We start from the raw sequence: 71,476 nt of genomic DNA, 5'->3' as shown, positions 1-71,476 counted from the left end.
AAAGTGTCCCATTTCTTTCAGCTGGTGCGACGCGTCCTTTTTCGCCTGCCCGTTGCTGTGGCGGTGCTTCTTTGGTCTAAATTTTATTTAATGCCACCCCGGAACTGACACTCGGCCAAAAACACACACACATACACCGTGCCGTAGCGCGCCCGCTAGGAAAAGGATAAACCGTGGCCGTAGCGGCTTAAAAAAGTGAGCAGCACATAAAGCGTCATTAATAATTCATGGCGTAAAATTTTTAGCTCCAAGCCGAAAAACTCAGACGCGACCGGGCCGGGCGCTGTCGGAACTAGAAAATCTGCAGCATCCCGTCCGACCTGGACTGCCCGGCTGAATGCAGCCGGAAAATGGTTCTATTGAACCCACCACCAAGAGCACGATGATGATGATGAAGCCAAAATGACCTCGAAGCGGTCGGAAAGAGTCGGAAAGAGCTAGCGTGCCCTCGAGAGAGAGGGCGCTGAGAAGGGGCCCCGATAAAAATCGATCCTGTGGGAGCAATCGAGAAGATTTTCCCTGCGGCCCCCGGATGTTGCCCGGGTGCCGTCGCCGATGGAAAAATCCATAAAACTCGATGATTCGATTGTGGACCGATTCGAGATTCGACAGCGGTTCGTTACCGCTCCGTGTTCGGTACCGTCCGGCCTTTTTGCGAAAGATTACGGAATGTTGCCATCATCATCATCGTCGTCGTGGTGGTGGTGGTGGTTTTTGGGGTCTTCTCGGTCGGCCGACGGCCGTATGAGGCCCCTTTTTCGGCTAGGAAGGCACGTGGACTCGGCTGGCGTGGTCCTCTGCATCGTCGAGCGGACGGGAAAACTTTTGTCTACCAAAGGGGCCGATCCTTGACGCACCGTTGATGGGGCTTCCTTTAAAATGCTGCTCATGGTTCCGTCGGGCTCAACCGGATCCTGGGGCAACCGGGAAACCCGGGATCCCCAGCTGGTTTAATCTGTCTAATATACAAAACCCACTCATGTGGCGCTGCTGCCGGCCGGTGGCGCCGGATCACTCGGAAACAAATCTTTCTAATGCAATATCGGTGTCGGAATCTTTCCGACGAGCCCCGAATCTCTCGGTCTCGGTCCGCACCGGGGTTCTTGGGGCTTTTGGGGGCGATCCCGAAACAAGTTTCGCTTCGCAGTCGGTTCGGTAATTGGTTTGGAAAACAAGCTAATTTTGGCAACAGCATAAAACATGACACCCGGACGGACGTCGGAATATGCGAGTGGCCGAACGGGTTTCGACTAAAATCGGCCACACACACACACAGCACCTTGCCTATGTATTTCTGCCGTCAATTAAATTAGTCAACATCGGTGGGTTGTGCCGTTTGCGTGGCGGGCTGGCCACAGAATCCTGGTGGCAGGAGCAGCAGCAGCAGCAGAGGAGAGAAAATGTGCCACCGATTGACTCTCTGATTGGGCATTTAATGGACGCGTTCAATGCGCATGTCGCACCAATCAACATTAAAACAGCACAATCACACCGTTATCGCCATTGTCGGGCCAGAAATCAATGCGTTGGCTGTCGGGCAAATCGGATCCTGCTACTATATAGCAATCGCGGCACGGTGGGCGTTGTGTCGGTTATTGCTGATCACCAAGCTAAGGCCGAAAGTTAAGCAGGAATTTGGTAAATTTTCCAGCATTGTTTTGCTTTATTTCCCACAGAAACAATTATGTATATCAGCGTAAATGGATCAATTTTATACTCAAATATCTGCTTATGCTGCTTCGGATGAAATCATTGTTGATTAGGTTTCCGGTTATGGAGCTTAATCAGTCATTATTTTTTAACTATACGAAATACGCGGCTGATTTGATACATTTCCGAGCTCAACATAAAGGTGGCAGCACAAGTCAATGAAAGCTAGTGAATTTGGTTGTCGATCTTCTGACAGTTCCTCACCAAAAATTTCCACTAGTTTTTGAAGAAAGTGAAATTTTTGTTACAAATCGTTTGAGCAAGTTGATGTCAGTGTTTTTATGAAAATGGAACTAAATCGAGTATCGGAAGTTGTCCTTAAATATTCATTTTTCAAAGGCAAAAGAGAGTTGGCCTCTGCCAAATACTGCCACTACCGACGAAAACATCCAAATGGCCACCGAATTAATGGGAGCGATGTCAAAGGTTATAAATATTTAAAAAACGTTTGTTTGTCTTAGTTAAAAACAATATTTAGACATGCAAAAGGTGTCCGTGCGGAGGCTGAAATGACTCATTCTAAAATTGCGTTCGGAGGACAAAGTTTTTCGTCAAATGAAGAGGCAATCACCGAAATAGTGAATAATTATTTCGTGTTTCGTTTGCGGAAAATTATATTAGTTGATCCTCTACTGGTACATTATCGTAAAGTTACCGTACCGAGAATTCCTCAAATAATTTATCCTTTATTTATATAATGTTTTCTAGAAAATAAATCTGTTTTTCCCGGAAAACCTTCGCTTCATTAAATCTCACTGTCGCTACCGTGCGCGAATGACCGTGCCGCTTACCTTCCGGCTGGTTCCACAAATCCTTTTCCCATGGCGCCGCAAATCATGTTCCGTCTTCCGGTCGGCTGGCGATGGAAAGCGATTTTCCAGGGCGCGCATCCCTGGTGCCCCAAACCCGTCAGCAGCCAGCCGGCCAGCCAGATTGCGCCGTTGCTATTTATCTAAATTTGTCTGATTTCTTTTGCCTCAGATTCATTGCCGTGCGCCCGCGAACTGATGGGTTGGGTCGGGCCCTGTTTCGACCCCGTTGTCACTCTGTCCCCCGCTGTTCCCTACGCCCCCAACCCGTCGGGCTTATGTACTACTTCCGCCACGCGTGCTCCATCCCGTTATTGAATTGCGCTCAATCTCGCGCCATGTGCGAAAGCTTTCAACCAAAACCGTGAAAATCCAACCCGAGTTTCCCCGTACGCTGCCGTCGCCACCGCCGAACGTGACGTGAGGCAACAAAATGGCTCCATCCAAACAGACGAAAAAAAAAAGGGAAATGAAAAAGCAAAAATCAGCACCGAGAATGCTCGGTTGTCGGCGAACCGACAACCGGCGCGCCGCTGACTCAACGACGTCGCGCCCTATGTACCGGGACGCCCCCCTTGATGCCGGAAGCCTATGTATTCCGGCCACCGGAAGTGGCGGCCATGGCGAGAATGAAAAGCAAACAACTTGCAGAGGGGCCGGAAAAACAGGCTGGGAACCGGACGAAAGGGGCACAGACAAACTCATATGAAGAGATTCGCCCCGAAGGCCATGAACCTCGCCATGATGAAGACAGGATAGCGCAGGGGCCTCGCCTGCCTGATAAGGACACACACACACACACACACACAGACGGGGGCGCACGGGTTGGGAGGACCGAAAAAATCCGGACCGAAAATGGAACAGAATCGTTATAATGACTCCGATTGCTGTGTGTGTGGCAGTCATCAGCCCCGATGATGCTGATGATGGTATCGCACACACACACACACCCGTTGGTTCTCAGTGTTATCAACCCACGGGGGGGGAGCCACCCGTTTTCCACCCATCCACCCGCACGATATCACGAACACACGTGCTCGGAGGCGCACATAAAATGTGCTCTGATTCTCGACTGAGAGTTCAGCTTCGGTTCAGCTTTGGTTCGCCATTTGCGACCCGATTGGAGGCCACGTCCCGCCATCCTTTTCTTCCCTCTCTCTCTCGCTTTCTCTCTCTCTTACCCGTTTTCCGCTCGCAACACGCACTCACTTGCGTCATGTGTGTGTGGCCGCGACGCGATGATACATTCCCAGATGGCGGCCCCCACCGGAGCGCGGATCGGATTGCAGATTGCGTCAGATTGCGACGAAAATGTCGAAAGCTTTTTTCCTCCTCTTTTGTGGGGTGGTGGGACCCCATTCCCACCGATTGGGGGTGCTTTGCTCCGTCAGTCGCGCACCGGGACGCGTGTTTTGCGCGGGTATCCGTCGAGGTGTCTCGTACGGTGTGTGTGTGTGTGTGGGGAGGCCACCGGAAAATCCCGTCCTTTGTGCGAAGCGTGATTCAATTTTGTGGAGCACGCCAGGAGCCGGAACGGACGAAAAGGACGAAAAGGCGTGTGCCGCGTCGGAAGGAATCTCTTCCGACGCGGCTTATATACTGTTGACCTCGCAACGGCCGCTTATCGGCGCTCTCTGTCTCTCTCCCTCTCTCTGTGATGCTGCTGTATTTTTATATACTTCCCTTCCGGTATGGTCACCACCACGTCCACCCCTCGAGCCGAACGTTGGAGAGGGTAGCACTATCATTAAAGTCAGCCATGTGAAAGAGATTGAATCTCTCCGGGAAAATCCGACAAATGAAACTGATGATAATGGTTTCGGGTGCCACATAAAACTACTCGAACCGTGGAAAGCTCCTTCTGTCGGCTGTCCCGCTCTCTCTCTCTGGCAATCGGTTGCAGTGGTAGTTGTGTTGTGAGCTGGGTGGACGGAGCGGAGGCCCGAGCTTTTCCGAGTCCCGCTGTGCGCTCTGTGTGTGTGATAAAATATACAGGATTTTTTCCACAGATTTTATATTTATAGCCAAACGTGTAGCATTTACGAGCGGCGCGTTTCGTTTCGCGCTGCGCTTCGGTGCTGGGTCAGCGCAGGAAGGCTGCAGAAATCCGAGTTCCGAGCCTTTTTTTCTCCCCGGAGCCGAGATAACGACCGAGAGTTGATTCATGAATTTGGACGAGAGCCGGCCACCGACCGAGGTTTTGGGGGGGCCAGAGTGGGGTAATGGTTATCTAGCAGACGTCTGTCGTTTATCTTGTGTGTCCTTTTTTTGCCGGTGGCCGTTTCGACGGCGGTAAGGATGTGCTAGAGCCCGGTATATGTTGGCACTAAGCCGAGCAATCTTGGTACGATTTCTTGGTCCGTCGGGTGGGGCGGGAGGGTGAGTCGGAGGGACCCGTCCCGTCGTGGCGGATGCTATCACGCCACGCCGGCGGATGATATAAAGCAGATGCCACACACATCCTTCCCCCGTTCGAAGGCCATTTGGCGCCGGATGGCCGGTAGTTAAATGGAAAAATCAATAAACCGCTCGTCCTTGCTGTGTGGAGGCCACGGAGCCGGGGGGTCGGGTGGCACTAAAACGTGAGACAAAATCAGAACCATTTCGCCGGGCACAATCACAGGCGTTCGGGGCAGGACATCGCACCGGGCCCTCGCACGCGGGGCCGGGCTCTGATTTAGGTCGTCTCAGATGATTTCCGATGAAAATGGATTTCCAAGATGGATCGTGCGTTGCCGTGCGTTGGTGGTTCCCTTCTGTTTTACGATCCGACCGAGATCCGGGTGATCCCCAGCAACACCACATAAACGGACGAGACGGGTTGGTTAATGTTGTTGGGGGGGAGAATAAATTGTGTGTATCCCTTTTGGGCCCCAGAAATCCAGCGATCGCCCGCTTCCTGGTCTTTACGAGTCTAATGCTGAGACCCGCAGCCGCAGGCAATCGATCAGCGGCAAGCTTCACGCACACATTTCAGGGACCCCGAGATTTTATGTGCAACACGCAAGGTAACCGATTTTCAGGGCCCACTGTGACGACAATGACGCGGGCTCGTGTAAATATTTCAATCCTTTCGTCCGGGTCGGGTCATAAAAATACTTTCGTCCAAAATCTTCGACCGAGAAACGCTGCGTCTACAACCGTCCGCTATGTTCCGAAATTGTTTGCGTGGCCGGCCGGGCCAGATTGCAAAGCTTAATCATTCAAATGCCATAAACCTTTTAAAGCGAAACAAAAGAATCATAAAACAATGTGTTGGTGTTTGTGTGCGCCACTCGCTGTCCCCGGGAAGGTGTCGTAAAAACGGTTTTATCTCCTGGCAATCTCCTGATTTTCCAAATGCGCACGAAGCCGAAAATATTTCGGCGCTTTTTCCGTTTTCGAAATTGGCCCGTCGAGTGCGAACGGGACAGGACGCTTGAGGATAATGATGAGACGGGACTGGGACAGAAATAGAAGGGGAGAAATTAAGATTTTCCTAGCCAGTGTCGGCGTCGTGGAAAAACCTGACAAAAGAAGCGAACGGTGACACTGCCGGCCACATTTACGAGTTTGTGGAAAATCCGCAGCCAGCATCCCCGGTCCCGGTGCCAGCCAGCACTATGTCCATCATTCATTCGCTCGCTCTCGCTCTAACGCTCGGGCGGCCCGGTATTACCATATCATTATCATTATGACGATGATTACCGTTAGTCCGTCCCGGGAAAGTCCCTCTGTCTGCGGGAAAGTAAAACGAAAATCACAATGGAAAGCGTAATGGGTCTCAATGAGGTTGATGATCGTGCAGTGAACGGAAGAAAGAGAGCGACTCTGAGAGAGAGAGGGAGACGCCAAGTTGCCATTGCCAACCTTTTTCCCTTTTCTTCCAAGGGGGGAAGCCATAACGGCGCTAACGGCTTTCCGGTATTTTTTTGCCATTTAAAAGGCGAACAGGGAAAACGGAAAAGCTGAGCAATGGTTCCTGCATATAACGGAGCCAGCAGCACATACCGCCGACGACGACCGGGATGGTGAGCGTATTGGCGGCATTTTGGGGTGCTTCGGTGCTCCGGGAAAATCTGGCAGATTTTCGCGAGCATGAAACTGGCATCCGGCAGCAGAGGAAACAATTCGGCGACTGGGTGACCCGACGGCGAGACGGGAGCGAGACAGGGACCAAATGATAATTCAATTTTATGCGAAGACATTCCATAAAGATGGAAAAGGAACACTAGCGCGGAGCGAAAGAGAAAAAGAAGAAGATCGGGCGCGCGGTTTCGGGTGGAAAATATGAAAATCAAACCGGTCTCTGCGCCTCTGCGCCTGGTCGGCCACCCGGGGAATCGGGCGGGCAGGAAAATCAGATTACACGAAGGAAGCCTTCCACATCCACTAAACTTTTCATTGGTGCGCTGTGATTTTCCCAGTGACGCCCACATATAAAGTCTCGTTTCTATGGCTACGCTCGCGGGCTGCTTGGGCGGAAAAACTCCGTGATGGCTGTTGGTGTTGGTGCATACAGGAGCTTGGTCGGCTAGCGTCCCATTGGAAGGATGTCGGCGAGCGTTTGATTGTGGTCGTTTCAATACCGCCGATGGCGACGGTGTTCGTAGTTTGCCGGTTTGTAATATTTTAACATCTGAAGGCATAGTTTCTACATCCCGCCTTATGGTGGATTTACGGCTCACGAACGTCTGATGGCGAACGATGGAAATCAATATTTGGTACCGTTTGGAGTGATTGTCTTGATTGGTTTGGCGCAGTCCATGAATTTTAGGTTGTTATGAACATTTCAAGACCGACTGTTATTTTAATTATTATTATTAGAACGGGCAGGATATTAGGATCCGTGTTGTCGTAGTAAACTGCAACTGTTAAAAGTTGATGCACTGTCAAGGTCCGAAATGAAGCCAATTTGAAACATAAAACATACAACTCTTTCTCATAATAAGTCATAAAGCACGTGGAGCTAATCAACGCTGCAAAAAAAGACAAAAAATGTAAAGTTAAATTGACTCTAATAACCTATTTGATGGTTGGTTGAAGGATTGAATAATTTTGATAAAAAAATCATAGTCTATTGTTTGAATAATGATTCTTTCGTATCGTAGATTCTTTTCGTAGACACAGAACAGAAATTAGAACATACCCATGCTTACGTTAAAGTAAGGGTCGCCTGAAAAGGTGCGTCGATCAATTAACAAAGTCAATTAAAAAAAATTTTTTACTTAACAATCATTAAGCTCGTCAAGGGTTAGAAACGAGATTGGGCATCAAACATACAGTATGTTTCGTTGTCGGAAACAATTTCGGTATACGATTCGTAGATTCTAATTGCTTTTGAACGTTTACTATGTACGGTACTTTGCAGTGTTTATTGATCGTCTATAATAAAAACAAAACGCAAACCTGGAAGCAGTGTGTAGACAGTAAAATGACATGATCAATTAAACAAATTCTTTACCCGATTGGATTATTCCCACAAATCTATAAAACGTACAGCGCTTCACAATTCTGTTTTACGATCAACTATACGTTTTCCAACCATACGAGCCTACGAGCATAGCGCTTGGTGTAATTGTTCGTCTTGAAAATTTTACCCCATCATAGTTTGAAACCATCACTTAATAACTCCATCACCTTTAATGCCTTAAGCCTGCCCTGCGCTTTTCCCCCTAGGGCAAAGGACCTATCGCCAAAATGCTAGGGGGCGCGATCCAATCGAGAATCAATGAAGTTTCCTAATCTTTCGCTAATCCTTTCGTATCATTCAGCACCTATTTTACCGCAAGTCACGCTAAAACCGCTCGACTCTATTTGTTCACCGTTCCTTAGGGCGGGCGTGTTCGCCAGGATTTCAGGACCCGACATGCGACCCAACCACCAGGACCGGGCGCTGTTGATCAATTATTAATGACTGCTAAGTATTTCATTATAAATCACATAAATCATTGTGTGACGTTGATTGCTCCGTCCGTCGGTCGGTCGGTCGGTCGGTGATATAGTTGGCCCGCTTATCCTTCGGTTGCTAGTATGGTGTACCGCACACACACGCTCGCACAGTGATTAGTTGTGCTCGAAAACCAAACCATAGCCCTAGATTTGGTAGATCGACCGCGCACGGGAAACGCGCTCCGTACAATCCCATTCCTGTGTGTCTCGTTACCGGGAAATGTAACGTTGGAAAATTTGAAAACATGTAAAATGAAACACAATGCAACCGAGGCTTCAACAATAGTGTTGCCCAACGAGTTGCCCGAGGCAAGTTTTACGTCAATCGCCCGGCCGGACCCGTTTCGCGTTTGATGTTGTAATACGACGACTAATCCGGTGGATTGCGGCAAAAATCCGAACCCGATTCCGGCCTCAGACCTCAGACCCCCGCGTCGGTGGCCACCGGTGGCTGTGCCGGTGGTGATGATAATTGAATCAGAACCTGCGTACGAGAGGTTGATTTTGATTGACACACCCCGTGTTATTTTAAGACTCGCAATGGCAACACAGCGGCAACAACAACGCGCCCGGCGAAAGATAAACATGGCACGGCACGGGAGAGGAAGGATAAAAAACCCCCCTCTGCCGCTCCAACACCAACGCGCGCTCTCCGGCCAGGGCAGCACCTTCCGAGGGAACCCGTGGCGCGGCAAGGACGCGGCAAAGCTTTTAATCGCTCGAAACAAGTGTAATCTCATTTTCACACTGCCACGTCACAAGTGGCCGTCTCACATGGCGCTCACCGATGCTCACGGCCACGGCCGGGCCAGCTGGAGTTTAATGTTACAAATGGTTCGCGGTTTTGTTACAAATTAACCAGACGGGATTTTCGCCAGACATCCATTATATCCGGCTCGGAGGGCTCGAACAGCGTCGGAGTCGACGGAATTGGTTTTGAAACGCGAAACCAGACCGCGAATACCGAGAGTCATGTAGGGCGGATTGCAGAGTCCTGCATCCTGCGAGGAAGCTAGAGCTCAACCCCGCCGCCGCCGGGCCGTCAACTTTGTTAGTCCGTTCCCCCTTATGGCACGGGTTTCGGGTGGCGGGCCGTAGAGGTGTTGCTTGCGGTTTGCGCTCCTTCTTACGCGAACCGGGAATTCTTATAATACCATTCCATAAAACCATAACATATGTGAACGTGGCGCACTTTGCTAACGGAACTGCTACGCCGTCTCCGGGCCTTTAGATGAAGTCCACAATCGATAGCGAAACAGGCGGCTTCCAGGTTTGGCATGAAATCTTAACATTTAGCGTTTTCGAGATCGTTTCGTATTTATGTTAGCCAACGGTCAGACTTTAAGTGAGACCTGAAACAATTATAGACCTTAGACCTTGACGCTGAGATGAACGCTTGGAAGGTGAAACATGTCCAAACCTGGGCTACAAAATCGATTAAAATTTAAAAGAAACGTAACTAAACCAAGCCATTAAAGCTGCTAGCGTTGGTCGGCAAACTTCAAAGCCCCCGACGTGTGATAGATGATCCTCGAAAATGGCAATGTTTTGGGGCCACCCCATGCTCGGCTTTTAAGTCACTGGCCCTGGTCCCTCGGCCATTTTATGGCACTTAAAACCGGTCGGCGGTCGGCCCTAACTTTTGCTGGAGCGTTGCGCTGTTTTTTGCTCCTCACCTCACGTTTAATGGTCGATGCTAGACGAGATTTAAGATTTTTGCCACCACATTTTACAGTGGCCCGGCCAAATTGCGCCCGGGAGCCCGCGCGCGCTTTTTCCCTCTGCTGGCGGCACCCGACAATAGTCCCGGCCCCCACCAGGGTGCGTCGTTAATGACGGAACGCACCGGATGGCGGAAACAGTCGGTCGGCCCGGTCGGGAGCTCGTAAAGCAAACCGCATCTGGCCACCCGGTGAACTGAAATCTTTCCGAAACAGACACCCATAAACGTGCCAATTTTTTACGACTTTATGATGGTTCGGCGATGGACAACCTTGCACCGCAATCAGGATTTACGTCGCAAAAAAGGAGCACCGCAAAATCGGACGAAAGGAATCGGACCTTTGTGTACGGTTTGTAGATTTTTTTTAGGACGAAGTCTGATGAAAATGAGGCATTCGGAACACCGTTTCGAAGCGTTTTAATGTGCTGTATAAGAAATACGAGAAGTTTTGGGTTGGGTTCTTGACTAGAGCGAAGTATTTTGCCCTCAATCTCCAAAATCCTTGACGCAGCAACACTACACTGGAATCCACTTTGGGGCAGCTACCTGGCAGACTCGTCTCTTTCCTCTCTATCTTCCCTCTTTCTGCACAGAAACGACTGGCTTTTAGAATAAAATTTTATTCCTTACCGGAACCGGTGTCTAGGCTCGGTCGGTGGGCACGCAATCAGAGCTCCGCAAGTAAAAGAGCACTGTACGGTTTCGAAGTAAATTGCCCAGAATCTAATATCGCGCCGTTGGATATGCTCGGTGAACCCGGAGATTGCACGCAGAGCCGGATTCGGATTCGTGCAATTTTCTTTTATTTGTCAGCGAGATTTGGCCGGCCGGCAGAAGTGTTCTCGGGCAGCATAACGGTTCAGCCCGGGGATGGCGCGGTCCTGTAATGTGCAAGTATTCAGTGAGCAACGGAATTGTAGAAATAAAATTTTCTCCGTGTTCCGCCAGCGCGAGTGTCTGTTTGGTGGGCGGTCGCAATCCCTGATAGTACCCGGGCGAAAAGAAGTAATGGAATGAACGAGAGACTGGGAAGGTTTTTAAACGAAGTAACTGAGGTTTTGATAGGCGTTCCGCTTTAGTTCGAGGGGCAAGTGGACATGAATATTACATTAAATGCTCCGCATTCTTTGCGAAAGGAATTGTTGAAATCGTTCGCCGGTAATGACTTGATAGAGCTCTCTTAAAGGGCCATCTTTGTTAAATTGTTTCACAATAATGCTATGGAAATCACTTTGGAATTGAGCCAGGTGGTTGAGGCTTAGTTTGTAATTTTGGAGTTTTCTATAATAGTCTGAGACATAATTAATATCCATTCTCTCTCTCTTCTTATCAGGCGAAAAGCCTCACAAGTGTCAGGTGTGCGGTAAGGCCTTCAGCCAGAGCTCGAACCTCATCACGCACTCGCGGAAACACACCGGCTACAAGCCGTTCCAGTGCGAGCTCTGCCACAAAGCATTCCAGCGCAAGGTGGACCTGCGGCGCCACAAGGAAACGCAGCACACCGAGATCCGCACAATGGTCAACTAACCCAAGGCCCGGCCGGAGTTCACCGTGACGACCCCCGTAGCCAGCGCGGCACCGGTGGGCACCGGCCTGTCCACCGGCGGTCACCATCCGCCCCCGATGATGGAGTCCTCCGGCGAGGACCCTCACTCGCCTTCGTCGCCATCCGGATCTTCGCTATCGTCTCCGGCGGCCCCGGACGGTGGCGAGTTCATCATCATCGACTGAGCGGGCCGAGCCGGCGGTTCTGAGCGTGGAATCTCCCTCAAAAAACCAAAACAAAACGGTGTTCTGCGGCCCCATACGCCCAGTAATGTAGTATGTGTTGTATGTTCAATGTGTAAATTTGTAAATGTGCAGAAGACGACGACGACGTAGAACAAAACGGTGTAACAAAGTTGTAAAATCGTTTGTATAATTTTTGCGTTAATTACTATCACAACGAGAGTTTTCAGTTCCTTCCGGGTAGGTGGTAGGGTGTCACACGTGATACGACAGGTTAATGGCAGGATGTACCTTAGCCGCGACCCAGTGTGTGTGTGTGGTTTTTTGTTCGACATTAGACCACACAGAGTTATACCAGGGTCCGGTTAGTTGGGTTCTGCTACTGGGTCAGAGTCATTTGCAAACCCACGGGCAGGTAAGATGGGCCGTTAGGCGGTCCTTATTCGTAGGTGTTTATCGGTGTAAAGCGAAATAAAATGGACCGGGTGCGTGTTCCGGTCGTTTCCGGTTTTTGTTGAGGTAGCCAGAAAGTCCAACGGTTAGTACTAATGAGCGCAAAGATTATAGCAGAGATACGCTAGTTAATGCATCGAGGAGATCTGGAAGTAGCTGTCCGCTCCCGGCGGTGCAGAGCTACGTGTAAGTGTAAGTGAATTCCAGCCCTGTACAGTAAATCAAATTTTCAACTTGTTTCGTATACAAAATATAACAAAATTGATCCTTAAAGTACGTTTGACAAAGAAAGAGAGAGAGAGCGCAGATGAATTAAATCAAACGCAAACGACACAACAAAACACAACAATAAACATCAATGTGCAATTTTCATAAATACGAACGCCTTCGAGTATGCTTATTCCAACTTTCAGAACTGACCAAAGTGGTCCACCAAGGACACCTTCTCCCACGAAACAACCCGAACGGTTAGATGGCATATTATTTATGCCACCGTACACCGTACACAGCACATCGGGTCCGGTATTTAGGATAATTTGTTTAATTTACGTCGGGAGGTCCTTGGCCCTGCGTAGAGGGCAGCGTGGCTGCACCCAAATTTTGGGTGCTCTCTTGGTCCTTGCAAAATGTTGCACCTCGCGTCTCATGCACGCACGCGGCACCGGTTGCCGGTCCATAAATTTGCGGTATTTATTGAAACGAACCATGGCTAAGGCTCAAAGGGCTAGAGGGCTGCTGGTGTACCTTCAGTGTGTCCTTATTGCTGTGCAGTAAATAGTCCGGCGCAGTCCGAGGCAGAATTGTATCGTTCCCGGTCGAGGGAACGCCATTGTCTCGGGTCTCGGTGCTGGCCACGGCTGACCCTCGCACCGGACACAAAGACACCGAAGAAAGGACATCCGACGGTCCAGGCCTGGAAGGAGCGGGACGAAAGGGATTTGCGGTCCGGTGCGGAATGAGTAATATGTAAAGTAATTAAATGATGACCATAATAATGCGACCGAAGCCATTTGAAAACTTTCCCCGTATCGGTCGATGCGGGCAGGATAATGGACCAAGGAGTGAGCCAATACAGGCGGGTCCTTTCGTTGCAAATCAGACGGAGCAGCGGCCGGGTGGGTTTGACTAGTGTGCCGTGGGGAGGCCCGAACGTTGGTCCAATCGGCCGCCATCCTCTCGGTTGACCGCAGTGCATCCTTCAAATAGTTCACACGGCAAAACGGAAGCTACAAAGCCACATGTCGAAAGGATAGGTCTCATTAATGATCTCGTTAAGGGCTGCCAGACGCCGTGCGCCGTGTTTGTGATTTCCGATTGTGTCGGTGCGTGTGTGTGCGAAGAAAGATGGCCCACCGAGAAGGATTCAAGGGGAAGGATGATTAAATTACGATTGAATGGCCGGCACTCGGATGGATTAGAAACGTTAGATATTAAATTCGCACGCCAAGCAGGGGTCAATAAACGTCCAAACTGTAGCTGGAACATTTGAGAGTTATGAATTTTCCCAAATTTATTCCCTAAAAGCGTCGTCACTAAATCAAACGAAGCTCTATTGAATTATTTGGAATTATTTGTTTTAAAACGGAGTTCCAGCCCGAAGGTTGAAGCGCTGACGTGGATTCAATTAGTCGCAAATAAATTGAACGCTGGTGTCACATTAAGCTTCCGGCCGGTTCCGGCCGGTGCCGTGAATTATAAATTGATGTCCCTCACTGTGTCGCTGGCCCACCTTTTTGCCATTATGCTTCCCGATTGGCGATGATATCGAAAATCAACATCAACATCAACATCAACGCCCTCCCAACGGTCCGACCCGCTGTGGCATAATTCCCATGCAGTATCGATGTCCTTGCTACCCCATACGCTCCACTGGTCTGCGTCGCCTGGCGGCTTAACAGGACTCACCGCTGGCGCTGGTGGGAGAAATAATTTGTATTCATTCCGTTAGCACGTAAACTGATACTTCCGACCAACATCATTACCCTGATCATCCTCATCACGATGGCGCTCTCCCCGGTTATCCGTCTTCGTCCCATCAAGCGGGCGTTTCCAGGGACACTTCCGCTTCCGGACCACCTCACTTCGGGAGAAAGTTTCCATCGGTTTTCCGGAAATTCCGGCGCATGGCGTGTGGAGTTCTCGCTCTCCTCCTCCGACGTTGGCAGAAAAGTTGAAAAATGTATTATTTTAATGGATTGGATGATGATTTAATTTTATTAAATTTGCTCGAAGTTAATTGATTTTGATGGCAACCGATGAACTGTGGCGGGAAATGTTTGATTTATGAGGTGTCATCACCGACGAAGGTGCAATGCAAGCTGTGTGGATGCAAGCAGTTGGAGTTCGATTTTCTAATATAGACACATTTCGGGCGGAGAGTGATATTGGATTTGGGCGCAGCCATTGCACAATGCAACGTCAATATTGAAACGTTTTAAAACAAGTTGAACTTAGTACTACGCCTTCGTGTTACACAAAACCGAAGACAAACATAAAAAAAATAATTTTTAACTCTACAACTAATGTAGTAATTTATTCCGTATATACTTTATTCGTTTGTATTTTCTACGAAAAGCACGGCTTAAATTACATTTCACGAAAGACGAACAAAGAATATTGAGCAAGAAAAGAATTAAAGGTAAGTTCTTCCGTATGATATTATGCTTAACATTTTATTATACAGTTTTCAACGTTCTTGATTTATGGATTAGCTCTGTACATTTTAACAGAGGACTTTGGGCATTGAAAATATTGGACGATCTTTTTTTAAAGTTGTAACAACATCAATGAATTGGTTTATCGCTGCTACAACCTTTGTGATAATAATGCGTCAAAAGATTCTTTTGACTAAATAATTTTAATTTAGGACACTATCATTAGTTGTACGTTTTGTTTATATGAAATAATTCTGTGGCCAAAAACTACGTACCTACGTAGTAACGATATCGATTTACTTATTTGCTTAAAAAGCTCTTTACTTATTCTTCTAAATTTATTTCGGCTCTTTCAAATTAGTCCCTGCCGGATGCAATAAACTTGTCCTAAGGTTTTTTCAGTTTTCACAACATGCCCCATTGTCTTCTTCTGGTATAGCCTTTAATGCGTTCATGATGTCGGTTTCTACTTCTTCTATAGATTCTAAAAGGTATCCATGGCGTTGAGGTCTTGAGATTAGCGAATAGCCAAAAGTCACTTGGTGCTAAGTCAGGGGAAATAAGTCGAGTTAGGTTTTAAGTGTTAAAATGATCACGTTTTTGACACCAATCGTCAAATTCAGCATTCCGAAGCCAGAACGGTCAATCAAAGTGGATTTTACTGATCCTTTCGCTATTTCAACAAGGTCAGTAAGATCACGGACTGTCAATCGACGATTTTAGAGCACCAATTCTTTGATTTTATTGAGGTGTAGCAGATCAGATGATGTTGATGGACGTCATGGCCTTGCTTCGTTTTCAACGCTTTCCCGACTTTCTTTGAACATTTTGTGTTGCTTATAAACTGTTGTTTTCTATAGAGCTTGCCTACGGAAGGCTTTCGAAAAAAATTTGGTTTCGGTTTTGACAGCGGAAAAAATATTCCACACAGAAAACCTAATGGAGCTGCGTTGTTGAACAGTTTCAGACATGATGAAAAACGAAGATTTCACTTTCAACTGTTAACAAAAGAACCAGTATTGCAAACATTAATTCGTATTTTGACGTTTAATTTGACAATAATAACAAGACAGACATGCAAAATGTAATCTTATTTAATACAGTCTTACTCTTAAAACACTACCATGTGCACTTAACCGGCGAGTTAGTATTTCTGTTCAAAATGTGTGGTATCTTCGACAATAATGCGCCCTTTAACATTTACAATGGATTAATTTATGTGTATTGGAAAACGAACTTCTTCGCCTGTCCGCGCTGTGCCACAAACATGCGGACTTAATATTACAACCACCGGAAGCCCGTCGGCGTACATCGTTCGCGAAGCCTGTCATGTTTATGGTAAAGAAGATGGAATGAGCTTTCGAAATTGAAAAATACTCAACATCGAGTGTAAATTTACATAAAATTGTTTACCAACTTCGCTGGCTTTCTTGAAAATACCGGAGCCCTTTCCCGGTGCTGACGCCGAGTCGTTGGTGGAAATTTTTGAAGCAAAAATAACTCTTCACCAGCCTGCGAAGCCTGAAGCCACGCGATGGCAGAGTGTGAACGAAATGGGTCCGTAACATGCATTCGATGCTCCGTGTGTTTCGTAATTAATTCGCGCAGCCCAATAAGAATGTGGTGCAAAAAATGCTGTAAGCCGAGCGGTGGTGCCGATCACCAGAGGCCGACCAGTCACTCCCGCACTGTGCCGCACTGTGGAAAGTTCTTCGATGGGCTTCGCATTTAATTTATTCGTGGTAATAAAGCAAAATGGCAAGCAAAACATTACACCGCACTGAAGATGAAAAACGAGCCGAATCCACCGGAACCGTACGGGTTGCCCTGGGCCTTGGTGGAGTGTTGGACTGGCGTTTGGTTGGAAAGTGGGAGCGCACCGTTAACACAAATCCTCGAAAGACGTAATTTAAACTAATTTCTAAAAACTACACAAATATAGCAACGTCTGATGGGTACCTTATCGTACGTACATTCCATCGTGGGCATCTCCTGTCCCCTCGAACGGCAGCAGTTTTTGGGTGCCGTGTAATTTATCCTCCCATTGGACAGCACTCAAAGCACCACCCGGAATCCAATACCACAGACCCGGCTGGTGAGTGGATTCCAAATTCACACAGATCTCCGAAAGATCCCGGGGCCGGTGTAATAAATTATCATTTAAATCACTTTGAAATTTATCTTTTAACACTTACCAGCGCGCGCCAGCAAGGCTTCACCGCCGCTTCACTCGAAAAACTAAATCCTCGACGTCTAGTAACTTTGCTTCGGCCTTTCCCGGAATGCCAGCCGGAGGTGGCGCTACGGCTAGATACTAATTTTCAATACAGCATTAAAATCCCTCCCAGTCCACGGTGCGGCACTTTCTTCCCAAAAGACAATGGATCCCGAACACGGTTCGGGAGGTAAAGATTCACAAAAAGCAACACCGTGGCGTGGAGTGAAGATCGGTACAGTACCTCTGCGGACGGAGTTCCTCTAGCGAACAACACACAGCGCCAAGTGCCCCCGCCCGGTGAATCCATTTTTATGCAAATAATAAATTATACTCCGAGCACAATTAATTTAATATTTAACGTTTCTTGGCCAGGCCCCGGATGGTCGAGCATGGTGAAAGCGTTGTCATGCTGCCACGTTCCCACAAGCAGCTCTGCGGAGACGCATGGCAATGGGTAGGCTTTGAAGAAATCGGTTCTCGGGTACAAGCACAAGGATTTTCTGCTGGAAGTTAGAAGGACCTGTAACGGGTTTGGTTTTCAGCAGCGAAGGCTGGCCCGGGACACTGTCATGGACTGGACCATTATCTTTGCAGTTGATAATTCATACAGAACACAGAGTTACCGGGAAGCGATGCTACTGGAGCAAGGGTTCTCGGTTAAGCTCGAGTTTAAGTTATTAAATTAGAATTAAAATGTGGTTTGTAAGAAAAAGAGTAAACACTCAACAATCTCTAATATGGCACTGTTTTTATTTTCAAATGGTATCTAACATTGAATATTGTTCATTTTCTAATGAGCAAGAATGTAACAAAAGGGCAAAATGATTAGTTTTAAATAGATAGGCTATACTTATCTATTGTGCAGTCGCCTTTGGTAAGCTGGTGTATGTATAGATATTCCATTTGTGGGAGGTTTCTGTAGCTTTAATTTTCATTGTTAATATTGATACTAGACAGATAAGAGTAAGCTTTTTAGAATCTCAGGTGACTTTGGTAGTATGATTTATGTTTCGATAGAAAGCAGTCGTTTCGTTTGGTTCCCATATTAGAATTCGATGAAACTATCTCTCGATGAAGAGACTTTTTTATCTCAAAGTTACTCTGCAAATTTGAATGCCACTATCGAATGGATAAACAAATCGTTCCGTGCTACTCTTTGTGCTCCTTTTTCATACATACGTTGATTAACCTTATCGCAAAAAAAATTATTTAACATTTATTAATTTTAGACATTTAATTTTAAAGTTGTTTTACGGCTTGCGATATGGATACCTTTCAATAGCATGGACCAATTACTAGTGTCGAGTCCTTAATGGCTATCAATGTTGGGAGCCCAAAAATGGTGGATAGCTCTTATGTTTGACGACCTATTCCTCAACCGTATCCCTGGAAGACAAATACGTTCCTATTGTTACGTATCCGCCACCCTCAGTATCAGGCTCTGTGGTGGAAAATGATTTAAGTTTGCGCACCTCGATCTCGAGGCGCCCAGTGTTCCGTGGTGTTGTCAAAAGTGATTAATAAAATGTTCCTTACAACAAGGATTACTTTCAAATTGTGGTACGTCCCGTACGCTCGCTTAGGGTCAGGTTTTACCATCCACTCAACCCAAGAGAGGGATGGGTCGCCCGAAAAGTAGTGTACAACACTTCAGATGAGTTCACAATTTTTCCCATCATCTACGAGATTAAACGGACAGGTGGTGGAGTTTTATGAAGTATGAAAAGTTGCGCCAGCTTATTATTGTTTCCCGAAAAGAGTTCCCGAACCCGAACGGCGGAACGGAAGCCAGCTGTCCGGGGTGTCCTGGCACTTCGAGACGCCGGCGGAGGCTTTGGCAAGATGGCACGGGCGAACCGAAGTTGTTATAATTTGCATCCGGTTTTCTTTGGTGTTTACCATTTTGCCGCATTGGAACGCCCCCAGCACAATGGGAATGTGCGCATCATTCTTGTCCTCGCCGGGGACGCCAGGGATTCCGGTTCCGCTCTGCGGGCGTCTGCTTTCGCTCCCCGGGCCCAGCACTCCCAAGGACTTGGCGGGGCCAATTTTGCCGAACCGGCAAAGTTTTATCCGTCGTCGTTCCCTCGATGCGCTCGATCTTCCTTCAATTATACCCCTTTTTACGGGTTTTCGGGGCCGGGGCCTGGTTGGTGTACATCAAGCAAGACTTTTCTGCAAGTAATAATAATGTAAATTTGTAGAAAATGAAGACGTTTTCAGCGCAATAATAAACTTAAGGTACGACGCTCGGCGTCGTCCCCTCGGCCGTGTTCCGTGGCATCGGCACGGAAACTCCGGCCAACTCCGGCGTTCGTTCGCCGCCCAAGCAAGAGCCAAGGTACGTTTCTTGGGCATTGCTTCGCCATTGTGGCCGGAGCAATAGTCAAAGTTGAATCCCCGTAGGAGCAGCGGTTTGGTTTGGCTCTGCGACTGCGGCGACCGGCAGTCGAGAGTAATCACATCTTAGCGCTGGGCCTCTGGCGGCGCCAAGGAAGCTGGAATCCTGGCTTCGAGGAGCGTAGCGTACGCAAAAGTTTCTCGTCTCATAAAAAACCACAAGCGCATCGAGAGTTGGCGCAACTGATGGGCCGTAGTGTCGTCAGCCGGCAAGTCGGTCGGCCACTGGTAAGGACCGAGGAAACCAAAGCAACATCCGGTGTCCGGGATCCGCGCCCTACGAACGGCGCCGACCGACGACAGCGACGCACAATGTCATTAGCATTATCGTGCAATCGCGGGTTTGTTCGACAAAACGCAGCAGCGCCATGGGGCTGCTCTAGCGCCGCGAAACGTAAGCCTTAGGCTCCAAAAGGACACTTCGGGTGACACGTCCGCGAAGCGGTGTCCCAACTACACCGAACAAGGCCCTTTACGAGGCTAACGAAGTAAAAATCTTGTTGCTGTCGACGCGAACGCGATTAAGGCGCAACGGTGACAAAAAGCATAACCCCCGGGGGGGGGGAGGTCGCCAGGTGGCCATCCCTTCCTTGGTGGCATATTTCGAGGCATTTTAGTAACTGTCGAAATGGTTAGATAACATTACGGTTGTTAGCAAGTGTTAAATAACATCAAATTACGAGTACTAAAACGAATGCGGCCGTTGATGGTTAATAATGTTTGTCCTTTTGTCTGTCTATTCCTTTTGGATTTAAGAGATTTAAGAAGCGTTTCTTTAATTTATTTTGATGATACTTTGAAGAGTCCTGCAATACTTATATTAATAAAAATAAAAGAAATAAACAAAAGAGAAATGAGATATAGGAAACAATAGTACACAGATTTTAGCAATTTTAAAAGGAAATTATGAACTATTAGTTTTTATCTTTTCATCGTTCAGGGTAAAAAATTATTCTTAAACCAGGTCAATATTTGACGATTGAATGATTTTCGATGGGTCTATCGAGCTCATTGGGATTTATGTTGAAGTTTCAATATTATTAAATAGAAATTTTTCGGACGACGATTAGGTTAAAATGAAGAGTTTTCAATTAAATACACCCAGCATTCAATCAAAACTGTTTGACGTCGAGCTACTTCTATAAAATCCGTGACTAGACTTCATCAACTATGACTGAAGGTATGGGCAAAATCGTAGAAGTTGCTTGTTGATATGAAATATTCAATGGAAACTGTGCGGTCTCTTCTTGTTATTTTTAAATTTGAATACATTCATTGTATTGCTTATGTTTTCTACTAATTATTATAGCAACAACGTAAGTAGTTAATTGTGCTTCCAGGTAACAGTTTGATTCAGTCTAGCCGAATTTGAGACGGTCGGATACAGACTCCTCTCGTCATGAATAAATCTCCTGAGATGCCTTAGAAGCTTTTAGGAAAAGGAACTTTATAAATATGTAAACACAACACAAGCGCGCGAACTTTCCTTAAGCATAGCCCCGGCTATGTGTAATTCCTAGACCGCAAACCCCGAATATTCATACCGCAAAGACCGTAGACGAGGACGACATTACGGCGAAAAATAAATATCCGCAAAGCGCTCACAAACCCCAGAGCGGAGCGCCGTAAATTTGACTCCTTCATTCGATCGTAAAAATGCGAATATCAATCTCCTGAACGTGTGTTCAATCAAGCATCAAAACCAATCAAATTTACCTTAGCACAGCCCCGTCACAGTTACGCCAGTCGGCCCTGTCATAATTCGTACTTTTTGCTTTTGGCTCTTGTGGCTGCGGTCGCGATGCTCGATTTGCAGACGAATTATTTGATCGGACGAATCCTTTACCAACCGCCGGTCGTCATCAATCGTTTGACACGATTTCAATTTATCGAAAATGCGCCCACTTGTGCCTTGTGGCGGATGCATAATTCATCGTCCGACAAATCGACGGCAGCGACGGCGGCGCGGGAACTTCGGAAAGATGTCCTACGCAGCAGCCATCTTGGTTCACTTTTACGACTACCCGAGCGCGCTACTCTCACGGGGCCGTTATCGAGGCAAAAACGGAAAAAGGATACACCGATGCCTGGCCGTCGTTGGTGAAGCAAACTGTCCCCTGCCAATCACCGGAGTGGCTGAAGTGGCCAGCGCGTCCTGCTCCTGGGGTAGCGAAAAACTCGCAGAAAGAAACCCTTTTTTATTCCCAGCCAAAGGATGACAGTCGTCCGCTCGTCGCGATCGCTCGGTGACGGACTAACCCCCGGTTGCCGTGGTGTCTTCGTCTTACACGTCGGAAGAATCCATAAAAATATTGGTCCTCGTCGAAATCAAGCAATCAACCAGTGTAGGAGCCGGGCAGCGTTTTTCCGGGCCGGTTGGCGCAGTCCTACGGTCGGGCAAATCCTACGTTGCCACCACGGCACCACGGCACACGATGCGGTTAACCCAACGGAATTATGAATATTAAATGGAAAGCCATTCGATCGAATACGGCGTTCGGTTGCTGACTGTGTTGCTGTTGCTCGATTTTCCGCATTTAACCGTTTGACACGAGCGCCACAAACGAGCGCTCGGTTGAGAATGGTTGTCGAATAAAAATAATAAAAAATAAAACCACTCTCAGGTCGTCAGGCCAGGCGCTGCAGGACACGTCTTTGCCTATTGCGGGGCTCCGACGGAAGACACTAGAACCACGTTGGAGCGGGCCGGCCATGGCAGATGGTGATTTGAAAGTGTACAAGCAGCAAAGTGGATGGCTCGGACACTCCTTGACAGTTTATTGCTTTCGAGTTTCGAGGAATGTGATACACGCGCTCATCTGGCGCGGTTCCGGATAAGTTACCACTTCCAGGAAGATGGAATACTGCGCTAGGTCGCCCCAACGGTCTAGGGCCAATGGCTGACAAAATCAGCCACAACAGGTAACATTATTCCACAAATTCAGCGTTCGTTCGAAATGGAGCGCTGCTCAACTCTCTGAGGAGAAGGCTACATTTTATGCATGGCGCAACATGTGCCAGAGTGTTGATCTTGGCGTACCGTAGTTTTGTTTCAAACAGACTCAAAATTCTCTTAAGGAATCGATGGAAGCGAAAACTTTTCATGACACGATTGGCAGGACATGGGTCACTTTATACGTTATAGTTGAAAAATATTGTGGGAACATTCAAGTGGATTGAACATCAATACATAAAATAATATTTGCTCGAAGAGGAACGGGTTAGCGTTTGAATTATGTACACATGTTACACTAGTAATTAATCTTAGTAACCTAAAAGTAGAAAAAGTGAGCAATAATAGGGATTTTGATTCGCTGTAAATAAATCATTTTTAAGTACTGAAAGTGCCAGGTTATTAAACGCTCCCGTAGCTGACGCCATTTTGAAGTGAATGGTGGAAAGAAAAGTTACAATGTTGGCAAAAAGTTTATGTGCATAATTTTGTAAAATTTAAGTTATTTCCAGCATCTACTATGGAATCGGTGTAGTTCGACTCTATTTAATGGAACAAAATAATTAGAAAATTTTGAATAATATTTGAATCAATCTATATTTTCTCATCCAAATGTGTGTTCATATCTTTGTTTTCGAATTACTTGCTGATTTGGTTGTTTACAAAAAATTGAAAATTGCTGCCTTTTTGCTTATTTGAAAGAGAGCTTTGTAAAACTAGTAGAGATCTTATTCTTCAATCGATCGAGAAGCACTTTGTATGGACGAAGGGTAAACCAAGTGTTGTAAGCAATAAGTTGAAGTAAATCATTCGTTTGAATTAAAACTCTTTTTGTGTCTATTGGGACTTTTTCCCAGCAATCAGCGGCCAACGGCCGCACAACATTCATATTTTCACGCGCGGTTTCCGGATCCAGCGGCCGATCGAGGGGCGTGCGAAAATATTGGAAAACAACAAAGCTTTCGAAGCAAATTGAAAACCGTGCCATGGGAAAACGGTGTGCCGGTTTCCATATGGGAGTTGGTCGTCTTTTTTCACCTCTCCACGCACCGTGCAAATCGCACGATGCAGTGAATTGGAAACCTGGTGCCTGGGCCGGGAGAGCATAACCGAGGAAAAAGCCCAACAAAAACAAATCATTCGATTGGTTTTATGCTGCGGCCGGAGGTGGCTGCGGCAGCAGCACAAGTTCGGTTCGGATTGCTCCCGTGCGTCGCAGGGACAGTTCATATCGAAAATTGGAGTTTTGGTTGGACGTCCGGTGCGCCGGTGGGATGGCGAAAAGCGATAGGAAAGCGATATGCAGCCGTCCTGCTGCACGACAACGATGCAAAACAATCGACGCCCGAGAAGGAGAATAAATTGGTTTATAGATATTGCCGTGGCGGGAATTTGGGTTTGGTTCTTTTTTCCGCGCGAGCGAACCAATAGGGCCGCGTGTGGTCGTTGAATACAATCGCCAGGATGGAGAAGATTCACAAACGCGATGGCTCCTCGCCGCTAGTGGCATGTAGCGCGGGATAAATTGGCCAGCACACGGACCGAAACCGAAGTAAAAAACCAAATAACTCCAAATCGTTTAGAAAATTGAAACCTTGGGAACGATTTGCCAAGGCACACCAAGGATGGGTAGGTAGGTATTTATCCGGTCGCCATGTGTGTCATGGAATCGTGAATGGCGTGGATGTGGTTTCGATAATCACTACAAAACCTGCGAATTCACTTCGAAGGACCTCGCACCTGATGCGCAGAAAACAAAGCGCGAATTTGGGAAAAAGGATGAATTAAAAACAACAAAAGCCATTAGCTTTATTTGCTTGTAGATATTGGGGCAAAACAGTAGTAATCGAATAGTTCGAATCCGGTGCTAGTTTTGACTTTATTTTATGTGTGTAGATGGAGCTCTGAATGAATTTATTAAGTGGTAAAACATTTGCATTCTTTTCAATGTAATTTATTTGGAATGAGCTTAACTTAAGACTACATTAATATTTTGTTACTCTATTTGTGTTTTTTAGTTTTAAATATTAACAGATTTGTTTCACAAAAATGATGTTTTATCGATTACAAATATAAAGTAATGGCTTTTAAAACATAATTATACAACTGGCAATATAAAAATGTCCTTGCAGATCTGCTGCTAAGTAATTGTGACCGGCAATCGACCAGCAGCATAAGGACTTCATCTGCGATTCGGTGCGTGTAGAGTACTATTGACAAATTAGATTCGCCCTTGCAAGGAACCGAAAACGTTTCCAGAAAACATCATTCGAAGCTGCAACGGGCGGCATGCCCCATAACACGGCACAGATTGGCCATCAGAGCCATTGGTTTGCAAAAGTGGAAACTCACGCCGGCTTCTTTCGCAGGTTCCGGATTTTCTCCATTCGACGACTACAGCCCTCCCGAAGGTTGCGCTGCAACGCGCTCGGTTCCTGTTAAATATTTTCGACGCGTACCATCACAGATAGAATTATGTTTACTCCAGTTTTATTCTGATATCCCTCTATTAAATAAAGTTATTATGCAAATTACTTTGCAACGAGTTCGCATACAACGGGTTCGCCGTTCCGTACACCCTCGCACCCTCCTCCTGACGCTAACGCTGGGTACTCTAGCCGAGAAACGAGAAGCGACGGATCGCGAAACGATACCAGATCGGCGTCGAAAGTGTCGCCGTCTTTGGGAAAGTGTTGATTTCACTTTAACTTTAATTCAAAAACCCTCCCGGACCACCAGAAACTCGGCTGAGGCGAATCGAAACTCCCGGTGGGCTCCCCGTGGGCGTGAGAGGACGCGGATCCGGGTCCATGTCTTCGCTGCTGGTTGGTGCGCTGTTGGCGAAAAAAGGTCACCCATCGCCCATCAAGTGGTTGTAAATTGATGAGGAGACAATATTATGCAAATTTCATTCCAATTGATGTAAAAATAAAGTTGCGAAGAAAATTGTTTTAGCGAGTTCCCGATCTTCGCCGGATGCGCCTCGGTTTTATTGTGAGCACACTGGGGGTGAATAACATTTTCGTATCCGCTTACGCGCCGGGCGAAAGTTGCATTCTCGGAAGTGGAAATCCAGTAGATCAGGACAATGAACTGAGCTGAGAAACGAAACTGATGTTTTTTTTTTAAATTACATAGCACCACATCGCCAATAATTTCCACCAAAAGCTTGACAAAAAACAACTATATGTGGTTATAATAAGAGACAATTAAATCAATGAGTTCGGTTTCGGGAAGGGTTTCAATTGGGCCCAATAATGATATGCTCTTATAAAGAAACCGCTAATTAAAGAAAATTATAGTAGTTTAATGTGGTTTCACTTTCTTATTGAAAAGATTTTATGAACCCTTTATTATCGGTTGATTTGTATCCTTTTTAATTTGGGATCATTCTGGTTTAGATGCAGTTTTGGAAAAATATGATATTTAGCATTTTCATTTTAGAAAACTCGAATGATGTAAACTTTCTAACGCTTCGCAACGGATTTTCATTTGAATTTGAGTCCTATAAATTATAGCACAATTTTCAACAAGTTCTACTTTCTCCACCAGTTGCTAGATGGAGCTACACGGACGAAAACCACAGTTTCTATTCCGACCACCAGGGGCGCTGAGTGTCATTGAGCTGTCAGTTTGGAGTCGACTCGCGTCTTTAAACTCAATCGCGGATCATAACAAAACCACGTGCTTGCCGGTGTTGTGCTCTCCTTGCTTTCTACAATAACTTTTACCACGATTTTGTGTGTTTTTAGACAAATTGTTGTGCCGGTTTACCTGCGTCCAAAATGACCACTAGTTTAGCAGCACAGCTGCAACGTTTGGCAGCTCCGCAGTCGAGGGGGGTGGTCGATGCACGCAAAACTCCATCGATCCTGTTCGAAGCGAAGGAAGCTGCCGCAAAGGATCGTGAGGTCATTTTCGACATCGGAGCTAGCGGGTTAGAGGAACTGGTCCAGCTTAACGGGGCTTTCGCACAGTTCGAAGAGACACTGTTCGATAAAAAGTCGATGGATTTGCAGCGATCCGTCGAGAACAGTGAGCTGAACGCCAAGCTGGACCAAAACATCCGGAAGTTTTTCTACCACCTTTCACCGTACGTTATGCTGCAGCCGGCCCACAAATGCCTAGAATGGTTGATCCGTCGCTTCGACATCCACGAGTACAACAAGGAGGACTTTGCGAACCTCATCCTGCCGTACCACGAAACGCGGATCTTCGTCCGATGCGTGCAAACGATGAGACTATCCGAAGGCGAATCACTAGCGTTCTTGCGAGGCGTTCGCAAGACCGGTGTCCCGCTGTCGAAGCGCACGATCGTCGAGCACGGCGTGCGTCATCCGGGGTTTCTGAAAACGATCGGCAAGTTCTTGGTGCGAGCGGTCGAGGAGCTGGACAAGAAAGCGAATGTGCTGCAGGCCATGTTCGCGTTCTACTGTACGACCGTGCTGGGCGTGCTGGACACGGCCGACTCGGTGACGGAAAAGTACGTCGTTTCGGTGCTGCAGGCGATCGGTAAGGGGTTGGCCTCTAAGGCGGTCGATTATACGGCCGCATCGTACATGATCATCGGACAGCTGGTGCTGAAGACGAGCCTGACGCAGGACACCGTCGAGTACATTGTCCGGAAGCTGTGCGGTTTGCAGCACCCGGCTCTGACCACCGACGCCACGATGCTTCTGGTACTGATTTTTCAAACACAGCACCAACAGCTGGACACTCTTTCCGACGCGTTGATCGAGGAAATCATCTCCTCCAAGTGGCTGATGGCGGCCATGGGCAACGTAAAGGCGGACGACATCAACATAATCGTGTTCTATCGAAAGGTGCTGGAGAAGTGTCTCAACCAAATATGCCAGTCGGAAAAGTCTCTGCAAACTTACGGTCGCTTCTGCCGGCACTTGCTGCTAGAAATTCAGCTATCCGATGAGGAAGCGGAAAACATTATACAGTAAGTAGGATGCGAACAAATGACGCTTGAAGGCAACATTTTAACCATCTTCATCCGTCCCCCGTAGATGCGTTTTGGACTCGTACTTCTTTGCAAAAAGCCCTGCAAAGAGATCCTCAGCGGATGAGATGGCGCTGGACGTCAGCACGATTAATCTCGACAGCGACGATGAGGACTTCGTGGCTAAGGACAATAAAGTCACGCAGTGGTACTCGGAGTTTCTGAAAAGCTTCGAACGGCAGTACCCGACGCCGTTCGACAAGGTGGTCAAACGCGTGATGAAGGGTCAGGATCAGTTTTCGCACAAGAAGCGTAATGCTTTGCGAAATGTTTTAGGTTAGTTGATTTGACTCACCGTAGATCGTTGGTTGGACGGTTTTGCCTCTACTTTCCCCTTGCATTGCGTTTCAGGATTTCTACTGCAAGCTTCGTACGACGAAGATGAAGCCGACCTCTTCGAGAACCTGTTCCATTACGAAGCCGTGCGACGCCTGAACGCGGTTAAGTATATGGTGACCCATTTGTCAAGACTGCAGCGAAAATCCGGAGGAAAAAACGATCTTTTGCGCGATTGTGTGCTTGAGCGGTTGAGTGATGACAACGATGACGTGGTCAGAGAGGTTCTGCAGCTCTCAGTGGACGAGTTAGTAGATCTGGTTGGCGTGGAACGATTGATTGGGAAACTGAATCTGCTCGTGTTACGAGGGGCGGCTGCTACAAAGCGATGGCGTGTGATCATTCGTCGAGTGATTGAACTGCTGACCGATCGACGGTTGTACGAGAAGGTGGACAAAGTTCGAATCGTCATCATCCTGTACCCGTTGCTTTTCCCGCTGGGAAACGATGCGGAAGGCCAGCGTACTGTCGAGCAGCTGCTAGCGACCTCGTTCGCAAAGCGACATCTTGCACCGACGTTTTACAGCAGCGAAGAGAATTGTAGCGTGATGCTGAGCGCAGTGGAGGCTGCCGGACAGTGTACGAATGCGATACAGGTCTGCTTTAACATACAGCTGCTGTCGGCCGCCCTGCCGACACCCTGTACGGTAGAGCAAGCGGATCGTGTGCTAAACTATGCCATCATGCAGCTCAAAAATCACCCTTTCCGGTACGAGGTATCGTCGAATATTCAGTGTTTGACGAAAAACAAGCTCCCAATGGATTTGATAGCGGTGCCCATGCGCTACATCATAGAGCGTCTATCCTTCGAGCCAATCAAGCCGCTGAACCTGGAGAACCAGAATGGCTTCCTGAAGCTCCAGTTGCGTATGCTGAAAACGTCGCTTACACAGTACTGCACCATTCGCCGTGACGCCAAAGCTATGCGCTCAATTTTTGGCGACCTCATCAAATCGTTCCTGGAACAATTGTTTCCCAGTGTGTCGGAGAGAATCGAGTATCTGTCGCATTTCTATACGGTCCACCTGCTCGATCCGGGAGCGTTTGGCAAGGAATCGCCAAACTTCGCCATCGGTGCACAATTTCAAATCCGCACCCTGTGCCTAATGAACACCATGCTGGAGCGGCTGGCCGATCGAGCTCCAACGATGACGGAAACAGCGTTCACCAATGTCCTGCTGGCACTGGCATCGCATTCGGAAGTCGTGCGCGAGTGTGCGATGAAAACGATTGAAATCGTCGTCCGCCACGCGGACCGCAATGGGTTGCCGAAGGCGTACAATGTGTTCCTTGGGCGGTTGCTCGAACGACGCGAAGAACTGCTCATGGACGATGAGCAGCTTTCGTTGGTACTGTTTATGATGTTTTCATCAGCCGACCGTAAGCAACTCAAGCCCGTGCTTGAGGATCTGACACACCGTACGATCGACACCGAGACGCCGGCTTACATCGTGTGCGGTGTGATGGCGACACTGAAGCTTCTCGACGATTCTGCCGTTTTCCTGACGCCCATGCAGAAAGGTGTCCACATTTTGGAGTCCATTAGCGCGGATAAAGAGCGAGTATCTTTCGATGCCCACGAATCGGCTGTGCTGCAGTTGCTGATTGCACGCTTCAACTCGGACCTGACCGAGCTGTTGGTGCGCAGTGAAGTCTGCCAACGGCTTCTGGTACTGGCGCTCCAGTGCCACAAGCCGTTGATTGGGCCAGCGCTGCGGAAACACTGCACACCGGCCATCCTGATGATCCAGGCACTGGGGGAGGACATTTTCGAAACACTTCCGAAACCGTACGCCAAGCTAGTGCTGCAGCACGTCGTTGAGGCGGCCACGCTGTCCGAGCACCCGGAAACGAACGCTGCGACGGCGAAACTGTTCAAAAACGTTACGATCGATGCGGAGCTGACGGTTGGTTTGCTCGACTGGATGACCGCCACCGTACATCCGGCACCGTCCAAAGCCTCGAAAAGCCGCAGATCGTCAATCCACGTGGCACAATCGGAGCACGTGTTGGCCACCGTGGAGTGGAAACGTGGCGTCACGATGCTGGAGCATTTGCAGAACAAGGCGAAGCTCGATAACCCTCAGCTGCTGGTGCCGAAACTGTTCGAGTGCCTAAAGTGCTGTCTCGATTTCGAGGAACAGTCGGCCGTGGAGTACGTGAAGCAGATTGCCCTTTCGCTGTTGCATCACTGCATCCTGAAGGTGGAAAATGCTGCGGCCGAGCGCGGTGGAAGTGCCCACATGGTGGCCGCTTTTGGGACCGGTTGCAGCGTGCTGAAGGTGGAGCTGATTGTGCAGTGCATCCGAGGAACACAAAACCCACAGACTCACCACCATGCGTTGCTTCTGCTGGCGCACGTCGCTCGGTACGTGCCGGAACAGGTGCTACACAACATGATGGAGATCTTTACGTTCGTCGGTTCGTCGATCGTGCGGCAGGATGATGCGTACAGTTTTCAGATCATTTCCAAGATCATCGAATCGATCGTACCGACGATCGCGCAAGGTGGTGGAGGATTGGCGGGAGGATCCGGCGCAGCCGATGCCGTCACCACCGAGCAGGTTATTCCGATTCTGAAGATCTTCTCCGACATCGTGCTGGACGTTCCGGAGCACCGCAGGATACTGCTCTACGTGAAGCTGCTCCAAACGCTCGGTGGAAACGAGTTTCTGTGGGTCTTTCTGGGCGTGCTGATCGAATCGGATGTCATGAAGGGCGGCCGAAAGGCGGAACAGTTGAACCGTTCAAAGTCGCGTGCCGAAACGGAGCTTTCGACGAACGACCTGTCGAAGCGGATGGAGATTGCCATTCAGATAGCGCGCGAGTTTGAACCGTCGGTCATCATCGAAACGTGCACCAAATTGATACAGTACGTGCGCGACCTGCCGATGGACATGCCGGAGAAGCGAAAGCCGGGCGACGAACCAGTGGCCATGGACGTGGACTCGGTCGAGGGTGTGATCTTCAACGTGAAGACGCACACGGCACGGCAGCTGAAGCATTTCAAGTACTCGTTGGTACAGTTCGTGGGCAGCCTCATAACGTCCGTGGCCGTCATCAACAAGATCGCTCAGCTGTCCGCGGAGCAAACGGTGGACATGAAGCGGTACTATCAGAACTTGATCGTCGGTATCCTGACGTACGTGAATGCGGTCTCGAAGACGATCGACCGGGTGAAGGCGGAAAGCGAAGACGACAAGATTCCCATGTACTGGCGGGCGATGCTAAACAATTGTTACGACATACTTGAGGGCACGATTTCGTTGCTGGCGGCAGAAACGCTGATTATTGTCGTCCACGGGCTGCTGCAGCACCGGTTTCTGATGGTGCGCCGAAAGGTGATCGAGCTGCTCAACAACAAGTTACAGTACAAGCAGGATTACTTCAACGAAACGCACAACGCTGGTCTGCTGAAGCTGCTTGATCCGTTGATGGCTTTGGTGAAGGGCGTACACGACGAGACGAAGGTCATCGGTACGCCATTCGAACGGCTGGTCATTGTGCAGCTCTGTTACATTTCACTGCGCCACCTGTCCAAGATCCTGACGCAGCACGCCACGAAGAAAGTCCAAGCGATACTGGGCGACCTCGTGGAGGAACTGCGTGGGTACAAGAAGAATCCCAACCCACAGATACTGGCCTCGCTGATCCTGTGCATCGGCGAGCTGTGCAGCAATCTGGGACCGTACTCGATCAACTTCTTGCCCCAGTTTATGCCGATGATGCAGAAGTTTCTAAAGGCGCAGCTGGAGTCGGAAGATCCATTCGATATGCTCACGATGAGCATCGTGCTGCTGACGGTGAAGATCGTCGACTCGTTGTCGCGCTTCCTATCGCCCTACCTCCGGTCGATGCTGATCGGCCTAACGAAACTGTACGCCCTGGTCGACCAGCGAAACGATGCCCGGTTGGCGAACATTCAGTCGCGTTTGGTGCTGATCTGGGACAATCTGGCAACATCGATCGAACCCCGGGTATTGGTACCGGCGATTGAAGAGAGCTACCACGAGCTAATCGAGGACGGGCAGCTGCTGGCGATCGGGCCACTGATGCGGCTGCTTTCGACCACCTTCGGGAAACTGCAGTCGTCCGATTTTGGCGCGATTCGAGGCGAACTGGCGGAACTGTTCCTCACGGCCCTACAGCTCCGCTGCAATCATGCTGCGTCGGATAAGTTTAGTCTGGCCGAGGTGGATGCGGCGGAAGAGCACGTCATCAAGGCGTTCGTGGTGTTAATTTTGAAACTGTCCGAAAGCACGTTCCGGCCACTGTTTTATCAGGTGTTCGAGTGGTCGATTCGGGAGAGCTCCAGCAACGATCGGGCCATCACGTTCTTCAATCTCTGTAGCCATGTGGCGGAAGCGCTGAAATCGTTGTTCGTCCTGTTTGCCAGTGACCTGGTTGCGATTGCAACGAAGCTCCTGAATGCCACCAACAGTACCAAGGTCGAGCGGAACGAAGAGCATACGACGCTTCACTTTAGTGACACGTCGAAGAACGTCACCCTGCTGCGGTACGTGCTGAGGACGCTGCACTGTATCGCGCTGTACGATAATCAGCACTTCATGAATGCGGTCCGGTTCGATATGCTGCTGGTGCCCGTAACGGATCAGCTCGAGAATGGGCTGATTGTGAAGCACGACGAAATGCGCGGCCTGGTGATTGACTGCCTCTCGCAGATGGCCGTCGCCGTCATGGACGATTCGCTGTGGCGGCAGCTCATCCACCAGGTGCTGCTGAAGACGAGGAGCACCGAGCCGGAAGTGAGGTAAGATAGCGCGAGCGAGATAAGGTCGGTGCGTTGTGTGTGGTGCGGTGTGAAACATTACTTCCCCGCACACCGCAACAATAGTCATTAGCCTCGCCGTTATTAGCAGCGCCAACCATTCTAATGCCGACCATAACTTCGGTGCATATTCCTTTTCGCAGACTATTTGCCCTGGATGCCTGCACGGAAATAGCGCGCAAGCTAGGCGAAAGCTACGTTCCATTGCTGCCGGAAACAATTCCGTTCCTGGCGGAACTGATGGAGGACGATAATGAAGCCGTCGAGAAGGCGGTGCACCACGCGTGCCGTGAAATTGGGCGTGCTTCGGGCGACGATTTGCAGAAATACTTTTAAAGTAGGCGCCGCCGCAAACTTCGACACATGAGCTGTTGAGAGAAAGGTCGGCAAACGGTAGACTGGAGAAGCAACTTTATAAAAGAAAAAAATTAAATAAACGATGGCCTGTTACGGATAGAACAAAAGTATCCATGGCGAAAGGGACAAAAGTAGCGAAGCCTTTTGCATTTATTGTTTTGTTATGCGGAGAACTTATTTATTTTTGCATTCATAATTTCTGTGATATAATGCACCAATTTTATTAGATTGTCGCTCTTTGTATATTTACTAAAAATCTAACCGCAAATAATCGCGTCAATGACATCACTAAAGACGGAGGAACGTTTAATGCGTAAACAATTTAGAAAAACATGCCTTGATATCAACAAACGCTTAAGGGCCGGTTGCACTTGCAGTAACGTGCGCCAACAACTTCCAACCGGACAGTTTTGGGGCAGCGTGTAAGTTCACTCGGTACCAATGTTTTGTGAGGTGCTACCGATAGGTGCCGGTCCGTGACGCCACTAATGTTTACTTCCCTATTTCTTTCGCCGGCACTCTGCTATCTCCGGCTAGAAAGTGGTAAGACCTTCACCAGCCACAATAAAATGTGTAAGCTCCCTGACTGGCCATTCAACGGCGGCAGGGCGGAGGAAGTTTGTTTCGTCCGTTTATCTCCCGTGCGTCGCTTTTATGTACTTTTAAGAAATTATCTTAGTAGAACCGGCTGCTCGGCTGTCGAACTGCTTTTATCTTGCATTCGTGCCCGTGCGACCGGTCGCTATTCGCTCCTCGAGGGTCTCACGTTTATGGGCTTTAGCAATGGGAATTTGGGTTGTTTGTCTGAGGGCACCCTAAAATTCAGCATCAGCGTCTGATAACGATCGCTCCGCTCCGGTGTTCATTCGCCTATATATATGCTACATCTCGCCAATGACGATCGGCCATCTAAACAGGCAGCCACGATGGAAGGCGGCGATGCTGACGGACATCACATCAGGGCGTACTGCGTGTAAATATTTATAAGGCTTTGAGTGTGGACAGCTAATCTCTTCCAACCACAATCTCAGCATCTGGGCCGACCCGTCATCGCACACCACGCCGGGTCGGCTGGTGGTCCATAACCCCTTGCTTGCCAAAGTTACGGTCGGCTCAGTCACGCCCGTGTGCTCGTCCTGACCGATACGTGCCTCCGAGGAGCCGCCAGTTCGAGAGTTCGTGATCAGATCTTGCAGCGCAGTGCTTTTGTGTGTTGTTTGCCCGCCCGCCCGCTGGAAGGATACATTTCACGGGTATTAATATTAACGAGCGAAAAGCATTCCCCGAAACCCCTGGGCCCCTAATGGCTGCCAAGTGCGAAACCGTGATTTTGGCCCGTGACTCGGTGACAACCGTCCGTGCGGCCGATAGGTGAAAGAGTTACGGATCGCCCGCGGCCACTCGGTCTGCGTGCTTAATCTTCGTGATGGTTTTTGGGAAAAGTTTTAGTTTAATTACGCAAACCTGTCTCGAGCTGTGACAGCCCGCAACACTGTCCGAAGTTTGGCCCGAAGGATGATAGTACACGATTTACTACCGATTTGTGCCTGTGCGCGTGTGTGTGTGTGTTTGTGAATATCGATCACTGTGCGATCCAAGCACCCGATGCATCCTTTACTACCTCGTAGAGCCATCTTCGGGGGCAGGGACACTTTGTCCCGGCACAGCCGCCATTGGGCCATTAAAAATAGATTAATATTTTCTGCCCCCGAAGAGCGCATGCAACAATAAAGCACACTATCAGCCGTCGGGGCGCCCGGCTGGCCGATTTCGGTCCACAGAAGGGACCGAACTAATATATCTCTCGGCCGCCGCTCCCCATCGGTCGGCAGGCTGCCGTCGAAGTATTTGTTTTGCTTTCGCATCGCCATTTGTAGGCGACCCGAGGAGATGAACCCATGGGTGGACTGGTCTTCGTATTCTGTTGGCCGTTTCGGGTTCCCTGTTTGGTCACATTTTTACGCGCTCGTGAAGCAGGTGAAAACGGGTCACTTCCAGTCATTACTTATGCGGTTCTTATATTTAAATATTTATTACTACTTAGTAATTTATGGCTCGTAAATAACGGCGCAGAGCGCGTGCTGGTGGTGGTTTGTGCATCCCGCAAGGACCTGGCTGGGAAGGGACTCGCGTGCGAGACGACGCACCGAGGCGTTTTTTTCTCTTTCTTACATTCCGACAACGGTGCGGACCAGCAAGACGGACGTAAGACGTACGGCTAGTAACGTGGAACAGAGCCTCACGCTAAGCCATTTACTAGACAGAATACTGACCCTTCGTAAATTTTTGAGGATATGTTTCCAATCAGATCACACCCGGGAAAGGTTCAACTTGTCCGTTACCGTGTGTAGTGGATGATGTCCCTCACACGTTTTGACACTCACTGTAAATTGCAAGGTCAAAGAGATAGGTTACGCTGAACGGGTCACCGGTGCCTCTGCGGGAAGTCAACATCTTTATTACCGGTCAGCCCCGATGGACGACCGTGGCATTGGCTGTGAAACTAATTCTACTATGCGTTTTGCTCTCTTTTTGGTGACCACTGCTGAATCCTTTGCCAGGGTCTCTGTACTCCTCGCCAGCTGATCGGTGCGACTGTGTCCGTGTAAAGAGCCGGACCGCCGCTGGTGACCCTGACAAAGGACACACTCGCCAATCAGGTGTGTCTGCAGTGACGACGGAGCCAATGCGGCCAAACCGGGCGCTCTTGTGATAGTGCGTTGTGCTGTGTGCGTCCGTGTCCGTGTGTGGTGTGCAATTCCTGGCCCCGGTCCAATCCGCTCAACAACGGCTCGGCTCACTGCCGGGAGGGTAACCTTTCCGCAACAATCAAACAGGACAGGAGCGCCATGAGCAAGGAGCACCAGAAACAGCCCTTGGTTATGTAAGTTCGGCGTCCGCGCCATTTGCGACGCGTAGGTATTTGAATAGTTGTAAATAAATAAATTTTAATTAACGAAACGCCGAAGCCGAGATCGAGGGACGGTCCAGGCGCGGGCCTGTGGTCAGGCAGGCCGGTGCCTCCGTCACGCCGCTCGGTGTTTTGGGTGTTTCGCGACGACTCCACCCAGACGTCCCGACGGGTGGTTGCGCCGTGCACGCGAGCCACGCGAACCGGAAGTTTGCGATCGATGGACCTCGGATGGCGCGAATTCGAAGGCGGTTGGCGCGCAAAATGGTGAAGTTGCAAAAATGGGTTCCGTTTTGTGCTTTCCAAGCACGCCCGACCCACCGGCCCATCGACCCGGCCTGGCTGATGGTGATTGATTTTCATTAAAGTGAATTGTTGCGAAGGAATTTTTGACCACGAACGGAGCCTCGGAACGTGCGCCCATCGGTGAAGGGCTGCGTGAGCCGCGAATGCTTCCAAAGCTCGGTGAATATCTTCCGGTTCACCTCACGAACGGACGGAAGTTCGTCGGGAACCATCGCACCATCGCGGTCAAAGGCCACCGAGGGCGATGCGTTTATGATTCAATTTGTACCCCGCCCGCGGAACAGCCGGAGCTTCTGCGAAAAGGTTGTCGATCCCGGCCGCGGAAAAGAATGTTTTCGGTTTCATAATTTACAAACATTGCTAACGTCCCGCTCGAGAAGTATGACAAATGTTTTTCTTCTAGCAACTCTTTTATGTTGTTAAAGGGGACTTCATATTTGTTGTCTTTAAACCATTTTTCTGCAAACTCTTTCATTGGCTTGTTGTTGTGTTTTGCTTCCATCATTTCTGTTTTATTTGTTTGGAATTTGGAAGTTTAAACGCTTGTATTTGACCTACAGTTGCGATTCGACCAATTTTTTCCCATTTATGTGAATTTTTCTCTGTTGATTGTGTGGTTCTTTCGTTTGGTCACTGACTTTGAACATTCATTCTGAACAAATCAACTAATATAAGGATCATTAATGTCAGTTTTGATTGAAACAAACTTGTCGGTCTTTCGTTTTGACAAAGAGAAAAATTCACACAGAGACGAAAAGTTAGGGAAAGCCAGGTTTAAATGGTGCTACAAGACACTGAGAAACACAAACGAATGGCAAACAACGGATATCATATATTTGATACCAAAGAAAGCCACTTTTAGGAGGAATGTAATGTTGGATTGGATAATGTAGATCAAGTCAGAAAAACAGCGCAAAAAGATTCAGATTCTGGGATCTATTCGTAAAAGACAAGCCCCATAAACAGAGGCCCAAACAATTCAGTTCAAACAATTTGAAATTTAATTAATTCAGTCCAACAAACTTAATTAATCAATTATCTATCTTAAAACTATGGAACACAGTTTGGTCACAAATAAATTTAAAAGACACACCACATATTGGACTTCAACATCAAAGTCTGAAGGTTAAACGGCTACTGCCTCGTACCGTGGTGATTTGATAATTCATGTAACTCATAAGCAAACAACAACAAAACTTGAATGAATCACTCACTGTCAGCTCTGGACCATAACTGGGCCAACTCCACAAGCATGACGGCCAAAAGTTTGTTCTGCAAGATAACGCGATGTACTTCCCTTCAACATCCGAGGCCAGTCCAAGCCGCGATACACCCTTGACAGTGTTGTTTCATCATCCCTGTTGGCAGCTAATTCGGCCGAACTAGGCCTCGTCGGTTCCTTGAAGGAGCCGTAACGAGACCTCTTTACAAACAGCCCCGGATCCAGTGTCAGCCGTCGGACACTAAATTTACATCCAAACTGCCAATCGCCGCAATCAATCGGTCAAAGCTTAATGCCGGCAAAGTCCTCCTCAAAATGGCACAACTGCAACTGCCCACTGGATCGGATCTGCCGGATACGGAACTGCTCCACGGGAGCGTGAGCGTATTTTTTCTCACCACCCGAAACAGTTTCAACAATGACCGTGGCCTTCCTTGGGCGTCCGGTTGTTTCGGTTGTTTTGCGATAAAACTTCTCCGCTACCGTACTTCCGGTGCAGCAGCAGCAGCAGCGGCAGCAACCATTACGTACATCCGGTGGAGCGGATCCTAAGGCCGGCGAGGCCGGCCGGTTCCGCAGCTTTACGTTTGTAGGTTTGTTTCAAATTCCGGATTTTTGCTTCCGCGAGCACAGGCTCTCCGGGCCAGGCTTGGCGCGGACCCGGGCGCTTTCTGTCTTCCTGACGAGTCCACCGGTCTCGTCGGTAGTTCGACTTTGATTAATGACTTTCCAGTGGATTAGTGGTGGCGCTGGTACCTCGCTGTTGGGTAGTTGGGTTTTTGTAGCACAGTTCTGCGCCACTGGATGCGGGAATTCCTCGGCTGCCCACTGTTTTTTTTTTGCTTCCTGCTCCGTCTACCGCACACACATGAGAAGTTCAGTTTTGAGTTTGAGTGTTTTTGTTGGTTCCGTTGAGCCCCTCTGAGCACAGTTGAGTTGATCATCGGCAAGCGGAACAGCCCTTAAGCTCCGCTTTTTCGTGGATTCTCTCGACTGGCCCAGGGATCAACCAGGGAAACCCTTCAATCGTAACCCAGTTCTCGATCGCTCAACAAGCGTGTGAGTCGAGGACGGGGGGTGAAAAACCCGGCTGCTCATGTCGTCCAGCTTGGCGTATCCTTTTCGCTCCAAGGTCACGCTTGCACCTAACGCCGGAGTGTACGGAGCTTTAATTGCTACCAACTTCTCGACTGCGGGGCGTCGTAATTATGCTGGCGCTGAATGTTGTTGGTTGTTGAGGCGCCCAACATCCTCGCTTCTATCGGATTTTGCAGTAATGCACTCCGTTCGCCGCGTTTTCACACGTACCGCCGATGCCGATCGTGGACAAAGTTCGTCTTGTGGTTAGCAGTGTGCGTGTGTGTGTGTGTGTGTCCGGAATGCGGTAGTGCATCGGAAAGCGAATAAATCTACTGCTCGAAGTCGTTGTTTATACGACTGCGGCGTTACGCCCATCTCGCCCACATTCTAAGCGGCCCCGATGGGCCGGGCACGATAAGGGCAGGTTGGCGAAGGAATTACGTTCAAATGACGACAGCCGACTCATTGACAGCCGGGAGTCTCCCGGAGCGGAGTTGCAGTGGATTGTCGAAGTTTGGAGTGCGGCTGCAGAACATCACGTCAACTGACGGCTTAGGATCGGCAGGCCGTGCACTGCAACTTGTATTTTTATGTTGCTCCCGAGACCCCGCCCGGGGCGGTCCTAGACCAACATCAAGAAGTCATTAGAAAGTTTATTATTCGCCAATGACCAGTGTCTAGGGTGTGTGTCTCTCCCATTCTCTGCCTTTCGCCTGTGTACGCCAGGACATAACCGATCTGGCTTGTTTTATCAGCCGAGTGTTGTGTGTGTGTGGCTTTGAAGTGAAACCATCAGGGGGAGGCCATCAACGAAGTTGCAAAGTTTGTTCGCCCAAAGCTAGCAAACACACCGACGGTGCTATTAAAGAGCGGGAGGCCCACCACATGAATCACACTCACGGCTCGGCCCGGCCCGGAGATGACTCGTAGATGAGCAAACATAGGACCTGCCGGGGGGGGGCCGGGCGTCATCGTTCGTCTGGACTATCGTCCATCCGCCCCCAACGATTGGCCGCCGGAATAGTTATGGCACTAATTAAAGTTGTGAACTGTTTGTGACGATCTGCCGGGCCGCCAGGAAGGGGCCGCATTCCTTGGCCGTGGCCACTTGAGATGGTCTGGAGGATTTGCGTGAAGTGGTCCGTGAGGTCGAGTGCTGTTTGAAAGTTGGACACCAGACCAGAACCGTGCCAATCGAACCATTTTTTCTTTCGTCTTTTTCGGCCGCCGACCGATTTTCCGGGACCGAAGATAAATGCGGCCTACAAACACTTCTAGTTTCGGCCAGGGTAGTGATTTTGCCGGGAGGAGTGCCATGAGGAGGGTTGCTCATACACGTGTCTTCTTGGGTGCAAAACAAATATCAATAAACAATATTCAATATTCGAAAGGGCTCTTCTTGTTCTGTAAACAAATAAGCGAACCTCTTGGAAAACGGGTTGGTGAGGTCACATTCTTGGAAAAAGAAATTGGACATATGCTAACGTTGTTTGACTCAACTGACTTCTGAAATTCTTTGATTTAAATTCTCCTGAACACGTCGTACACGTTGGCGATATGCATCGTTTCTGGAAGGAATTCAATTTAATTTACTGCGGTCTACAATACTGTGGGAAAGTGGGTCGAGTGGCTGAGGCTACTCGCCACTTCAACGCAAAGTATTCGAAAAACTTATGTTCGAATGAAGGTTTAGTTTGAATGAAACCAACCATAAGACAATTAATGTGCACTGTCCCTCCTTTTAAATGGTACACTTGTTTGAAAATAAAGAACGATTGGTTTAACTATCACATTATTGTTGTTAAAGCACATGTGTTTAAATCATTCATATTTTTATGACCTAAGGAGATTTAAAACTTTCAATACTTGAAACTTTTACTCCTCAACTATGGCTGAAGAATCCTAGAAAATGTTCTTTTTTATTTATTTATTTGTTTCTATTTGTTTATTAACTTTGATAACTTAGAACTAACACCACAACTAATCGCAGCTGATTAGACGAAAACGAAAGCGGTTTAGGAGCTGTCTAAACGATCAGTCAGTGACAACTGTATAAGTATACAATGCGACACTGACAAAGGTATACGAGGTTTGTTCAAAAAGTATCGCGACTTTTCCATTTCCGCAGACTACGTATATCCGATTTTCAAAGTTTTTATAGCGTTAGGTTGCTACACTTGTCAGTGACTTATGGTAGAAATTTCGGCCATTTTGAGTAATCAGTAAATTTTGGACAGCTGTTTTGCTTGGGCGTGTTTTGACTCATCGTCGATTTTTGTGTACGCCAAAACTCTAATTGACCACGAAGCGGTAATTTAAGTTTTGGAAACAGAAAAAAACAGAAAAAGTCACAGGGGGCCAGATCTGGGGAATAAAGTGGCTTTGGCATCACTAGAGAGTTGTTTTGGCCAAAAATTCGCGCAGAAACAACGATGTGTTAGCAGTGTCGCAAAAGCCAATTTTTGTTTTTCCACAAATCCAGACGTTTGTGGTGGATTGCTTCGCGCAAATTGCACATAATTTTTAGGTAATATTCCTTATTGACCGTTCTACCCTTTGGCAACAACTCGTGATGAAACACGACCCTGCAATCGAAGAAAACTGCAAACAAAACTGTTCGCAATCGATCAAAGTAGGCTTTTCGACGTTCACATCTTCTCGGCCTACTGAGAAAAATTTGAAACACCGATAAGCAATGCTTTTGGTCTTAAAAGCTTCACCATAAGCCACAATCAACATTTCGATTGCGTCCGAGTACTTAATTTCGTTTTTCATACAAAATTTGATAAAGATTCTTTGCCATCCATTTTTTGGAAGAGACAAAAATCGACGATGGGCCAAGACACGTGCACACTAAAAAAATTGTCAAAAATTGACTGATTTTTCAAAAATTTTCAACTTTTCACCAAAAAATCACTGACATGTGTAGCAATCCAACGCCACAAAAACATCGGAAATCGGATATACGTAGCCCGCGGAAATTGAAAAGTCGCGATACTTTTTGAACAAACCTCGTATTAAAATCAATAAGTGACGAGAACAAACCAGTAAGAGCTAGAAACGGGTCAGTATTTCCGGTAAGGGACGACCGTTCAGCAATTCTATGCCGAACATCGAACCTGAACGAAAAAATTTAATAGAACAATAGAGTGTCAGACAATTAATGCGGAAAGTCAAGATCTTATATGCCAAAACGGCTTGAGTCCACCGTCTACAATGCTCGAGTGATCGTAAGCCAAGTAGGAGCCAAGTGAAGCTTTACGTTGTAAGGCTTCAAAGCGATTAATCCACTGACACTGAAGCAACACATAATATTTCGGAACTCCGGACTGTAACGGATAACAAAATTTAGCATTCTCTATTCTCACATTCAATCATGCCTAAACTAGTAAATCAAGATGTGTTGGGCTCATTTCAATGAGTGTTTGTTTACGCTTATTTTAAAATTTATTGTTTGCAATTTGTTATTCCTACTGGTAGCTTTCTATCGAGCAAGAAATTGTATATTATTTTGTTGCCTGTTGCCAAATTAATGTCTTTTCAGCAAAAGTTCACAGTAACAATAGATGACATAAATATTGAAATGCTTATCACAAAAGCCCGAGCACTGAGTGGCATATGTGTGGCCAAAGCGGCTATTCTAAAGTTTCCCTGTTCCTGTTTGTTTTCAACATCGCATCGCTAGAGGCGAGTTGTTTCAGGCACCCGCACAGCGTGACTTGTCGCGTAGCGCAGCCGCCACGTGGTTGCAAAAAGCGAAAAATTGAAACGAAAAATGCACATTTGTTCCCCTTGGCAAAACACGTCCTTTCGATGGTTTACGACAGTTTCGTGTATCCATTATGGTGCCCGGCGCCTCGCTTGCTTCCCGTCGTCCATGACGAGTCCTGCCGAAGGAAATTGCTCTCGCATCGGAGCCACATAGTTGTGTTCGGCGGTGGTACCTGCGCGGCGCTTGCACGGTGAAAGTGCAGTTTGCAGCCAAGTGCATCAGTTGGCGCGGTCCCCCGCGGGGAGCACGAAGCCCATTGCAACGGTTCGCATTTGATGTATCGATGGTGTATTGCGCCGCGGATGTCGTTTCCTGGCCGCGGACCACCCGGGCTAGAGGCGAATCTCTCTCGCAGCTTCAGAGCTGGGCACGAAAGGGAAACAAATTGTACTTACACTAGCACCGAACGAAACTAATTCTGGAGCATTCCCTCCGGTGACTCGGGCCGTCGTCCGAAAAACAACTTCTCAAACAGCGTGCTGTGTGCAGCAGCAGCCCTTCGGTCGGCGGTCTTCGGTCTCATGTGTGTGTGGTTGGCTCGAGTTTCTTTGGCTCCAGAGTCCCCAAGTAATGTAATGAGTAAATGAAAACCCGGCCGCCCTGCGTCGCCCGTTCGGCGTGTCCTTTTCGCGCGATGGCCACGTTTGAACAAAGCGCCGGATCGCCCGGGAAGTTGGGTTCCGCCGCGCGAGACCGCATCGGGATCTCGTCTTCCGGTTTCGTTTATCCAACGCTTACCACTGGGGCCGCTTTTGGGCTGCTTTTCCGGTGGAACTGTCAGCGCGGTTCCGGCAGCCCCCCGGATCTGATATCACACGGCGCCGCGAGCAGGGCAAACTTTCTCAAAGTTATTTTTAATTTAGGACAAACGCGAGGACCGCACGGAACATCGCGCCGTTCGGACGGCGGACAATATGGCGGACGGCATGGCCATGGAATGGAAAAATGAACTCCAGAAGGAATCGAGCAGGGATTAAAAGTTCGCGAACTCATACAGCACCGGGCGCCGCGCTGATGGGGTTGCTTTGTTTGCGAGTCCTTTTGGTGGGCCAAGCCACCAGACCGCGGTCTGGATCGAGTTTTGGCCAACGGTTCCTCGCGGGGTAACCGAAGGTATGCCGGTCCTTGGGAACGTGGGTTGACGGTGGCGACAGCTCTCCCGTTTAAGTACATCGACAAGCGCCCTCGTTACCGACCTTGAGCGGTGGGCGGAAAAGTTTGACAGGTGGAGATGGTTTTCGGGCTGGGTTTGAAGTTTTCAGATTTTAAAGGAAGGTAATTCGATCCACTCGGTTGTGTGTTGAGATTTCTTTCACTTTAATCTGTGGTTTTGATAAAGATTTTCACACACTTTGATTTGGTAATCGTTCCTCGAGCTGAACGGCAGCCCTAAATAGATAAGTTAAAGGGTAAAAGATAGTTGCAGGTTCTACTTCAACGTTTAGTGGTGCAGTGGTTTAGCTTTTTTAGCATTGCCCCCATGAGTGTATTTGATTCATCACTACACACTACTCAGATGATTTAGATCGAAGTTAGTCCTACCCAAGAGCGAGCAACGAGGAACATGTTCGTTAGTGGAACCGACAAATTCCGTTGCGACCAATCTTTTTAACAAGAAAGCGCTAGTATATTATTCATTATCTTTATCTAATCTTCTCAATCTATGTCATCTCCTTCTAAGTATTCCCAACTCTATGCAAGAAAGTCTGATCTCCACTGATCGGAGCGGTTGCGTAAAGATATTGATAGAGTTCGAGGCAAAATGATCATGAAAACGTGATGCGGAAACCAAGAATTGTCTCTCCACAAATCCGGTCTTGTTTATAACATTACATAAACGACTTATAATACGCAAAAAGAATTCTTCATTAGTGGTTTTGGGCGTTTGGAAGGAATTCATAGTGCGCCATCACAACACCGATAATTGAAGAGCACCGTTTCACTTAATTTTTTGCCTGCAGTAGGATGTTACGAAAGAAGAAACCGAGTAGATCATTCAACAATGAATGCATTTCTGCAAATGTTTGCATCGGCACATTCATTATATGTACTTTATTACGTAGTGAACATAAAAACGCTACCGTATTTAATGGGTTTTCACGAGAAAGACATCAGTTCAAATCTTGTAATTGCACCTACCTGAATGTATAAATTGAAACCTGATCCTGTACAAAAAACGTCAAACGTCATCGATCAAATCGCATACATATTTGAAAAGTCCTTAGCGGTCCCACGTACATTAAATAGTCGCGGGAAAACCACCAACGCATCATTGGCTCCAAACGCCTAGATGTTGAATGGATATTAGACTGAATTCGATTGAAAACCGAAATAAAAAATGTTACCAACGTTACAAAATAATACGAATGAACAATGAATCCCACGAGCATGAGGAATAATTTACCCATTTACTTAATTTGCCTTTGAAATGTTTAATTATTGGCTCAGTGTTTTGTCGATTCTCAGTGGAACGACGATGGCTGTTCTATCGTTCGCTGCTCATAGAACAGTGAGGTAAATCGAATGATGTAATGAACCATCATTCGATTTATTTGAAACATTCAACGGGATATTTTAACCTTTGCATTTTCCACACCAGAGGTTCAATTCGGTTTCGGCGTGATTCGTTGATGTTTTCGTTCGTACGTTGTTCCTTTACTTATTGAACAAATCATTCTTCTTCTTCTTTTTTTTTTTTTTTTTTTTTTTTTTTTTTTTTTTTTTGGCGCTACAACCGCTGAGCAGTCTTGGCCTGGCACCAGAGACAATGCTAATCTCTGATGCTCTTCTGTAACATTTAATTTTTACGGACGGGATTGTTAGCCCCGCGCCAACCCCCCTGTCACGCCGGTATCGGGAATCGAAACCATGGCCGGTTGAGTTACAACCGATCCCGGGATTCGAACCACGGCCAGCTGCGCTGACAGCGAACAGCGTTACCGACTGCTCTATCAGCGTGGGTGCACAAATCATTAGATCTCTTAAAAATACTGTTCACTTTATGGTGATGTTGCTTTTCAGTATGCTCTCGAAAATCGGTTGAATGAAACTAGGTTGAATGTAATTTGGTGGAGGAGCTGCTATTATTTCTCTTAGCCATGGTAGTTTCAATGTTTTCCATTCGTGTGCTCGTCGTAATGCTGGCGCTGTTTATGGTTTGGTGATCATTTTACACAATAACTCCCAGTATTTGTGTTCTCGTCCTGTGATGCACGAGAGTGCATAGCACCATAACACGGTTCATTACATTGCATTGAGCATTTTGTTGGGACCACAGTGGAGCTAGCAACATCCAAATCTCTATTCATTCTGCGATTTCCCATGATAAAACTAAAACCGTGTGATGATGCTAGCTACAACTAGCACACGGTTCGGAAACGATGTGTCGTATTATGCGCCGATTATTATGCAAATCGATTCAATTTGAGTACTTTTTTATGTTTGTGTCATGTTTTGCACTCAACATCGCCCCACGAGAACACACACACACAGGGGCGCGCGCGCAGATTGAACGTAGAAAACTCCAACGGCCACGTGAAAACTCAAACAATGTCGTATCGCCGATCTATTGGTTTGTATTGCAAAACCGTACGGTTTGCTGTTATCGCCTTCGGGCAACAATTCTGCTCACGTGCCCGAGTGCGTCCCGCTGCGACGCACCCGGGGATGGATAACGATTCCGTGACCTCTGTCGCCCCTCCCGCAGCCGGGCGCCGGAGTATGGTACAATTACCCGAACACCCCGATGCTGTTGCGTTACACTGCGTTACAACAAATTGATTACATTTTCATAAATTTGCTTATGAACCGACCGACGGGGCGGGTCTCGGTCCCGACGACTGAAATAGTTTGGCCCTGGCTGGGCTCCAACACCCCAGCCTCCCGTTTGCAAGGCTCTCCGAGACTTCTCGGCCAACTCGCGGAGCGGGCGGAGATTGAACACAGATCACGGCCGCCGGGCACTATCGATGAATCGGTTGCCCGTAAACCTTGGTACGGAGTGGGTTGAAGGCTAGTGTTTTCTTTAGCCGCCTCCTTTCGCTTGGCGCACTTGACGGGCAGGGTTTTCTGTTGTCTTGTCTGTGCCGCTGTCTGTGGGGTCGGGTTCGACTGAAGCGCTGGAGAAGGCCCTCGCCTCGGAGGGACATCTTTACCTTCGCATCATACTAAAAGGTTTATAGTTTTTCAAGAGGTTTTCCACCGCCACCGCAATGTCCGAGGGCCGTCCTCGGCCCTTCGGATGGCCCTTTTGGACCCATTTGCAGCTCGGCTCGGTCGGTGTCGCACGTACCGATGCTACGGTCGACCGAGGGCCGCAGAAAAGGACCAACGCGTTGGGTTACTATTTTATGAGATTACGTAAACATTAGCATAAAACGTGAGTATCTGTAAATGTTTCTATCTCCACTGTTTTAGGATTCGGCTGCCACAGTTTTGGGCAGGACGGCAAGAACCGTATGTTCTCGATGCTCACGGATGGGCCACCGGAGTTACTACAATAATTTTTGAGAGTTTTTACGAACTATGAGTCAAGTATGCAGATATCCTGTTAAACCCGGTGGCGCTGGGAACGGAGTTCACTGCTATCTGGTGTGGGATTTCGGTTTCCGTTTTTTTTTATACACTGCCAGCCTGGCCATAAACACCTGCAAACGGCAGAGGCTTTGCACGCTTATCGCACGTAGGTAAGTGTTGCTTGCCAATGACCTGCTAGGCTACTCGGGCAGGACCGGGCACCGGTGGTGGACTTCACACTTATGAGCCATTGGAGGATATAAAATTCGGATAATCCTAAACAAATGCTAATACGGCTCGGGGCCACAAACTCGGACCTTACACAGGGCACACTTAGTCGGGCCACATCCGGCATGCATTCGTAGTAGTAGTAGACGAGCCTTTTCGGCGTACCAGATGGAACCGGTCCGAATGGTAGCCGAAAACCCTTTTTCGCAGGCAAATCATTTGAAAGCCATTTCGAACTGCACCCTGGAGGGTCGCTTGATGTTTTACATTCACACTGATTATGGCAGGGTTGCCTACCGGTGGCTTACCCGGGCCACTGCGCTGGCTCTCCGCTGGCGGCTCGTTACGGGGGTGACCCAACCACTTTTGGCCACTGGGCCGGATCGGGCCGGGCAGAGCAGTCATTTGCCGGGACGCCACTCGACACCCCGAATATGAACTCGGGCTACGCTTCGGCATCATTACACTGATGGGATTGACTCATAACCTCATTACCGGCGGGCATTAGATTTCATTGAAAGCTCCCCTTTCTTGGGCAACAGGAAAGGGCGAATCGAAGCCAAACAAAAAAAAAACACAAACGTCCCTCACGAGATGCGAACTTTTCGCCCCGGGGATCGTCTCTCGTTAGTTTGGTATGCTGCTCGAGTCGAGAGAGCGAAAATTGGGCTGAATGTCGATGGGGCTCCGAACCCAGCTTGGCTCCCTTTACATCACAATTGAGTATTCGCTTTTTTCGCTGCATCGCTGCGCATCGTAAAACTTTGTAGCAAGTTTGGGTAAACGCGGTAACGTTATTAAAGACGGTTTAGTTCTTACAATCACTTACATACTAGCTTTAAATCAATAGTGAGCTTTCAACGCAAACGTCTGGGAGTAGATTTTTTAACTGTTTTTGTTTTTGCAACGTTTTACCCTAATTTATAAATGTTATTTTTTGGAAGAGATATGGATTGTCCATTAGTCCATTGAGCAGATTGTCTGATGGAAGTATAGTGTCTACAGCAGCAGAGTTTCTTTCGACTAAATCAATGGTTTCTTGAAATATGAAGATGAACAATTTATTTTAGTATTTGAATTAACTAATTGGAGGATTTTACAAACATATTTAGGATATCATACTTAGACCAACCTAACCTACTACACCAACAAAGCTTTTTTCGTAATGCATGTCGTTGGGCTGCGACAATATTGCCAAACAACGGGGTTTTGTCAGGCGGTTCTTTCTACAGTCCTAGGGTATTATTGTTAGACATATTGTTTGGTGCAATATACTGAGTGAAATTCCGTCTGTGAATGCTTTTTTTATCAAGTTTTTGTAAGCTTTCCAATCAAGACGACTCAGTAAGGCCACTAACTTTAATTATCGTCTATTTATTGATGTATTTATTTCTTTATTTATGAGCACCTATTCCCAGAAAAAGGAAGATTAACAGCGGATTTACCTGTATCATTCACTCTACTTTGGATGACGTGCACAGAAGGGACTTTTGTGCCTTTTGATCAAACCATTATTTGCATATTTTTGGCGGGTAGAAAAGAATTTGTGGTTGAGATGTTCAACATACGTTTATGAATTCGTATTATTGCAGATTTTTCACCAGCATTGATAAGTTGAATTACCTCAGTTGGTAGAGCTTCAGTTTTCTACTATTAAAACTCTTATTTATTACCATTGGACTTTCTTCATCGGTTTGTTTACAATATTTTAAGGTTTTGACCATCTTACAAGTTGAGAAACAGGGCAATGTCTTGTACATTCTTTATCTCGCGTTTCTTGCCCTGGATAGTGCAGTTTGAATATTAAAACAGAAAAAAACATGACGATATCATTACTCATAATTAAGTGAATTTACTAGTTACCTAAAACTTGTTTCTTTAACTCCGACTAAACGGAGGGAAACAGACAGGACAACCCGAAAACTTCAAGCTAGAAACTTCATACGAATTTTGTTTTGCGCGTCTCAAATACTGCAAAGGGGTGTATCGGAGATGAAATAAAAATGTAATTTTATCGTCATAATTTTATTCCTCGAACCAACATTCGACATATTAAAAGAGCGATTCCAAAAAAAACATTTACTCATACTGTCACATATTTTTCAACCGTTCACATGACAAACTTTGTTGCGCTAGGCATTGAGCGTAGCAAAAAAACCCCGCATATTGATGCCGCTGTTAATATTTTAATAACTAATTAATCTTTTTCCAAAAAAAAAACAAATAAATGACAACCTCTCACATTTTACACGGCGATGTGAAGCGACCGGGCTGGCTCGATCTTAACCCCAGATTAATAAAATCGTACCGTGTACGGAAAATTCTCAGCATTGCAATCCGAGACCATGTCGATGCCGGAAACATGGAGCCATCGTGTGTTGTCAGTTGCGATGGAAACCCGATCGCGTTCCACGAAAAATTGGGCCACGAGTGTCTGCAAGAGGGTCCGCATTCGCAGTTCATCAACATTCAAACGATTGTTGAATTTGGTAATTGGATTTGTTTGATTTCTCCGTCCGAGCCCGCCCGGGGCCACTGCGCCACGGTGCTGGTAGTGGTGGTGCTCATTAATTTTTAAAAATGATTTATGCGTCACATACTGGCTGGCTGGCGGGTGGAAATTAAATCTGGAAATGTCCGTTGTCACCAGCATCGGTGGATGGAATAATCAGCAGCACCAGCAGCAGCAGTGGCCGGGGCTCGGGAAAATAAAACTCCGGCCCAGTGAGGAGTCTACCCGGAGCTCGGGAACGCCATTAGCAGTCAGGAGCGGCCCATTTTAACATTCATTCATTTATTACCACAGCTGTGGCCACCCTGCAGAGTCCGGTGCTGGTGCTGCCAAAGTCATTTCATTAAAAAGAAACGGCAACCAATCCGGAGTTTTCCGTGTGCCGGGCGTTTTTTTGGAGTTTCCTGGAAACCGGTCGGGGCTCCCGAATGCATCGGCGGAAACTTATGGCCACTGCAGTAAATTACTGTCCATCCTGGGGGAAGGACCGGGCGCACCTCCGGGAAGAGATCGTTTGTCGAATGTGTGTCCTGCCGAACTGCATTCATTACATTCCGGGACCGGGGGCCTTGCCGAGCCGGGATCGCTGCCCAGGAGCCCCGGAGTTTCTTCGAATGCAGCTGCCGGGCCGGGCTGGGCCGAATTTCGCCGAAAACTGGTTGGAATCCAATCGGACTTGCGCAGTCGGGCCCAAAGCCAGATGAAGCAGTCATTTCGGGATGGGCTGATGGCCACCCGAGAAGCTCCAAACAAACGAAATACAAAAAAAAAGATGCTAAATTTACGACGCCAAGCGCCGCCACCGGTGGGTCGTTTGGTCGCCCGATGAAATAGTTTCAATTTTTGCAAAAACCATTTTCTGTAATCCATTTTTTGGCACCGGTTTCGATGGGCCTCAGAAGAAAGGGCGACTTCATTTGGATGCCCGAGGGGTTGGCCCGTTTTCCGGAGCAAACAAAAATAGCAATATTTGTGAACGGAGTGTCGGTGTTTTTCCAGGACTTTGGGAGCTTCCGCCGAAAGTTTAACTGCTTTCAACGAGCAAAACGGGCTGTGCCACTTCTCGCTCCAAACTCCGCCGGGCCGGTCGGATCCGCAGCATATTTCCATGTCTGCGCCACTGGTTATGCAATTGTCGATTAATAATCGTTGGCCAGCGTGCCGGGGTCCCGAAGCACGGTTCCATATCAATTTGGCTCACGTTCACGACCCGCCGCGCCAAGCCGGCCGTATGTTTGAATATGTGCATTTTTGTGCAACGACTGTTGACGGCGTTTTTCTGTGGCCCTCGGTTTTCTTCCCGGTCCCCCCCCCCCCGGGTTTGGGGGGGGGGGGGCGTGGGGGGTGGGAGCGTCCGCGGGTTCGCGGCGAGTCTTTGAATGAGACCGGCACCTTTTTAGGAGGATTACTTCTCGCCGCGTATTCAATTTATAACTCCGGGGCCCAGGGTTTCCGCGCTGCAGCCATTCGATAATGGGTTTGCCTCCGGGTGGCGGAAGTAGCCGCATGCTTCTTCCGCTTCTTCGTCTTCATCTTTGTTGTTCCCGTTTTGTTTGATTTCTATTCGCTCGAGCTGTGTTCCGCAGGGTTCCTGCTCCGGCGGCTCCAGTACTTGGCGTTAACTAACTTCTGGCGCTTCTTTTCTCTCTCTCACTCTCTCTCTCTTTTTGTACTTGCAGCGAGTTCCGGAAAAACTATGGGACGTCTGCCAGCTCGCCTACGGCGGCACCGTCCGCACCCGCCGGCCCCGTGGACGGCACCCAACAGCCAACGGCGCAGCGCTCCATCATCTATTGCGTGCACGGACAGCTGGCCGACTCATGCTGCGAGCTGGCGAACGAGCTCAGCATCAAGAAGATTGACTGTAAGAGTGAGAGTTGAGAGCTGACTTCTACCTTCTTGGTGTCTGTTTGCCGTTTTTATCTTTTGTTGTGTCCTGCTGCTGTGCTCCACTTTTATGCTGCTGCTGCTGCTTATGCTGTGGACCGCCTTATGACTGTTTCACTTCGCTCCGGGTTCGACTCCGACACCGTGGGTACCCCGCGGTGCATTCGGGGTGACATTAAAGCGGCAGCTCCTAACAGCGACGTGACCTTTTGAAATAAGATTTTAATTAACAGCTGGTTCGTGGCCAGCGCCACCACGGGTTGCTCTGCGATTGCCGTGAGACCACTCAAGCGGCCATTAAGGCGTTGTGGTTAGGATGTTACTTTGAGGTTTCGTTTCTTCGATCGATCAGTTGCCGTTGATCAGTTTGGTGTGAGGATTCGAAATATATTTCATAATTCAATGGAGTGTGATTTTCGGCTCACCTCAGACGCTTCAGTAACGATGCTCCTTGACATCAACACTGTCCCAAGTCCGACTTATACTTTAAAAAATATTGGAGTGCTATTTAATATTTTTTTAGCGGGTTTTGACCAAAGTTTCTGACGTTGAAATCAATCGATGTTTCGAGAAATTTGTGTTTCGAGGCAAACATATCTTAAGTTTTGCCGAACTAAATAGAGTTCCGCTCGGAGTCCAAGAGATTGCTTGTTGCCTTTTCTATTGCTGTCGGAGCACACTGCATTCCTTCTTTTGCATACGAATTACGTGAGTTTTGGATTTTTGACAAACCGCGTGTCCCCTTTCGAAGAAAATGTGGCGTACAATCCGCCAACGGCAAATTTGGCACCACAGCGCTGCGTCACAACTGTCTGTTCGGCAACAATTGCCACTTGAAGCAAACCAGACTTAAGGGACCTGAAGATGAGCAGCATGTTGATGCTTCAGACTTTTCCGACCTTGGCACTCTTCTTAGAATCAGAGGCTAGCATTGTGTCACGAAAACGGAGCCCTGCAACTGCCAGCACTGCCCAACGAGCCCAAGCCTCTTTCAGATGTGAATGTGAAAATTAGGTTCACTGTGAACATACGAAGAAGTGTACGGCTCAGTTCGGAGAGTTGTCCTAACCGAACCCGGCGCCGGCTGCAAATATTTGCAAAACAGATTGTCAAACGCAGCATTTGTCTGCTCCCTGAGGGTGGCTCACGGAGCGACGCACAGCATTTTGCTCATCATATCACCGATCCTTCGGTTGCTTCCCAGGGCGGTGGTTTATGATGCTTGAGCGGTTGGTTTATTAGCAGCCGAGAGAAAGCCGGACCATGATTAATCTTTTACGGTGGCGATGGTCGACTTGCTCGACTCGATTTTGCAGGCACTTGATTGGCAGGCGACGCAAACGCTGATGATGCATCGGGCGCCTTCAGTTTGATGAGCTGTAATAACATAATCTACGCATAATCTTCCTTCGTAGCAGGGCTACGATGCTAAGCTTCGCTGCATACGTCCGCAAGGCCCGAATGTCCCGAACAGACGGCGATTAGAAGCTGCGTTTTGCTTCTTGATGAAACTAATCGGCACAATTGAAAGCTTCGGGCTTAGACTGATGTCTTGGATTGTATGTTGAAGCACCAACATGCGGAAGTTGTAACGGTTGTGAAGCCTTCTCATAATAGGATTGCGCCCATTTTTTTTTACTTCAACAATGTGTATTGAAGCTCGAACGTGTATAATTGGAAATCGTAGCTGAAACAACCACAATCCAGGGCGCCTTGCAGCGCCTCTACAACAATGGTGTTAATTTGTCGGTGATTGCTGGCTAGCTCTCTGTCCGTAACAGTTGCCCCGGTGACAGGGCGGCTGGCAGGAGATGTTACCGCAGAATGATAGACAGCATGCAATTTTGCTGCAAAACGCAAAGAATGTTCTTCGCGAGAAGGGTTGCATAAGTGCGAGGAACTCTGTCCCCTGACAGCCGACCGCAGGGAGCAGGGCCTAGCCCGTCGGCTGGCTGTCCGAGCCGTGACGGTCGCCACGTCGTGCTGGAGCTTGTTTTTCCTGAGAAGAATTCGTCCGGCACCCCCGGGGGGAAACGGAACCCACCAGACTGGAAGAAAAATCCAGAATGGAGGCACCGAAGGACAAAGAAAACGCATGACGCTGTTTGGAAAATTGCTTCCGTACAGGCCTAGGGGCCGCCACTCGGAACGGAACGCCTCATTCGTGACACGAGGCGTGAAGAAGTTGGCGACCTGCAGATAGGAGAAAATCACAGCCACCAGAAAACCGGTGCGAACGGAGGAATATTGAAAACGCCATCCGGAATGTGACGGCGTGAGATGGCCGATAGAGTGACGAGTGGTGACACGGCAATCGAGGCTTCGGTGATCGGTGTCCTGCTCGGTGAAACTGCTGGAGCTAAAACGGAAGAAACTCTAGTTTTCTTCTGAATCCCTTCGGTGAGCACAGTTTTCGAGCTTTGCTTTTCCGCGGACAGAAAGTTTCAATCACACTCGCTGACGGTCATTTTAAGCATAAAATTGAAGGAAACTTTTCCGAGACCTTACCCGTGGCCGTGGTTTTTAATTACCGAGCTGCTGCGGTTTGTTTTTCATCCGGAACTCCATTATCCTGGCGAAAGTTTGCTTTCTTTTTTGCATTCTTTCGAATCGATTGGAGCTATTGAGTTTTTCTTCTTTGATTTCTAAGTTGGTGGCTTGCAACAGAACGTCAGACTTTATTTAGGATGCAGTAGTGACATTTGTATTGTGATTTCTCTTTAATGTCCTTATGAAAGGCTCATTAAGGAAACTGCTTCCACTGCATTTTTTTGCAGATGGTAAGGTGGAAAGTGGTTTCATTCTAAACTATTTTAGTGAAACTAATCAACGAATGCGTTCGAAGTGTTACGCTGTTTCGCTGAATTTTAAACTCCCTTAGCTAAAACTAAACCTTTCCATTAAAAACTAGCCCGCAGATCGTCTGTGGAATCAACTATCGATTAGGAACTTTCGCAAGGGTAATGTTTCCGCACGACCCCGTCCCGAAAGTTCAACACATTCTCGTGAGAGGCAACACATTTATCGCCTCCTCCGAAGCCAAAGTAAGTTTCACTTAACGGTGCTCTGCAGACTAATTATGCAACGCTGCTTGCAGCACCGGCACCGGCACGTGAAACGGTGAAACAGTGTTTAGAGTCGGATAATACTTTTGTAATCACCCCGAACGTCATAAGCATAAGTGCGGGCCGCAGCATAGCAGCGTTTCATCTGTGATTTATAATCCCGAGTAATTCAGCGTGTCAAACGCACGCATACATGTAATTGCTTGCCCGTCTCCTCCACTTGCAGCCCATTGCCACAAGCCGCGCACGGAAGGCATCGATAAGATAGCGCGCAAGAAGCTCATTCTGGCGAGTGTGCTTTGCATCATTTTTATGATTGCCGAGATAATAGGTAAGCTCCTGCCCGGGTGGTTCGACTACGGTTCCGTTCCGGCACCGGCCGTCGTGCTGTTAAGTACTGCACCGTCGGTACGGTGAAATATGCAACAATTCAGGACCCAACACCTGGCAAGACACCGAGTACCGGGGCCGCGCCAATCGACGGACGATGCCGATGATGACGATGGTGATGATGACGATGGTTCATGCTCGGCCGGAAATGGTTTATTGTTTCCACTTGTTGGATGCAATTGCTGGCGCCGACCGGGCCCAGCACTCGTTCTCTGCATCTCGTCCCCGTCGACGGGGAACACCTAGGAAACCCTTTCTCCGTTCCTTGCTCCAATTACCCCAGGAGACCCAAGCACACCAAGCACCATTAATGCTGCCCGGTTTTTCTTTCTCAGGTGGTATTTACTCGAACAGTCTGGCCATTGCGACGGATGCGGCGCATCTTATGGCGGACCTGGCCAGTTTCATGATATCGCTGCTGGCGCTCTGGATCGCGGCACGGCCCTCAACCAAACGGTAAGTGATTGGCCGGAGCGGAGGACCTTGTAAAGGATGCTGCATCGTGCTTGGATCCTGATCCGGAACTGTCCGGAGGGGCGAAAAGTTTTAATAGCTTTCCATCTTCCACCACGGATGGGGCGTCTTCTGGTGGATCAAAGAGTGCGAGTGCCATGGTGACGATCTTTGGCGCAGGTGATAGTTTTTTTGCATCACTGGTCAGTTCGCCCGGTGACCGATCTTCGCCGGTTTTTTTTTTTCTAAATGTAATTAGAGTGAAAAACTTTTCCGTGGGAGTTACGCGAGCCGCCTGCACCGGAGCTCCGGTTGAATGGGCGAGTTATGGGAACGATTTATGCTTCGCGTGAGATCAAACGCAAAACGAACGGGGTTGGTGCATTTGGGGCCTCTTTCCGTAACATTATTGCAACAACGCAACAACAAGCGTCCGGGGCAAAAGTTCAGTGATTCAGTTTGGAGTTTGATGTTTCAAATTTAAACATAAAAGGTACGCCGCGCGATTAAAGCGTGTTCAGGCCATGCTCGTATTCCTCCGCTTGTTTTGTATCACCGGGCACAATGCAGTGGGTGGCAACTTTAACGGTAACCTTGTAAAATTAGCGAATTACAAAAAGGGTTCCCATTCCTACCGCCGCTTTCTTTTTTCAGGTTATCCTTCGGCTGGTACCGGGCGGAAGTGCTCGGGGCGCTCATCTCGGTGCTGATGATCTGGGTTGTCACGGCCATCCTGTTCTACATGGCGATCCTGCGAACAATCAGCCGAGATTTCGAGCTCGACGGTGAGATCATGCTGATAACGTCTGGCCTCGGTATTTTGGTTAACGTGATGTAAGTTTTGCTATGAGATTTTGCTGTTTAGATTTTGTTTACAGGTTCTTGAAGTTTGTTTATCTTAAGCTAAATGCATGTGAAATTGGTTTCAAAACCAGTATTTGAATGACGACGTTAATTACTCATATACGATTAGGCACATATTTTGACCTGTTTGATGTTTTTCTTATGCTCAACACAACATGTTTTTTCATAACTTCTAAAAAAATGAAATTACAGAACTGTACGATAATTTTTAATTAACGACGGTATCATAATTTTGTATATGGCTTTGTCTCCCTATTTAAGAGAATAATGTTCTTACAGAAATTCAAAAAATCATAATTGAAAATGATGTAAATATGGCTCAATACAATTTTGTGACAAGTTTGTTTGTTTGTTTAATGAATTATAGAGACTTTGAGCTGCAAATAGCTTATCATTCATCTCTTTATACTAAATTTTGTGACAAGGCATTTCAAAATAGGATCTACATAATGATGTTATAATATCAATTTAAAAATCGACAATCACGCCTTTTTGCCTATGTTTTGAAAATTATTAGTCTTTGTCAGTGATGAGCTGAGAGATTTGAAGCAATTGGCGTGGAATTAGTTATCCTTTTCTGCCAACAGACATCGTTGAGTTGCGTTTCGTGGTTTCGATAAAAAAAATGGCAAATTGATTCGTAATACCATATGTTGTGTTAATTACGCGAGCCAAGACCAAACGTAGACTTTCGTAGAGTTCCTTTTTCGTGTGGAGCCATAATGCAACAAAAGAACGTAACAGTTTTCTAGGGTGTCAGATTACACGAGTCATCCCGGTGGAGCAGACACGAGATTAGGCACTTATCGAGCCGTTACGAAACTACCAGTCTTCCCGTCCTGTGCCTGTGACTGGAGCGGCCAGACACATGTAATCCTCCGTCGTACGTGTATCGATCCGCGTGATCCATTTCGCAAAGGGCGCTAATCACATTAAACCATTTTCAAGGCATCGAGAGTGGCCAATCGGACCAACAGCTGCTTGATTACACACACCCTCACTAACCCGCCTTTTACTTCGTCATTTGGCCATTAAGAAAATCGACCGGGTGGACTGCGGCCTTCGTGGCCGCAATGAGGCACCGTGTAATGCCGGTGTTGCGACCGGCTGTTGTCATTTGATTGTGGAAGATAATCCTTCATTTGTAGACTTAATGGACGGTATTAAGTTTCATCTTAATCCAGCGCAGTGGCGCCGTGTCTTCGCCAGCCACTTTGGAGGCTCACGGCGGACGGTGACAGTTCGCGGAACAAGCTTTCCCCATTGCGCCAGTTTATCGCCTTCGAGCCTGGATGCCTTGGGGCGCAGTGCGCAGCCCGGGGGCGAAGAATTTATTGGTCCGCGTGTCGGTGGGCTCCAACTTTTTAAATCCCCGTTGGCGTTGGTGGGCTTCTTGCTCACCGTGAGGTCGCCGCCCCACAGGCTACTCGCAGGATAATTGAATTGCGACTCTGAGGCAATTGAAATCCCAGGGAACATTGCAACGGGGGCACGTGGACTGTGCTCAATTCGGCCCCCCCGGTGTGGAAGTCTTTGGTAACGATGGTAAATTATTGATTCCGGCCTTCACTAGGGCCCCATCTTACGCTGCCTTAGCGGGAGTTCCTCTGGCACGAGCGGCCGGCCGGTGGTGCAATAAAGGCTGTCCCAACAAATAACCCGGTTCGGGGAAGATCCAGCCATCCAGACTGTGATAAGCTGTTGCGTTGAAAATATGTGCACCGCAGTGCAAGAGGAGTTTAGAGCCCTCGGTTCGCCAGGAGGCAGCCCTCCCGGGGATGTGTCCAAGGGATGTCCTGCGCTACGGCAGGTGCATTGCAGCACGCTTGTTGCAGGTGGCCGACTGCATTTCGGTGCCACTCGCTTGGTGGACCACACTTTGCGTACTTCTTAAGATTCGTCGACCCGCTGGTTCCGAAATTCCGGCTATCGTTTGCCACGCTCTGACGACGTTCGTGTGTGATTGGCTCTCGCATTCGCAGAATGGGCGCCACGCTCCATCATCACGGCCACAGTCACGGTGGCGGTGGCGCGGCTCACCATCACGAGGAGGAAAACATCAACGTCCGTGCGGCATTCATCCACGTGCTGAGTGATTTTGTGCAGAGCCTGGGCGTTTTTATAGCGGCGCTGGTGATTTATTTCAAGCCCGAGTGGAACATTATCGACCCGATCTGCACGTTCGTGTTTACGGTGCTCGTCCTCGGTACCACCATCGCCATCATGAAGGATGCCATCGTGGTGAGTATTCGGAGTGTTCGGAGGCCCCTTAATTAGAAATCGGCCCTGCGGTCGGTGGATTCAGCGTTCACGCGGCCCCCCCCGCTCAATCCCATGTAATCCCGTTTCCAATGAGGTTAATTGGAAAGGCCAAAATTTCTCCTAAATACCGATCGCGAAAGAAGTGCATTGATTGAATTCTAATTAGGTTGTGAATGCACCAGGACCAGCTAAAAGGCATCGGCACTATTTTTTGGTATTCTTTTTTCCTAAATATTTGTAAGGGTAATTCTTTTATACAAAACACATGAATTCAAATTTTTTATTTAGCAACACGTTTTGGTTTATTTGCATAAATACTGCCTTTGTACACCACTGTAAACATTGAATAGAGATTTAAAAGATTATTATTTTTAAATAAGGCAGAAAGGTTTATAGCAACTTATTATTGTGTAAATGCATGCAAAAAATCCAACCAGAAGGAATGTATAGTTTTAACAACCTATTCTCGTTTAAGTTTAACAATCTCAGCAAAGTGAAAATTTATCAGCAAGACGAGTGAAACATATGAGGGAATTTTGTACAATCTGTTGATACACAAGAGTTCTAATAATGTTTGCCAGTGCTTTCATTTAATAAAATATATTCATAGTAATATTCATATCTCACATCTTGCTCAAGGTAAACGCTATTTCAATAACAGCGAGTTACTATGGATGGATCATGCTTGTTGTTTGTAGTTCAGCTTTAATCTGACATCGAAAGTGTACCCCTTAGATGCTAAGGGATGAATTCGAATCAATACTACACAACGATATGGTGGATTTTTTCAAGTCAAAGCTAAGACGGAATGTTTTATTCACTTGATAAATTTGAATTCATTTAAAATGTTTTTGCATATTCATTTGTTGCAATGTTTGCCACTCAATTCTTCAATTTTACTCAACATTCCTTTAAACGCCCTGAATTTCCAAAACGAAATATTTGCCCAAAATTGAGTTATTTATACAACACACAAATTTAAAACATTGTATTTAGTCACATAGCTCTTAGAAAAATATCAGTACAAAATTTTAAGAAGCTCTAAATGGCTCAATCATCTTTAACTGTTGCCTTCTCAAGCTTCAAGCTTCGATCGCATCCCTAGTAGAGGGCAAAACGTTCCTCCGAATACGGCCTCCGATTAGTGTGTTTGGTTTACCAATCGAATTCCGTTTCTGTAAGTCTCCAAGTCTGTGCCCCGCATTTCCATTTCCATCGACCGGCCGGAATAGCCCCGCAGAACTGTATCAATTGACGAGTAAGCCGTTTGAAATTGAGACAGCAGCTTTGGCCAATCTGGGGCCCCTTCAGCCGGTTGACGGCCGACGGTACCCGTAGTTTGTGTGCCACACCCGTTGATCCCCGCACCACATCCTAATGAATATTGTATTTCAATTTGAAACAGTTAAGCCCAACGCACTCGGCCTTCCGGGTTTTCTGGTTCGCTTACATATTTTTGCGTTAGCTTAGCACCCGTCCCGCCCTGACGCTCGGCCACCCCACGCCCCCTCATACTCCTGTCGACCTAATAAAATGGGCGGCCGATTTAAGGTTGCACACTTAGTTACTGATTTTATTTCTATTACCAACGCAGCGCCCAAGATGGGCCCGAGTCTGAAGGGCCGTCTTCTTTCCCTCCGCAGCCCGCACTTCGCCGCTTCTTTTGCACTTTTCGCACCGCAGGGACCGCATTTTTGTTTTCGCCTCCCGGAGGATCCCTCGCGAAGGGAATAGCACTCGCAGGATTGTTCCATTCAAACAAACCGTACCGGAAAACACTTCACACTTACTCACGCACTTTATTTTTCTCCCCCCCGGGCCCGGGCGCCTCGAGGCCCGCTTCGGGCTAGAGATCCGTTATCATAGCCTCGGCTCACGCACCCGTTCCTTTTCGCTGGCAGGTTCTCATGGAGGGCACCCCGAAGTATCTCGATTACACCGAAGTTATGCAAACGTTCCTGCAAATCGAGGGCGTCGTACGAGTACACAATCTGCGCATTTGGGCCCTCAGCATCAACAAGATAGCGCTCGCTGCTCATTTGGCTGTCGGTAAGCAAAATGTATATCCTCCCCCACTCGGGTTCCGTGTTGCGTTGCGTTGCGGTGTGGGGAAGGACCGGTGGGTGGGTAGTACTTTACCTACTCGAGGCCCGGGCGGCCGGAGTTGGCGAATGGAAAGTACTTCCTTCTTTGAATTTACTCCTTCGAGAGCTTGCGGCTTACGGTGCTCAGTTACGGTTCCGAAATCACATCCCAAGGACTCAATCATACACTTTTCGGGGATTATTCTTTTGCTCCTTTCGTTACCGAGTTTCGGAATTTACCATTTTCGGTAAAGTGCCATCAGACACACTTTGGGTGGTTTAAATTAAATTAAAAATTCATCTGTTTATAGCGGAGTGACGGTTTTGCGCGAAATTTTGTGCTTATTTTGTATTGTTTCTTTAGTGCTTCGATTCATAATTTTGCCTTTAAGCTATTTTAATGCGCTTTGCTTAGTTATTATATATTTGTAATTCATTGCTCGTTACATTGCGCTGTTAAACCAATCTCAGCCGACTGACGATGGTTTCTTTATTGAGTTTTAGCAGTGCTTTAACGATTTAATTATTTCAACGTTCGATGTTTATCAAACACACAACATAGCAACTCAATTTCCGATAACTTTGCCTACCACTCTCACGTTCATGCATTTAAATCACACATACACTGGTCGTTAGAGTGAAACACAAGATGATCAAACGTTAACGGAAGTCGGTTAAAAAAAGAAAAGCTAAAGAAACAACCAAAACCTTGGTTTAATGGCAAAGAAAACAAAACACAAACCGCAACTTCCGGGGCCCGCAACGAGCTCTAGCCCCAGGAGCCTGCCCTACCTTTGCGCCACCTTCACACCGTAGCATAACTTACCGGTAACGGGAGCGCTCTTATCTTATGTTTGTTTGTGTTCCTCTTATTTTTAACCTTTTCTTCCTCCCTTTCGTTCGCTTCTCGTCAGCACCCAACACCAACACGGAGCTGGTGCTCCGGCAGGCCTCGCAAACGGTTCACGCCAAGTATCGGTTTTTCGAAACCACGCTGCAGATAGAAGAGTTTCAGCCCGATATGGAAGATTGCAATCAGTGTACGAATCCAATTTAGTAACAGTGACGACGGTGCTCCGGGACGGGCGGAACACTTACGGAACCCACCCACTCCGCCACGCTCGGGTTAGAAAATAAAGCCATGGAACCTATCAGATGAAAATTGCGTATCCTCGGGACAAGAACCGGGCCGCCACGGGGCCGCGTTCGAAATGTCGGTCAAATCCGAACACAACAAATCGCTCGGCCACGGCGCGACAAAGGATGGCATGTAATGCGGGAGGGGGTGGCGAGGAGGGAAAGGACCGGTGGCGGGTGTTTAAGCAACGATTTTTGGGTGGCAAATCGGATCGAAAGGTAAAACTCGGAAGCCATTGCTCCAGGACAGACTCTCGGCTCGCCTCGGGAAGATTTTCAACAGGACACGGGGCTAAGAATAAATTAAGACAAAACAATCATAAACTTGTTTGTATTCAACATAAAACTATGCTGAGAGGCTGGGAACAAGAGAACACAAAAAACCGGGCGGACCGGACAGTTCCGGGAAGTAACCCGGCCGGGTCGTTCGAAAAAGGGGGTTGAAAAGGGTTGCGTGCGATGAACCTCAGCGCCGGTCAACGGCGAGTTTCGATTTTGTTGGTGACAGCCCCCCCGCCGGAAGGGGGCCGAACGAAGACAGTCAATCTCCAGCGCCAGGAAGGTGATTTGCCGATCCCACAAAGCCATGTTGCTATCCGTTTTACATCTGTCGCTTCGCTGGACCGGCTGGCAACCGGCGACAGGCGAAACCGACCGACGCTGAATATTTATACGGAGCTCCGGTTCGGAGCTCGGGATGAACTCGACAGAATCGTGCCACTCCACTGAGGCTCACATTTGGTATTCAGCGATGGTTCCCAACGGCTGTGGCCACGCGGCTCCTATGCTCATTTCTCAATCGGAATGATTAATTTCGCCTATTAGTTCCGTTATGCTCGGCGTCTGTCTGGATCGGGGATTTTTCTTTCGCCGGCCCTGCTTTCGGCGACGGCGGCTGGAATTTCAAGATGCACGACGTCTTCGCACCATTTTCGCCCTGCGGCGTGTTCGGAAAGTTCCCATCGGAGACAACACGGAGAGTAGGGAGCCCGGAAAGTTTGGGACCTCGAAAAGTTAATGGAAAAGTAGTTATATTCAATTCGCTTTCGCGAAGCATCAAAGCGGGGTGCCCTCTGGTTTATGCTGCTTCAGGGAGGCAGGCGAGAGAGAGAGAGGGAGAGGGCGCGCTCTGTTGATGGAATCATTAAAACGGCAATCTTGGATGTTTATGGCTGTATTATTTTATGCGCTAAAGCGCGCGCTTCATAAAGAATGCCATAATTTAGCGCACGATATGGACGCCGGGTAAGGGTTGTGGCCCCTGGTGTTCCTCCGGGGGCGCTGGTCTGTGGCTCCTTTGTAAGTCATCCGATGGTTTTGACCATCCTGCTGCCGCTCGGTGAAAGATGAACGAGCGATGGGTTGTGGCAAAGAAATGCGCATTTAATTGCTTCTGCATGAAATATCTCCTTTCGGGGCCGGGCCACAGTGCTGCGCGAAAGATTGGTGTATCCTTGGTGGGCGAGCGAAGGCGCTACGGCGTACTTTCACTGATACAGAATCAAAGTCAAAACGTTGCAAAGTGTTTCTCCGGCGGGGCAAAGTTTTAAAAGGGAATACTATTTTGAGGAATTTAATTATGAACAGTAAGTGAGGCCGGTGGAGCTTTCTGAACCGTGAACGGTGAGTAAGTAACCGCCCAATTGATTAATTGTACACTTTAGCGCGCTTCCGCTTCGCTGGCCAGGCCTCCTCTCATCGACCCGGGTTTTTGCTGCACCAGCACCAAATACTTCGCGACATTGTTGTGGGCCAACTTCGTTACCGATTTATGTTGTTTATTGCCGTGGCGTGGTTAAGCACGACCAACGAACCGTGGATCCGTCATCCACAAGGACACGTCGTTTCCAACGGTCCCCCCCTCAGAAAGTTCGTCTCGCTGACGAATGTCGCATTATGGAATGCCAGCGGCGCATCCCTGAGCGCATCGTGAAGGAAACATTGACAGCGTTTCATCCGGTCGTGCGCGTTAAACAAAGATGCCTTCTTCGGACTGCTTCTTGACGGTGCATCCTTCGCATCGCCGTGAGTGTGCGATAAAATCACTTATCACCGTTGTCAGTCACGTCGGCCGTGCGTTGTTGCACGTCCGTGTCCGGGGACCGCGGGTCCATGGCGCCACGAAATTGATTCGATTCCTGATAGCGCGACATTCGTCCCGAGATTAGTGCTTGGCAACGGACCGCACCCGAGATCCCCGGCCGCGTCTTGGCCCGCCATCCCCCTGAAGAGCCCCCGAAGTGCCCCCCCGAGAGACGCCCGAGTGTCCTGAATGGGTTTCGATTTGTTTTTCGATTCCGGATTCCCAATTCCAGCACGACAGATCGTTTCTGGGTGTCGTTACGGTCGCACGTTTGCCTGGGTATCGTTCTGGGTTCCTTGCGGTATTCGGTGGACCGAAAATCCGAGACGCCCGGCCACGATCGCGCACGAAACTTTTCCCTGTTTGGGTACGAAAGTGTCTCTTTAGCATTTTGCCGTTGTGCGAATACTTTGGCCACCGGGTCGGGATTGGCTCGGGGAGACACGTCGGACTCCTGGGGGGCGTACCTGTGAGGGTCCATTGCGCTCTCAAGTTTCGCCTGGGGACCTGGGTTTCGACGGTGACGCTGGGAACGTGTGTGTGAAGTTTATGAGAAATAATTTAATTTCGCTTCGAACCGAGCGAAATCGATCCACCGGATGGCCGCCAGAGCGGGCGGTTGGGCGGTTGAGTTACCGTCAATTAACTCATGCGAAGTTGCTAAATCTTGCAGCCGGCCCACTGCACCGTCAGCACCGAGGAAGGTAATCAAAAGTTAGCCGTTTCTTTGTCGTCGCCGCCCCGGTGTTGCGTGCTCCGGGAAGCTCCTGGACTGGCGTCGGGCATCGCGAAGTTACGCGTCCGGGCGACACAAGTCGCGCCACGGGGTGCCTCTGGCCACGTGCAAGTATCCTTTCATTCGTGATTTTCTAATAAGGTTAAACACTAATTGCAGTTTCTCTTCCGATCGAGCCGGGTTGGCCGGAGCGTTTAAGGCTGTCAAGCGTGTTCCGCCGGTCGGTGGGCACCGTAAGGGTGTTGAGGCACCATCGCAGATGCAGATCTCCGATGGTGGACCGAAAACAAGTAATTGAAGGAAGCAAACTACATTGTCGGTCGCTACACGATCGCTACACTTTGCCATCCGACACCTACCCACCAGACCTCTACCGGATCTACCGAGACACTGCCGCGGGGGGCTTTATTTTAAGTTTTCCGGTGCCTTTGCGAAAGGACGTGACCCGGAACGCATCGCTACAGTAACCCGGCCTGCCGTGTAGCCAGTACTTTGTAGGTAGTCTGTACGATTGTGCGAAGAGCAGCGGAAACCTCTTCCGGTGAAGTTGGGACCCGTTGTGCTGGAAACTACCCCGTACTGGAGTGCCTAACGATCGTTAATTCCCAGCAAAACATGTGTTTGCACTCTTCCGTTATTTTTGCCCTGTGTTTGAAGAGGTATTAGCGTTCCGTTGGAAGACACGAGTATTTGCCAATTGTGTGACATTCGGAGCCGGCCGAGGTAAGGGTGTTGTTGTGAAATCTAATATTGACAGGATGAGACAGGAGCTGTTTTGATACGTTTTAAAAAGGGCTTGGCAGGAGGTACTTGGAACTTCCTGGAGCAACAGAAAAATAAAGACAGAGAATGATGCTTTATTTTATATCCGAGTCCAGGGCTCTGACAGGTCTTGCTTGCCCAGCGTTCTGGCGTTTGTACGGGAGAACGGAAATATAAGCAAATGGACTCCTGTTTGGACATTTGAAACGATCTCAATGTATTCTCAAGCTGGTGTGTGCGGAATAACATGTACTGGGGTGTTCAATAAGTTGTGTGGTTCAATTTTTATTTTTGGAAGGTTTAAAATTAAAGGAAATTTGTGAACGAATGTTGAAAGTGTGTGAGGATTCTTCACCATCAAATAGTATATTAAATGGGGCGTTAAACGTGGTCGTACAATCCTCCAAGACGATCCACGTCAAAAAGGTAAAAAAACAAACACAACTCCTGAAACCGTAGAAAAAATACAAGAAGTCGTATTGAAAAACCGTCAAATCACTGAAAGAGATTTAGTACAAGGCCTAGCCATCTCATTGAGCAGTATAACCAATATTTTGATTAAAGTATAAGGTTTCCGAAAGCTGTGTGCGAAATTGTTGCCGCATTCGCTAAAAATGGAATAAAAACGCATTCGAATGCAACTTTCTCGGCAACATTTAAAGCTTTTCCGAAAGGATAAAGTGGATTTTGTGCATTCAATACTCACTATGGATGAGACTTGGTATAATCACTTTTTTTATCTTAGAAGAACGAACCGGGCCGTATTTATGTCTATCACCATGATCCTGTATCAAAACAAGAGGCTACAGAGGGTTGCAATCCAAATCAAATCCAGTGCAACTTAAACATTAAAAAAGAAACAGAAACGGGTCAACAAAACAAAACAAAAATTTAGTAAGTAACTGTAAAGTATCAGCTTTAAAACGAGCCTAGACTTGAAACTGTACGATCGATACTTCACGAGATATCGATCACTAAAGCATCTATCGTGAAAAACATGGATTACTTTTTAGCCAGCCTTACAGTATCAACATCAATATTAGAACGTATTGAAAGTATCAGTCTCGTCGTCATTGCATTCTGAGAACTTACTCGCATCATTTGCATCTGTAACTGACATCGGACTTTGCTACAGCATCGTTTGATGATTGAAAAGTCATGCCGACTTCAGACGAACAGTTTAAATTCTGAAGACGGCATTTAAAAAAGTTTCCTGTCAGTTGCATTCGGGGGCAAGTCTTTCCAAAAAACTAAAACCACGCCGAACACCTCTTATTCTCTGATCGAACAATAATTACAGCAGAAAAGCAGAGTAAATAATCAGTTAAAGCTGACAGGAGTTCTCGGAACGGAAGAAAAAATCTTGACCATTACTGATTGACTGATTTCCTTAAGCGGCTGTGAACGTTCAATAATTGCTGTATTTGAAATCCTCGACATTGAAACATTGACCCCACACTGGTCACAGAGAAAAAAACAGCAAAAGCAAAGACTCTGCATAATTCATCGCCAAAGAAATCGCGTACGTAAGCGAGCCAATCCCGGGACCCGGGCTTCGTGTGTCGCTACGCGTCGAGAGTACGTCTAGAAACTCGATGTCTTAGTTTTGTAGTGTCATAAACAATATCCTTCTGCCTGGCCTTTGAGACGAAGAGGCACGCCAAATGGTACTCCAGGCTATGTTTCACATATTCACCCGCCATGGCTGGGCAAGCAAACGGTTCTGCAACGGTTTCTCCTTGGCCACCGCCACCACCCCCTGGTCGCTCGGTGTCGGTGAGGATGAAACACTAAGCGCGAAGACCAATTTGATTCCATTTCCAGCGAGAACGTGCCCTTCTACCGTGGTTCGCGTTGGCTTGCTTTCCTGCCCGCCCCGTCGCTCGCCATCCTGTACCCTTTTCTTCGGCCGCCGCTCGGTTGAAGAGCGAAGCGTTGAGTGGCGAGTAAGAAAACGCGCGTGAGAAGTTCAAGGATAATACGGAGCACTTCCTGAATTGCTACGCCGGTGCCGCTCTGGGTCTGCTGGGTTGCCTCGTGGAAGCCATTCCGCGATGGGTTGAGCGCGGCAAAAATGCGAATCTCATGGTTCAAGGCTGTGAACTCCTTGCTGTGGGAACGCTGTGTGGAGTCGTGACTTTTCTGCATGACAAATATGATGGGGCTAGACCGCGGCGGGTTAGATTGCGCGAAGTGATTTCGATGTAATTCTTTCAAGGATATTTGTCGGTGGATTTTTGCTCGTTGCTCGGCTTCTGTTCTTTTGACTCCGACTTTTATCTGTTTATTTTTGCTCTTACTACGATACTTGATGCTTTTACTATGAATTCGATTCGATTTGATTCCGTCCGAGGAAGAATAATGTTTGTGAAACAGTGATTTGGCGAAACAATTGCCATTATCAATTCAATTCTATTATATTTTCATATTTATTTCCATATATTTTATGTTGTTTTTTAAATTTACTTTACAATGTTACTTTATATGATCCTTCCAGAAACTGCTCTTTGCTTATGATGTTTTAACACTCATTGGGTTTTTGAACTTTCTTTTCAACTTCTTATATTGGGCAAGCTCTTGGTCCACATGCGACCCATATGAGTGGCGGAACAGTGCAAAATAACACGAAGGAAGTCCTTCCTGCAGCGGACAGCCCAGCGATGCCTGTAGAAGCAACTTGAAAGAGACTGGCAAATTATGCTTCGGATTTGACTCCGGTGGCCTCATTGCATCGGTGCAACCGTGTCGTCGGAGGTCCATTTCACCCACACACACACACACACATTCCCGCAGCAGGCGATGTAGCCAATTTTCGTGGCAATACTTCGCACGAGGCATGAGTTCGGCCGAAAGTTGGTCTGCGTCTTGGGGTCCATTGACCCGCTGCACCTGGCTTTGATCATCGACGGTGACGTTTGGGCGTTATTCGCCGGGGCATCCGGTACGGTTTGAAGGAAGCCCCGCTTGAACCCCATGGAAACCGCAACGAACTAGCAATTTTCGTCGAATAATACGCTCCCAACCGGGGCCTTGGTTATGGTTCGCTGCCGGATTTTTTTTGCGTATCTAGCTTGGCCAAACTTTACATAAACTGCTCACCCGGCGCCCGGGTCCGATACAGATTGCTACAGATTGGCCAACGGGTGGCAGGGGAGTTTCCAGGATCTCTCTCTCTCTCTCTCGGCAGTTCGAAATTGGGTGGCGCGCGCAGAAGAGCTTCCACCCTTTCGAAGGGTGCAAGAGGACCGTTGGCACGGGCCAGGAAACAACATCGAACTGAGGAATGTTTCACAAAGCCCGCCGGAACCGCCACAAAGCCCATCGGGACCGGTATAGTGCGGTCGTGGCTCACTGTAACCATTCAAACTTCGCAGCGAACTTTGCCGGGGCGAATCGACGGCCCAGGAACGAGTCGAGTCGGGAAGGTTTCTTATGCTTTCGACGAAGGATGGCCGCCGCCGCCGCCGCCGCCGCCGCCGCCGCCGCCGCCGTTGTTGTTGTTTCGTTGGTCGCTTTTTTCCCCACCCAAGGACCCACGGCTTGAGCTTTGGGCGTGCGGGTCCCGTGCGGGTGTTCCGGTTCCCTGGCGTTGTAGCGGAAATTCACTTTCCTGAAATTAGATTCCGCTTCGTATGCGCGCCCAACACGACACCCCCAAAGGCAGGCGAAGGCGGTCCTGTGGGTCACCGGCGGGAGGTCCTGCGTCGCTCTCCTCGACGAGGCCGCACCGACGTCGCGGCCCGCTGAAGGTGTACACGTTTTGATAATTCACGGAGAAAATTGATTTCCCCTGTCGATGGTAAAATTACAAGGTACTTTTTAATTATGAGGAAACTCAAGAAAAACGAAAGGAAAACCCGTGTGGCATGGAGCACTAAATTAGGAGCGCTCGGCGGCCCCCTTTCGCTCGGGCGGTTCCCACGAGGGAAGCGAGTGTTACCGTGAGTTTGTGATGTGGTGCACCGTTTGATGGTCAGCCCTTGCACCGAGCACTTTCGACGAGGACGGGGCCTGTGTGCTTGTGCTTACGTGTGTGTGTGTGTGTCGCAAGTTGTTTGTTAGAAATGGTAATACACCGCAGGCATGCAATCCCTGGGGAGAGGAGTGTAAGATGACTTGGTGTTGATGCATTTAGTGGTTCGTTACGATAAATTTGACCACATTTCGCCCTAAGTTAGTGAGGTGCGGCACGCTTGTGCTAGGCCGGCGAGGAAAACATTACCAAATGGCTTCTAAATTGACAAGTAATTTTACCCGTTTTAAAGGAAATCGCTCAATAACAGCGCGGAAACTTTGGCATCTTGCAGGATCACGAAACATAAGAAAGTGAGTCGAAAATGTTTTACTATAACATTGAAAGGACTCCACCAGGTAACTGTGAGAAACATTAGTGGTAGTACAGGGTATCAATGTGTATACTTGAAGGATATGTGAATAGATAAAACATAATGCACAAAGGCTTAATTTTATATTTGGCATAACCAAACAAATGAAACCTGAAATTGATAACTGCAAATTTAGCGGTAGCCCTGTGATTAATTTAAAATAACGAAGAGAAAAACCTTTTCAACATTTAATGGAAACGTTCTTGAATACAATAGAATATGAAAGTACGGCCTCTATCTTTATAGAATAAAAAAGATGATAATAATGTAAACGTAGAGTGGCTAACGACACAAATTTCATCATCTAAAAACTTAAATACATAGTAAAATATGAATACTACATATTTACTTTCCTAGTTTACGAGTCTATGAATATTATATGACATTTTGAATGAAACCTGTCTACAGCCATTTGCAACCATTTATTTTATTAATTTTTTTGCTTTTTTGTTTCTTTACCTCGTTCGATATTAGCATCTGGACGGATTATTTTGTGGTAACGCAATTTTGCGTTTAAAAGTAAGAAACGTCAAATAAGTAAGGTCAACATGATAGATGGGAAAATTCACGAAATAATTTAGAATTACCGACGAACAACGATTTACAATTAGTTATAAGGATTATTGGCATTAATAACAAGGAGATTACAAAAATGTTCATCAAACGTGAGACATCAACGTTAACAATCGATTGATAATTAATTAATTAATTATTCAACTGATCTGGGAATGTTTGGTGTTCTCAATCCGTATGGCTAAAACGTGAGCGTGTTTATCAATGATCCCTCAGAAAAGCAGAAATATTTACGAGGGCTGTTCAAAATGTACTAAGACATTTGAATTTCCGCGGGCTACGTATGTTCGATTTTGGATTTTTTTTAGTTAAGTTGCTACTCATGTAACTCACTTATGGTGACAAGTCCATTTGAGTAATTAGTAGGTCCATTTTGAGTAATTAGTTAAATTTTGACAGCTGTTTTGCTTGGACAAGATTTTACTCACAATGCCCAAACTTGGCACCATAAGTGAGTGACATGAGTAGCAAGTTAACCAAAAAAAAAAAAAAAAAAATTGGGATTCGAACATACGTAGCTCGCTGAAATTCAAATGCCTTAGAACTTTTTGAACAGCCCTCGTATTTACCCAACATAATTTCGATTCGATCCGACTTAAATTAATGTTTCATCGTCGCATTTTTAAAAACCATTTGCTTTGTCAAAATTAGCTTTCACTAGGCTCCAAAATAAATCCAACAATCCATAAATTACCGTTGGAAATTATCGCAATAAAATTCCACGACCATGCGTGACACAGAAGTGACACGGCGCGATGCAACGTTCCGTGCGTCACAAGACAGCGACTCGATCGCGAAAGTGAAAGTCACACCACCGCCGATCGCCCGCGGATCGCGATACGGGGCACCCCCCGGCCACCCCCGGCCATCCACTTTCGATCGCTTTCCGGTGCTCGTTCGGGTGCTCGAGCTGTGTGTGCGTGCTCCCGTCCGCCCGGTGCGTTGTTTTGGTTTCGGGCTCCCTCGCCCCGAGTTACGTAAGCTCGGAGCTTACGGTCCAGTGGACGTCAGCCACGATCGGTCGCGCCAGTTGATCGCACACCATGCTGGCACGCGGAACGGTAACGCTGATCGTGCTGCTCGCCGTGGCCCCGTCAGCTGATCGGCTGGTGGCGGCGTTTCGCAAATCGTTTGAAGGTTAGTTGGCTGAAAATGGCGGCCGCATTGTAAGTGTGTGTTG

The 71,476-nt window shown here is 47.9% G+C and overlaps 4 protein-coding genes across 4 annotated transcripts in view; all 4 read left to right on the top strand.

Annotated features, from left to right (window-relative positions):
- LOC128273628 (transcription factor E4F1) overlaps positions 1-11,700 on the top strand; it is a 44,606-nt gene extending 32,906 nt beyond the window's left edge. The window contains exon 9 of the mRNA XM_053011641.1: positions 11,507-11,700. Within this exon, the coding sequence (XP_052867601.1) occupies positions 11,507-11,700 (194 nt within the window). The remainder of the gene's footprint in view (positions 1-11,506) is intronic.
- A 14,664-nt stretch (positions 11,701-26,364) lies between these two features.
- LOC128273444 (HEAT repeat-containing protein 1 homolog) lies at positions 26,365-33,132 on the top strand. Its single transcript, XM_053011409.1, has 4 exons — positions 26,365-27,527; positions 27,595-27,863; positions 27,939-32,694; positions 32,856-33,132. The coding sequence occupies exons 1-4, from the start codon at positions 26,365-26,367 to the stop codon at positions 33,046-33,048; spliced, it is 6,381 nt and encodes a 2,126-aa protein (XP_052867369.1). The 3' UTR covers positions 33,049-33,132.
- Positions 33,133-35,660: 2,528 nt separating this feature from the next.
- Positions 35,661-61,833, top strand: LOC128272349 (proton-coupled zinc antiporter SLC30A2). Its single transcript, XM_053010141.1, has 8 exons — positions 35,661-35,953; positions 51,295-51,479; positions 54,794-54,898; positions 55,293-55,413; positions 56,065-56,244; positions 58,257-58,515; positions 60,438-60,585; positions 61,535-61,833. The coding sequence occupies exons 1-8, from the start codon at positions 35,919-35,921 to the stop codon at positions 61,675-61,677; spliced, it is 1,176 nt and encodes a 391-aa protein (XP_052866101.1). The 5' UTR covers positions 35,661-35,918; the 3' UTR covers positions 61,678-61,833.
- A 9,506-nt stretch (positions 61,834-71,339) lies between these two features.
- Positions 71,340-71,476, top strand: part of LOC128271774 (transmembrane protease serine 9-like) — a 16,409-nt gene continuing 16,272 nt past the window's right edge. The window contains exon 1 of the mRNA XM_053009409.1: positions 71,340-71,433. Within this exon, the coding sequence (XP_052865369.1) occupies positions 71,340-71,433 (94 nt within the window). The remainder of the gene's footprint in view (positions 71,434-71,476) is intronic.

The sequence above is a fragment of the Anopheles cruzii genome, chromosome 3 (genome assembly GCF_943734635.1).
Source record: "Anopheles cruzii chromosome 3, idAnoCruzAS_RS32_06, whole genome shotgun sequence".
Taxonomy (NCBI): Eukaryota; Metazoa; Arthropoda; class Insecta; order Diptera; family Culicidae; genus Anopheles; species Anopheles cruzii.
The sequence above is the reverse complement of the archived record's forward strand: the minus strand, read 5'-3'. Positions and strand labels throughout refer to the sequence as shown.

Excerpts from the sequence above, each read along its gene's own strand:
- LOC128273444 (XM_053011409.1), top strand. The coding sequence starts at position 26,365 with ATGACCACTAGTTTAGCAGCACAGCTGCAACGTTTGGCAGCTCCGCAG. Across the intron at positions 27,528-27,594 it reads GAAGCGGAAAACATTATACA|ATGCGTTTTGGACTCGTACT; the intron begins GTAAGTAGGATG and ends CGTCCCCCGTAG. Across the intron at positions 27,864-27,938 it reads TGCTTTGCGAAATGTTTTAG|GATTTCTACTGCAAGCTTCG; the intron begins GTTAGTTGATTT and ends ATTGCGTTTCAG.
- LOC128272349 (XM_053010141.1), top strand. The coding sequence starts at position 35,919 with ATGAGCAAGGAGCACCAGAAACAGCCCTTGGTTAT. Across the intron at positions 54,899-55,292 it reads TATGATTGCCGAGATAATAG|GTGGTATTTACTCGAACAGT; the intron begins GTAAGCTCCTGC and ends TTTCTTTCTCAG. Across the intron at positions 56,245-58,256 it reads GGTATTTTGGTTAACGTGAT|AATGGGCGCCACGCTCCATC; the intron begins GTAAGTTTTGCT and ends TCGCATTCGCAG.